General features: G+C 39.1%; 1 protein-coding gene and 1 long non-coding RNA gene across 2 annotated transcripts; one reads left to right on the plus strand and one right to left on the minus strand.

Annotated features, from left to right (window-relative positions):
• The first annotated feature begins 15,407 nt into the window (after positions 1 to 15,407).
• On the plus strand, positions 15,408 to 17,465 carry LOC110915678. Its single transcript, XR_002579158.2, has 4 exons — positions 15,408 to 16,380; positions 16,467 to 16,847; positions 16,942 to 17,040; positions 17,120 to 17,465. It is a non-coding gene; the product is annotated as an uncharacterized LOC110915678 (long non-coding RNA).
• A 508-nt stretch (positions 17,466 to 17,973) lies between these two features.
• Positions 17,974 to 57,617, minus strand: LOC118488325. Its single transcript, XM_035985713.1, has 9 exons — positions 56,658 to 57,617; positions 56,129 to 56,495; positions 55,695 to 56,059; positions 53,747 to 53,823; positions 20,548 to 20,764; positions 19,887 to 20,405; positions 19,214 to 19,843; positions 18,377 to 18,573; positions 17,974 to 18,310 (listed from the first exon to the last, which is right to left on the minus strand). The coding sequence occupies exons 1-9, from the start codon at positions 57,615 to 57,617 to the stop codon at positions 18,139 to 18,141; spliced, it is 3,504 nt and encodes a 1,167-aa protein (XP_035841606.1). The 3' UTR covers positions 17,974 to 18,138.
• Between the last annotated feature and the right edge of the window lie 14,472 nt (positions 57,618 to 72,089).

Genomic DNA, 72,089 nt, shown 5'->3' on the forward strand with positions numbered 1-72,089 from the left:
TTTTTTTGTGTTTTACGCGCCGGTTTTTTACGTTAACGTTTTTTTACGTTTTACGCGCCGGTTTTTTACGTTAACATTTTTTACGTTTTTACGTGTTACGCGCCGGTTTTTTACGTTTTACGTAAAACTTTTTACGTTTTACAAAAAAAATTTACGATTTACATTTTACCTAAAACTTTTTACGTTTTACGAAAAACTTTTTACGTTTTACGTAAAACTTTTTACGTTTTACGTTTTACGTTTTACGTAAAACGTTTTACGTTTTACGTTTTTTCTAAAAGTTTTTTACACAAAACGAACGCACCCAACAAATCGCTACTTGGTAGGTGTCTCAGATAGATTGCTATCATCATCGACGCCTCAAAAAAAACCCAACAAACAAAAATCAAAAGAACGAGTGGATTTCTTGAAAAAAACGATGTTTTGGCTCAGATTTTCCGATAACCAGAGGCTGCAAAGTGGGGTTGCAGGTTCAAAAACCTACCCTCCACCGTCCTTGCCGCGCCATCGTCATCAAAATCTACGTTTTTTTTCATCATCGCCGCCCAATCAACCATATCAAAACAGATCAAACCCACATATCAAAAATTAAAGTTTATCAAAAAAGCACCAGATTCAAGAACACAAATCAAACCCTCAAAAAATAGATTGAACCTTATCATCGACTACAAAAAAGGCACACTTTCCCAACCTATCAACATAATCAACGTATCAAAACTTTCAAAAGCACCAGCAAAACAGAATCAACCTCTCCACAGTTGATTCCCAAACCTATCAACAGAATCACCAATCAAAACAGATCAAACCCACAAAAATCAAGAAACCCCCCAATAAACTCAAAACAATTGTTTTCCAGATTCAAAAACTTTCAAAAGCACCATCAAAAAACTTACCATCAAGAACCACCGCCGCCGACCACCACCCAGGCGTCGAACCGCCACCACCACCACAACATCAAATCGGAGCTTGGAACTGCCAAACACCATCTCGTTGTTCAGTCCCCCATCTTCGTTTCAGTCCCCCAAATAAATGAGGAGGGAGGGGTGGGAAATGACATTTGGGGTAAATGACCATAATACCCTTTGGGTGGTGGTGCTTTTGAAACGAAGATGGGGGACTGAACAACGAGATGGTGTTTGGCAGTTCCAAGCTCCGATTTGATGTTGTGGTGGTGGTGGCGGTTCGACGCCTGGGTGGTGGTCGGCGGTGGTTGGTCGGCGGCGGTGGTTCTTGATGGTAAGTTTTTTGATGGTGCTTTTGAAAGTTTTGAATCTGCAAAAACAATTGTTTTGAGTTTATTGGGGGTTTCTTGATTTTTGTGGGTTTGATCTGTTTTGATCGGTGATTCTGTTGATAGGTTTGGGAATCAACTGTGGAGAGGTTGATTCTGTTTTGCTGGTGCTTTTGAAAGTTTTGATATGTTGATTATGTTGATAGGTTGGGAAAGTGTGCCTTTTTTGTAGTCGATGATAAGGTTCAATCTATTTTTTGAGGTTTGATTTGTGTTCTTGAATCTGGTGCTTTTTTGATGAACTTTAATTTTTGATATGTGGGTTTGATCTGTTTTGATATGGTCGATTGGGCGGCGATGATGAAAAAAACGTATTTTGATGACGATGGTGCGGCAAGGACGGTGGAGGGTAGGTTTTTGAACCTGCAACCCCACTTTGCAGCCTCTGGTTATCGGAAAATCTGAGCCAAAACATCATTTTTTTCAAGAAATCCACTCGTTCTTTTGATTTTTGTTTGTTGGGTTTTTTTTTTTTTTTTTGAGGCGTCGATGATGATAGCAATCTATCTGAGACACCTACCAAGTAGCGATTTGTTGGGTGCGTTCGTTTTGTGTAAAAAACTTTTAGAAAAAACGTAAAACGTAAAAAGTTTTAGGTAAAATGTAAATCGTAAATTTTTTTTGTAAAACGTAAAAAGTTTTACGTAAAACGTAAAAAACCGGCGCGTAACACGTAAAAATGTAAAAAATGTTAACGTAAAAAACCGGCGCGTAAAACGTAAAAAAACGTTAACGTAAAAAACCGGCGCGTAAAACACAAAAAAACGTTAACGTAAAAAACAGGCGCGTAAAACGTAAATAACGTTAACGTAAAAACGGCGCGTTGAAAAAACGACGCGTGAAAAAGCCGGGCGTAAAAAGGCGCGTCAAAAAACGAGGCGTGAAAAAGTCAGGGTTAAAAACGTAAAAAGGCGTGTAAAAAAACGGCGTGTTAAAATACGGCGCGTTAAAAAACGGCGTTAAAGAAAACGGCGAGTAAAAAACGGCATTAAAAATACGGCGTGTAAAAAACAGCGTGTAAAAAAACGGCGCGTTAAAAAAACGGCGTTAAAAAAACGGTGCGTAAAAAACGGCGCGTTAAAAAACGGCGCGTAGAAAACGACGCTTGAAAATGGCGCGTAAAAAACGGAGCGTAAAAACAGGTCGTAAAACGTTCCGTAAAAAAAACGCTCATAAAGAACCGCGAGAACCATTTTCTACCAATCAGATTTTGCCACTCAAAAGGTTATTTTGGTCATTTAACACCAAATGTCATTTCCCCACTCTCTCTCCTCATTTATAATTGTCAGATGATTTTTGTCCACCTTTTTAAAACTTTATCTCCTCTCTCCTCTTATTTAAGACCTTTCCCATCTCAATTCATTTCAAAATTTACAAACTCACATTTGTCTCTCTTCATATCTTCATCTCCGATGAAGATATCTTCAGCTTTTATCTAATGAAGATCATCATCTTCAGGCTTTATCCTAATGAAGATCAATGCTTGTTATGCTTCATCTCTTTATCCTCCTCTATTGCTTCGCTGCCACGTCTTCCGATCTCGTCGCCTCCACCGCCACCGCCACCGATACACAAGCACACCCACCCGGTGGTTCAGTTCTTCAGTGGTGGTGGAACCCGAAGAGAGAGACAAAGGTACCGATTTTTTCTTTGTGTCTCTGTTTTGGGGGTTTTGTTTGATGTTTTTTGGTTATGTATTTTTTATGTTGTTTTGGTTCTGATCTTGACGTTTTTTGGCGGCGGTGGCCGGTGAAGGGGGTTTGTTGTGGTGGGTTAGGGGGGCGGTGTGTCGGCAGCGGCGGCGGAGGTGAATGATGGGTGGAGGGTGGGGTGAGGTGAGGAGGGGTGTCTCTGTTTTGGGGGGGTTGTTTGATGTTTTTGGTTCAGTTCTGGACTTTTGTTTGATGTTTGAATGATGTTCTTGTGGGTTTAAATATGGGTTTGAATCTTTGTGGGTTTGTCTTGTGGGTTTGAATATGGGTTTGAATCTTTGTGGGTTTGTCTTGTGGGTTTGAATCTTTTTGGGTTTGATTCTGTTGAATCTGGGGTTAAAACATCGGAGATAAAACTCTGTTTTTGATGCGGGGTTGATTCTGTTGAAACTGGGTTTGATTCTGTTGAATCTGTTGAATTTTTTTTTTAATATGTTTGAATCATGTTCTTGTTCCTTTTGAATGTTTATCTCGGTTGAATATGGTGCCATATTTTGAATCGGCTGTGATGATGCAAAAAAAAACGACGATGGCGCGGCAAGGATGGCGGAGGGTAGGGTTTTGAACCTGCAACCCCACTTTGCAGCCTCTGATTATCGGAAAATCTGAGCCAAAACTTCGTTTTTTTTCAAGAATCCTCTCGTTCTTTTGATTTTTTTGAGGCGTCGATGATGATAACAAAGTATCTGAGACACATCCTGAGTGTGCGATTTTTTGGGTGCGTTAGTTTTTGCGTAAAAACGTTTTTGTAAAAAAAAAAAAAGTTAAACCGTAAACTTTTTAACGTAAAAACGTAAAACGTAAAAAGTTTTTACGTAAAGCGTAAAAAGTTTTCCGTGAAACGTTAAAAGTTTTTAGGTAAATCGTAAAACGTAATTTTTTTAGTAAAACGTAAAAACGTAAAAAAAGTTAACGTAAAAAAACCGGCGCGTAAAACGTAAAAAAACGGTAACGTAAAAAACCGGGGCGTTAAACGCAAAAAACCGGCGCGTAAAACATAAAAAAATGGTAACGTAAAAAACCGGGGCGTTAAACGCAAAAAACCGGCGCGTAAAACGTAAATAACGTTAACGTAAAAAACCGGCGCGTCCAGGAAGGAACGTTGTGCTTCATGGGAAGAATTTGGGTTCCTCTATTTGGTGGTCTCAGAGAAGTGATTTTCGATGAAGCTCACAAGTCAAGGTACTCGATCCATCCAGGATCGGACAAGATGTACCAAGATTTAAAGGATTTTTGTTGGTGGCCGAGATTAAAGGGTGACGTTGCAATGTATGTTGGCAAATGTTTGACTTGTGCCAAAGTAAAGGCCGAATATCAGAAGCCTTCAGGTCTTCTACAACAACCCGAAATACCCAAGTGGAAAGGGGAGCAGATTTCAATGGATTTTATAACGAAGTTACCAAAAACACCCAGAGGTCATGATACGATTTGGGTAATCGTAGACCGTCTGACGAAATCTGCACACTTTTTGCTAATCAAGGAGAAGGATAACACAGGTAAGCTGGCCGAGCTATACCTCAGAGCGATTGTTGCACGTCATGGAGTGCCTCTCTCAATTATTTCTGATAGAGATGGAAGATTCGTGTCAAGGATTTGGCAACCCTTTCAAGAAGCCTTCAGTTCTCAGTTAAACCTGAGTACTGCTTTTCACCCACAGACAGACGGCCAGAGCGAACGAACAATTCAGACGCTAGAAGATATGTTGCGAGCTTGCGTGATGGATTTAGGTGGCAGTTGAGACACCCACCTACCTTTGGTTGAATTTTCATACAACAACAGTTACCATGCAAGCATTCAAGCTGCACCTTTGAAGCTCTCTATGGACGCAAGTGTTGATCACCGCTATGCTGGGTAAATGCGGGTGATAGACAGCTTGTTGGCCCCGAATTGGTTCAAGAGACGACGGATAAGATTATACAGATCTGAGAGCGCATCAAGGCGGCTCGTGATCGACAAAAGAGTCACGCGGGCCAAAGGAGGAAACCTTTGGAGTTTCAAGTGGGAGATATGGTTTTGTTAAAGGTTTCACCCTGGAAGGGTGTAGCACGCTTTGGGAAGCGTGGGAAGTTGAACCCCAGGTACATTGGACCGTTCAAAATCCTGGAAAGGATTGGTCTTGTAGCTTACAAGTTGGATCTACCCGCAGAACTGAATGGCGTTCATGATACATTTCATGTATCTAATCTGAAAAAGAGTCCAACTCAAGAAACAGTTGTCATTTCTGCCGATGAAGTCCACATTGACGACACACTCCACTTTACTGAAGAACCTGTTGAGGTTACTGATTGGAAGGTTAATAAGACACGCAGGAGTAGTGTTAAACTCGTCAAGGTTTGTTGGAACGTGCGTCACGGCCCAGAATTCACTTGAGAGCGTGAGGATCGCATGAAAGCGAAATACCCACATTTATTCCCCAAGACCCCTGCATCTAGTAGCAGAACTAAAATTTCGGGACGAAATTTTCTTAACAGGGGGAGAATGTGACAACCTTAAAAAATCCAGGTATCCGTACAATTAATTAATATTGATTAGTGCTTAATGACTGTGCTGAATTACAACTGATGACTTAAACTGCTTTTTTATTACTGTATCATACTTACATGTGCATCACATTTCATACTGTCACATCATTTTACATACAAACTTTAGTGACATAAACGATGCACAAAGCACAGCTAGCACAGTTAGCGGATAACTCAGAAAAATGATGACGATGTTAGTACATAGACAAACGGTATTTTGAGACCCCGTATGGGCCAGAGACAAGGTACTACACTAGTATGGTGTGTAGGGAAGTAAGGATCACAAAACTGCTTCACTAGGTGATAGTTTAAGTGTCGGGAAGAGCCTAAACCCCACTCAAAGTGCTGAATTCAGCATATTTAAGCAAAATTCAGCAATTTAACAAACTAGTAACATGCAATTATATGGCAAAATGGTCCTGAATGCTTTCCTAAGTGTCGGGAATTAAAAGTGTCACAAAAGGGTACTTAAAGATCACTAAACGGAATAGTTTGACACTTTAACGAACCGGTATCTAACCGAACAACCGGACATTACCTGAAACACCAAAATTATACTAGAAGCATTGTTCTATTAATTCTGAGCTAGTTATGATCCCCGAACACCTTAACACACTATATAACACATCATACACTTAAACACTAACTAATACATTTGAAATCTAACTTAATCATCCAAGTTACCATTCAAACCCAACTAATACCCCCCCCCCCCTTTCACATTTATGGTCACCAAGGGAGTGGCCCCACCCCAAATCTTCTCTTGATCCCCTTAATCTTCCCTAGATATGATCAAGATCTTGTAATGTACTTAGGGAACACTTAAACCAATGGGTAATACTCAAAATTGAGATTATAAGAGAACATGGAGGATCATAAGCATCCACACTTCTCAACACCACAACTCTCCTCCTCTCTCCCTCCCTCTCAGCCGTGAACCCCCAGCACCACCATCATCACTTCCATTTCATTTCCAACCATTCCAAGATCATTCTAAGGTGTAAGGAGCCATACAAAGGAGCTTGGTGCTTGTGGATCTTGAAGGACCTCTCCCGATTGCTTTTATCCTCCACTTTTGTCATCACCATCTCTTGTGTTCACCCCTAGCCTTTATGCTAGTTGTAAGACTCTCATGATCCTTATTTACTTCATATGTAGTTGGTTAAAAGATGTAGTATGTTGTTAATCACAAGAACACCAAAGAACATAAACATGAATCATGAACATAAGCTTGATATATGATGAAACTATGTTGTTTAGTGCATGTATGATGTTTGATTGTTATTTACTTGAGATTATGATGTTGATCATCATAAGGAGCTTGCTAGATTGTGATTAAACACATGATCTAGCAAGTAAGAGGATGATTATGTGATAACACAAGATGATCATCCTCATATATAAGCATGAACTTGAAGAATAAAGTGATTTTTTGAAAAATAATAATCAAAGTGAGCTAATAATCTTATGGATCTAAGACTCATGGGTGGTTTTCCAAAAGAACCAAGTTCAAAATATGATTTTTAGAAGATCTTGGTTCTTACTTAAACAAACACTATTTTTAGTGGTAAAACAAGTATAAGAACACATTGTCTGCAAGAAAAATTCAAAAGAATGATTTTTGAAAAAATCATCTAACAAGTTGTAAACACTCAAATTTTTCAAGAATGAGATTTTTAAGGAAATAAACACACTTTAAAGGGTAACTAAGTCTACTAAACACACTACCAAGTTACTACACGTTTTTATGAAAACTCAAGTTCATGATCATTATGTAGATAGCTTTGTTCTAGCACTTGGTAAGTGTAGATTGATTGTTGAATTATTTGTGATGATTTTTTAAAAGAAAATGATATGCTTTAATAGCATGGGCACCTCCATTTTTAGGGGAAACTGTGGCAAAATTTTCTAAAAATGCAAACACTTAGAAAAATATTTTCTAAACAAGTATTTACAAGTGAGTTTTAACCATGGTTTTCAATATAAACTTTGTCATAGATTTTGTTACAAAAATACAAGTATTGGAGGTTGATTTTTATAAATAAAAATGAATAAATATGTATTTAGAATATATTTACACATTGTGTGTGATTATTTGTATGCTTGGTGTATTAGTTATAGGATATAAAGTAATATAACTTAACAAAATACCAAGAATTTACAATCCAAAATAACACCAAAAATCACAAGGAATAAATATATAAGTTGCACACTTAATATTGTGAAACCGAACACAAGAACGTAACTTACAAGATATTCCGGAAAATACCGTTACAAACATTTTTGGTAAATATTATTCCGGAAAATACCGTTACAAACATTTTTGGTAAAACTTATTTTTGGGACACATTGAGGACAATGTGTAATTTAAGTGTGTGTGTAGGGGGGGGGGGTGCTAAAACTTTGAATCTTGCAAGTCCTAATTAACAAGCCTTACACAAAACTCTATTGGAACCGCTAATCACCCCAAATTTTTTTCAAAAATTTTCATTTTCTTTTTACTTGTCTAGGTTTAAGTTGGGAATTTCAAGTTCTAACAAGGTTATATTTTTACAAATTTACAACCAATAGCGTCGTGATAAAAAGAACCAACATAAGAAAATTATGAAACGACATGACAAGCTTAGTTAAAATTTGATTATATATACTTGATCACATAAAAACCCATTCCCACAAAAGTGAGTTTTGAGCCTTTATTGAGCATACAAATACATATCTTTACACTAAATGCTCATTTTTCGTTTTTTGTGTGAATAGCCGCTTGGTTCTTACGACTCTAGAAGTTGCCACGACAATGCATTCCCGGTCCTTACCAACTTAAACTCGAGTAAGTAAATGATGGAGGCATTAGGACTAACCCTTTTTCTTTCTACACCATTATTTTTATTTTTTTTACCACCTACCCAAAATCCCCCTAGTTAACCCCTTTGAGCCTAAACCTTTTCATTTCTTAACTCAAAACAAACACCCTTTTTACCCACCTAAACCCTTTTTCATTTTAACCATTTCCTTTAGTAACAAAGCTTGGTTTTTCTTATGACTTTATGAACTAAAAAAATGATGATGAAACCAAATAAACAAACAAGTTTATCGAAAATAACTTTGTTTGAAAGAAATGGTTCATCACAATAAAATAAATTGTCAAAAATAAAAAGTCTTTCAAAAACCGACGCTTTTTACGCTTTTCACCCTTTTACTAAACACTAACCCAACCACCCACCTTTAGCCCAAGCCTAACCCTTCACCCAAAAAGTCCTCTTGATATTTACAAAGGTATATAGTTAAAAAGGAGGAGGATTGATTGCTTGGCAAGCTTATGGTAGGAGTAAGTTCCATGCCGCTCTCGAGAGATTCACTAAAAATACACCTTCGGCCGAGTGTTGAGTGATCCCCCGTGAGGTATGTGAACTTGTATATAAATGGAATTTTAAAGAGGCATGTTATGCCCTAATAAGTAATTTATCTTATGAAACGTTTTTAATAAATCATGACGAATAGGATTGTAAATAAATAAAAATAAAACTTAATAAAGAATCTTGGAAATCCCGACACTCTATGACAAGCCCAAAAATCTTCTCTTATACCCATTCCATTTGGGAGTGAAAAAGCCACATTATAAAGAGTTTTGCTTGAGGACAAGCAAAGATTCAAGTGTGGGGGTATTTGATGTGTACAAAATGCAACATATAAATTACATCAATTGTGGCATAAAACTAACCCTTTTTTAGTACTAATGTTGGAAAAAGTGTGCTTTTGTCTTCCTTTTGTAATTTCAGGATTAAATGAGCTCAAATAAACAAAAGAAGCAAAAAGGCAGCTAAATCTAACATAAATACAAGAAAAGGAACAAACGTGGCATGCCCGGCCTCCCGATAACATCTTCCCAAGCAAAACAAGAGAACAGAAGGCTGAACACGCCCCGTGCTCAATGAGCACGGGGGCGTGCCCAAGTGTCAGCAGAAAAGACAAAGTGGTAGAAGCTTCCATCTCCCACCACGGGGCCGTGCTCAGCGGACACGGGGCCGTGGTCAACTATAAGATTCGCGGAATCCAGACAAATCTTGATAGTACAGATATGCTTCTGCACACGGGGTCGTGCTCACCGGACACGGGGGCGTGGTCAACTAATGCAGACAAACTGCATTTAATGAAGAAAGAGAGGAGGGTGGACACGGGGCCGTGCACAATGGACACGGGTCCGTGCCCGAGCTTCTGCTCAGCCTATAAATAGGAGTGCTTAGAGCTCTTGCAACTCATCCCTTGGCACACCACCTCTCTCACACTTCACCCACCACCCACCACCATCACAACACCATCATCCACCACCATCATCCATTGTCCATCATAGAGTGTGTGAGTCGTCTCGGGATCCAAGATTGATCGTAAGAGTTCTTGACAATCAAAGGCCATGTTTGCCTAAGTCTCTTACATCACTTGGTGAAGACAAGTGTTTAGTGTAATACTTTTTATTTTTAATCTTTTGCACTTTTTAATTGGTTATATATTAATGACTTTAATAACTAGTTTCTTATGTTGAAGGTGATTCTTCCTTATCGTTTGTTCGTGGTGTCTTGGCATTATTTTACTGTCTATATAAAATAAAAGATTTTCACCATTCATATCTCCACGGTCTATATGGAGGTATGTTGGCTACCTGGTCGGGGGTTAAGGGAACAGTTTGGTAAGAGTCTTGCCATTGTTCAGTGTATAGATCCTGCAAAGGACCTGGGTCAAAATTAGTAGGACCTCCTTCAATACCCAACGGTATTGGATGGCGGGGGTCCAAACTCTTTGACCCCCTCATAAGTTAAACTACTATTAAAACTTTAACCCGGCTACTTAGGACTGTATCCCTGCTGACTCAGACTACTTAGCCGAGGGTAACGTCGCCTTCAAAAGAGGGGCCTACCACATTATGCATTAATAACTTAATTAATTATCTTTCAATAATCCGACCCTTTAGAATTGTATCCTTGCTGACTCAAACTACTGGGTTGAGGGTAACGTCGCCTTCAAAAGAGGGGCCTACTACAATAACTAAGGGATAATCTCTTAAACAAGTGCAAAAGTGCGAAAATAATCAAAGGTTACACTACACACGAGTCGGATCCAATTGATTCATCTTGTCTATCTGTTTTTACTTTTATTTTACTTTTCAGCATTTTAGTTAGTTTTATTTTTCTAGTTTAAAAATCTTTTTCTAACTTTTTGATTTGATTTGACGTTGAGGATAAACCGGTACTAAAAGCTCTTGTGTCCTTGGACGACCTCGGTATCTTACCAACACTATACTACGTCCACGATGGGTGCACTTGCCCACATGTGTGTTTAGTGTTAGTAAATATCGTGTTTATAAATTTAAAACTTGGCTAAAAAGTGTAAAAATGGCCTAAAATATACCCTAAAATATAACACACTTCACGCACATCACAGACATACTTTAAAGGTTTACTCATACACATACACATGAACTCGCTCAACTTTTGTTGATGTTTTTCAAATTACATGTATTTCAGGGAATTAAGTGGATCTGGCAGGTGTGTGCATATTGCCAAGCTGCGCCATGAATAAAGGATGTCATCCGTGGTCGTAGAGTTTAGGAGATGTATCCTATTCCTGGACGGGATACGTGTTTCTAAACTTGGTTTTAGTTAACGTCTTTTGCTGAGTCTTTGTGAACTCATTTAAACAAGTCATGGTTGTAACTTAAATTTGGTGTCAACGTTTCAAACAATTATGTTGTGTTATTTTCAAACTTAAATTTATGGATGAACATCTACCGTTTTTATCATATAGTGTTGTTATGATTGAATGTTATGGTATTGAGAAAGTCACACCAATAATCACACTTCCGCAAAAGTCAGGGTGTGACATGGTGCGTCCCGTGTCTAATGCGTCTAGTCGATGGGAGTGGAAGTCCGTGCCTAGCTCGAACGTGGAGCTTGTTGAGTGGAGTCGGTTACGTTGTATGCTGCATTCGGTTAACTTATCGGATTGCATAGACAGGTGGTCGTGGCTAGGTGTCGGGTCAAATGGATTCTCGGTTGGTGCGGTTAAGAAGTTGTTTGATTTGAACTCTGATTTTAGTTCTCGGTTCGTGTGGGATTGGTGTAAATAGTTATCGAAGAAGTGTAATCTCTTTGCGTGGCGTGCCGAACAAGACAGGTTTCCGACTAGGGAGGCGCTGCAAAGGAGAGGTATTTATATTGAAGACGATAGACGCTCGCTTTGTAGTATGGGGGTCGAGTCGGTTGATCACCTATTCACTTCGTGCGGGGTCTCCTCGGTTATCTGGCAGAAGATCCAGGCTTGGTGTAAGACGTCTAATCTGTATATCTTTTCGTTCCGGGATATTCTAGAGGTGCACAAGTGGCTCGGCTTAGAGGTTTGAAGGAAGGAAGTGTTACAAGGTACCGCCATTCTTACCTGCTGGATGATTTGGAAAGCAAGGAACAATCTGGTTTTTTCGGGGAAGCCTTTTAGAATCAACGATGTTTTCAGTGATATAAGATCTTTCGGTTTTGTTTTGTATAAAAATAGATCGGAGGATAGAGGTATATCTTGGATGAATTGGTGTAAATATGTAATAATGTAGTTGTGGTTGTAGTTTTGGGGTTGGCCGCTCGGTTTCGAGTGGTTTTTGAGGTTTAATGAAATTTATAGTTAAAAAAACAGTAGTAATTGTCTAATTGAACTCTTTAACTCTAGAAGCATTTATTAAACTCTCAAGACCAACATTTTCATCCACAACTTATCAAAACTGTCCCAGCTCAAAATTTCAATCAATTAACAATAATATCATTGCACATATTACAAAGCAAATACCCAAAATCCAAAATTTTTTTAAGAACAAGTAAAGGAGTGCTTGATGCGTATTAAGAAACTATTACATAAAACACTTATTGTTTTCAAATAATATAGATATATTTGTTATTTCTTTACTTGATTAATAATATACTTTTGATATTTACACAAGTTTCCCATTCAAATGAATTTTAAGTTATGATTATTTTTGTTATGGATATGAGAAATATATATTGAAATTAACAGATATCCAAATCTTCGTATATATGTGTGGCAAAGTCTATGATGACTGAGCACGGCACCTAGAAAAAAATTAAAATGTTACGAAGAAGAAATCGGTTTTAAAAAGTCACCAAGAGATCTAGGCCCGGTTAGCATGAACAATTTATCTACGAATTGTCTAGTGGATGACACAAAACTGGTAAGGAAGATCATGGCAATGAGCAACAGTTCAGAGAGGTCAGGACTTGTGTTGAAGTGAAGAAGATGAAAATCGACAAGAAGAACATCGCTCGAGTTTTGTCAGGGCGGATAACTGAGGTTAAGTTCTTCCCAACCAAAGATACGAGGGTGGTGGCTGTTGGAAACAATTGTGGAAATGTTGGATTTTGGAATATAGATTCGGATGATGAGATCTATGTCTATTACCCTCATTCAGGCATTGTTTCTGGAATCTCTATTCATCCGTATTCCTTGTCAAAGGTACATACATACCTTATTATTATTATTCATGGTTTGTGCTTTTATTATACTTTGATTTGATTTGATTTGATTTGATTTGATTGATTATTGACGTGTGTGTAAATAGTTTGATAATGAAATGTAGTTATTTTGATTAAATAGACAAGATTGAGAAAATAGCTCCTAACAAGCGCAAAGGAATGATTCAAACAAATATCACCTCTAGTATAAAAAAGGGAAAGAAATAATAAAAAAAATGTATGCCTAGTATAGGAAACTGATCCGTAGTTAGTTAATGTAAACTACAATATTTATAGAGCAGGTTAATATACAAGACTTTTATCGTATAAAATGTACGCGATCATTTCAGTTGTACGATCTGGTGCGACTTCAATCTTGAACATGCGCATTTGCTGAAAAAACCAACATGCGAAATTGTTTTATATACCAACATGCGATTTTATCATATTTACCAACATGTGAAATTGCTATAAAAAACCAACATGCGATTTCATCAAAATTACCAACATGCGATTTCCAACATGATTTTATAACATGCGATTTCACAATAACGTACGAGTACGATAAGCCCTATTGTACGTTACATTTTTTCATATTTATATATTATTGTTGTTAGTGGGTAATAACTAACCTTATTTTACATATTTCAAGCTTCACCTTTGGTTATATATAAAGACAAAAGATCACATACAAATAATCTTAACATACTAAACATACAAATTGAAGAAAAACTAAAAAAGACAAGGTGACATTTTTGTAATTACCACCAATTATCAAAGTTACTATACAAATGTGAACTCAACCAAAAATAGCGGTTTTTTATTAAAAAATGTTAAAAAAATAAAATAAAATTATTTGTGTGTTTTTTTTTTATTTTTTAGATTTTTTTTAGGTTTTTGAGGGTTTAGTTTTTAGCATTTTAGCTTGGGTGGGGGGGGGGGGTTTAGTTTTTTTTTTTTTTTTTTTTTTGGGGGGGGGGTAGGTTAGGTTTTTTTTAGATATATTTGTAGAGTAACTTTGATAGTTATTGATAATTACAAAAATGACACCTTGTCTTTTTGAATTTTCCTTCAATTTGTATCTTTAGTATGTTAAGATTATTTGTACAAGAACTTTACCCTATATATAAATACCAGGTTAGTATGGATTGGATAAAGGATATACAAAATATAGTGTAACGAAGATTTAAGCGACAAAGGGATGATTTTAAGAGAAAGTGTGAAAATAATCTTAAACTCACATAATTATAACACGTGACGTTATAAGATACATATTTATTGGGTATAGAGATACACGTACATACTTTATACTATGTTCTTCTTTTCAGTTAAATTTATTGATCTCCTAGACATAAGCCATAACAATATAAATTTGAACCACGCAGTACTAATTATAAAGTGTACGTTTTAATAGTCAAAATGAAAAGTATAATTTTTTTAGGCTCTTTTTAACTGATTATTAGTTAATACATATGCTTATTAATAAGAAGAAGAGAAAAATGCCCGGATAGTTCCTGTGATTTGTCCATTTTTCACCTTTAGTCCCCAACTTATTAAAATTACAGCTATAATCCTCAACTTTTTCAATTTCGTTCCCGGATAGCCCGGGCACAGATAAAAGTTTGTTTTTGTGCTAGGTGGGTGTAAAATGACTAAGATGCCATTCAGTATAAAAACAAAATATATTAAGAAATGATTGGTGGCGCAGCTTGTTGCCCGTCTACCTTCTGTTTTGATGTAACTTAACAAGTTTTCTGGCTATATCAATTTTTATTTACTAAAAAAAAAATAGATACTGAAAAAGAAAAAAATTAAATGAAAAAAAAAATTAAAGAATTGTTAATATACATATTTAATAAAGCAAAAGTGGGCCCATTTTTTACCAACCAACCCACCCTACCCCTATCTCATCTTCCCTTTTCTATTTTTCCTCCTTGTCTGCACCGTTAGTTGCCAAACCCACACCACCATAACAAATCTTTCAAACCATAAAAAGCTTTTCAAACTGCCATATGCTTCTACCTTCTAAACGAAAACAACAGGTGGTCGGAGGTTGGTGATCAGTGGTGTATGGTGATGAGCGAAGGTTGGTGGTGGGTTGCCGGAGGTGCTCGATGTTGGGGAAATTTCAGAAACCGGACGATCAGAGAGGCGTGTAATCACTCTCAGATTAAATTATTTCGGTGGTTCACCCGAATAATTCAATCGGATACAATAGCCAAAAAACTGTCGTTTTTTATCATTTCGAAAATGATAAAAATACCAGAAAATAAAATTTTCTGATACAGTTCCAGCCAGGGGCTGCCGCCCCTTGGACCCTGCTCCCAGGGACGCTGCCCCCGGACCCCCGCCAAGGGGCGCTGCCCCCTTGGAACCCCCGTAGAGTACGGGCTCCGCCCGTACACTTCGAATAATAATAACTCAAACAAGCGTGCACTCCCGCACCTCCTAACTTGCTTGATGTGTATTATTATTCGCTTTGATCACCAAGTCAATCCCCGATTACACTAAAATATCTAACACTCGAAGGTGGGTGTTCGGAAAACGTGGTTGTGGTTATGGTGCGTTGGCGAATGTGCTCGGAAGTGGGTACTCATGACGTCAAATTGAAGGTTCAGAGAAAGATTTAGAAACATTCCTGAGAGTACAAAAGGGCTAAAGAGTTATGGAAATCCATAGCCACAATTAGTGTAATACAGGAATGTTGGGTTCACAATTATTAGAACAAAATTCATGCAAGTAGTAGAACGGGGTGGTGGTGGTGTCGGTGATGAAGATGTTAATGGTGGTAACGGTTTGTTGCTGCGTTTCGTGTCAGTACTTGGTTCCTCTGTTGTGGTCAGGGTAGTGGTTCACGTGGCGCGCCTGCATTTGCTCATGCTGGAAACGTCGTACTGCCGATGTCAGTCATGCTCCTTAATTTGTTACAGGCCTACATGGCGCTTGATGAATGGTGACACGTTTGTCCTTTTTGTCGGAGGGAGCATCTTTGGTGCCACGTTGCCATATTCCAGAAGCTTCTGGATTCGCTTGCTGATGTGTGCGCCTTGTAGGATGGAAAAGTGGTGTGGTCCTTGCCATGTAGGCAAGGGTTTGGGACCATACCTCTTCAGGGTACTTTTGTCATTTCACATCAGAGAAAACTAACCCCCATCCACGTCAGGGACTATCCAGGAACGAAATTACAAAAGTTGGGGACTATAGTTGTAATTTTAGAAAGTTAGGGACTAAAGGTGAAAAATAGGCAAACCATAGGGACTATAAATTTCACTGTTATGAAACCAAAACGGTTAGAGGCTTTGAGCGACATTTATAAAACTTGGAGATGCACCCATGGATATTGTTGCAGGGTACATATATCCATTATCCATTTAGCATGACAATACATATGTAACTGATTTGTGATTTATATATATGTATGTATGTATGTGTGCAGATAATTACGATGGATTTATTCGCTTACTAGATGTTGAAAAGGAGAGTTTTGATCTATTATTATACACAAGCGCATATCAAGTTTTTTCGATAGATATGCAGACCGCATGACAATATGAACTCGGGGAGAGTTATGGAAGTGTTGGCAGTTTAGATATACGGTCTTCTTCGAATCCTAATTCAATGTCATGGGCCTTACATGCAGAACAGATTTACACCATCGATTTCAACTCGCAAAATACAAATTTAATGGCTACCAGTTCAAAGATGCATCTGGGATTTGAGAAAACTTGCCCATCTTGATCCTCAGCCCCGTTAGACACAAGGACGCTATCAATTCAGCCTATTTTTCTCCTTCTGTGAACCTGCTAGCAACCACAAGGTAAGGTGTGTTCCTCATTCATTCATTCGATCGTTAATTATTTATGAATATTGACAAGTTTTCATATATGTATGTATGTATGTATGTATAATAGTAAGGACAATAACATTGGGCTCATAAGTGGAGCAAATTATGAAGTTGAGTCCATGATATACCACTCCAACAAGACACCCAGATTCATCTCTTCATTTAGGTAAGTAACTATGTGCGAACGAACGAACGAACGTTCTATTTTAACTTGTTGTGTGTGCATAACTATTATTATTATGTAGAGGCATATGGGGATGGGATGATGGTGGGGAATATGAAGAAGAAAGGGGTGGATGTTATATGTGTAGAGGAGAAGAAACTTGCGTATACTATGGCTGATCGGGAAATCAACGCAATCCCATGCTCATCCAATGTTGCCTGGGGTGCTTACGGCTGGAGGTATGGGACATATGATTCAGTAACATGGCTTTGAGTATAAACTTCTTTGGATGCAGTTTTATGGGAACTTGATTGTTGGACCCAAATCTTTATCAATCAATAAATTATTTATTAGTGATATATTGCTATTATTATAAATTCTTTAGTTTTTCTTTTCTTTCAGTTTGGAAATAAAGACATCATTTTTTTCCTTTCTTCCTTTTACTTTTTTTTCTTTTCCCTCGTTAAATGACGTGAGTGTTGGAGTGATTCGTTTCTTAATTCTTGAGTTTTATTTATTGTAAATATAGCTTGGTTAGTTATAGATTGAGCATTTCACCAAAAAAAATTGCAGTTCTTTAAGTTATACATATAAGTTATTTAAAAAAAAAATTATTATTTTTGTAGGTAAATGATAATAGAAACTATGAAAATATAACTTCTTTTCATATAAATACCTTGTGCTTCCCGTACAAAAAGCGATGCGCTAGTGGGCTTTGTGCCTCGTGCTTCGGCTACGAAACCCTTTTGCCTCTATACGTCTTGCGCTTTTTAAAACCGAATAGATATACATAAATGACATAACAAGTAAAAAACAAGCTGAGTCCAAGCTCGCTTGTGCTATACGAACTGAACTCAAGCTTAGATGGGGCCCAACTTGTTTATTACTCCTGGCTGTCTAGAGATCAATATTTCCAATACCTTATATTTAGACGCATTTAAGATTATAGGTTAACTTTTCAGACAGATATTAGAATATCAAAACATCATATCTTAGCCCAAAAATATACACCAGCTCTGACCTGACTACTACTAAATTGGTAATTAACAAAATAAACACCCCCTATTATAATCAAAAAAATTACACCATACTTGTCTCCAATTACATCCCAAAAAAGACTTTGTCATCGAACGTGTTTGTATGTGACGTTAACTCGTCCAATAAATGTGCATTCTGATGAAGAAATTCCCAGTACCTATTTAGCATATGATCTGCGGGTATCACGCACCTCCATTGCCCCGTAACAAATATTGCATAGGCATCTGCAGCGTACCTGAACAATCACGACATTAAACAACGTGCCAAGTAAAAAACAAAACAAAACATCACGGTCACTTACTTCCCAACGCCATGGAGTTGAGAGATGTGTGTCCAGTCATCCCATAAATATCCTTCAGAAAATCTTTGGATCCTTTCCGTCTTTACTTTCTGCAGTCCAAGTGGCGTTATAAGCTTTTCAATCGCCTCTGCTGGAACCTCTGTAGCAGTCTTTGCATCCGGGCATAGGCTAAAGAACTCCGATATCACCCCTCTCACCTACATAATAATAATAATACATATATGAGTTTGTTACATTTGTGGTTTGTTGAAAATAACCATTACAGTCCATTAGTTTTAAAATTGCCAAAACACTACGAGTACTTTCACCTTTGCAACAATTACAGTCCACATTCGTTAATTCCATCCAAGTTACCGTTAAGTTATGGTGAAAAGACACCAATACCCCTAATTTAAAAAACAATATATAAACAAATGAGCTAATTACGTTTTTCGTCCTTATGATTTGTTGAAAACAAATGATTGTGGCAACATGAGAGAGAGAGAGATTTGTTTATATCAAACGAGGGGTATTGCCAAAAGAGTAATAAACTCATTTGTTTATATATTGTTTTTTAACTGAGGGGTATTTTAATCTTTTCACCAAAAACTTAACGGTAAACTGGATGAGGTTAACGGAGGTGGATTGTAATTGTTATAAAAGTGAAAGTACAGGTACTACTGTTTTGGCAACTTTTAAACTAATGGACTGTAATGGTTATTTTCAACAAAGCACAAGTACGAAAAACATAATGAACTCAACCACAACATTTTAAAATCCAGACTTAGGTGATGTCAAATCTTTAAACAAGGATGACATACAATTAAACCATACATAAAAGAAGAGAAGAGAAGAGACCTGCACACCCTGTGTCATATTTAGGAGGATGCATATAACGACAATCCTCCAAGGATCATGGATATGATCCTCCTGGATAAGATTATGATGGGATCGCGGAGGCTTCCACGTGTTATCTGGAGTCTTCTTTTTGTAGGCGTCGTCTCGCTTTTGTCTTGCAGTAAGGCTGTCTTTCTTCTTTTTCTTGCAAACAACAACTACCACCTCTTCTTCTTTGTTAGCCTTCTTCCTTGGAAAGTAGGGTGACACGAACTTCACAGTGGAGTGTGAATTGTTTTTCTGGCAAGCAATGGGTTTTTCAGTGTGTGACACTTTGACGCCAACAACAGGTTGTGATATCTCCTCCTGATCACCAGAGTCTGTCAAAGCACAGACCCTTTGTCTTGCACTAGTATGCTGCTGCTTATCTTTCTTCTTTTTCTTACAAACAACAACCTCTTCTTCTTCTTTAGCCTTTACCTTCTCAGTAGCGTGTGAACCACTGGTACTAGCAACCGAGTTTCCTTTTTCTGATATCCCCTGATGACTCACTGGGTTTGAAAAGCAGACCTCTTGTTGTCCGCTACGCTTACGTTTCTTCTTTTTCTTGCAAACAACAACTGCTTCTTCGCCAGTAGAGTTTTCTTTTCCAGATATCCCCTGATGAGCTGGGTTCGAAAAGTAGTGTTTTTTCTGATATCTCCTCCTGATCAATGGAACCTGTCACTGGCCGTGCACTAAGCAGCTTCTTTTTCTTACTACTAGCAGCAGCAACGGCTTGATCAACAGTGTTTGCGTTTTCCTGATCAGCGGAGTTTGGAAAGCAGGCCTTTTGTTGTGCACTAAGCTTATGTTTCTTGCAAACAACAACCGCTTCTTCTTCTTGTTCGTTTTGGTTGGAAAAGTAGTGTGATAGTTTCACACTGGCAACACAAGCTTTGTTTACTTTAAGTGCATCATGATCATGAGGGCCTTGTTTTTCTGTGAAAGTCTTAGAATGATAGGAGGAGTTTGAAAGGCAACCTTTGTAGACAAATTGGGAAAAGGGATTATCAGTTGCATCTAAAACCTCCTTAATCTTCTTCTTCTTCTTCGTCTTCTTTGTATTGGAATTGGAATTGGAATTGGAATTGGAGGGTGGTAAAGGCAGCTTTACCCTTTTGGTGGTGTTATTTGTTGTTGTAACATCATTTTTCTTCTTAGTTTCACAACCCTAACAGGTAGAAAAGAAAAAGAAAAATCTGCGGCAGTGTCTTGTTGTTGTTTGTAGCAGTTATTATATGTATGAAGATTTCAAGATATGTGATTAAGCAAAACTGAAAGAACATAATCAATTGTGTAGGATGGATAGATACCTGAAGAACGAGTGAAGGTGCGCTGGTATGAGTATGAGCGGTGGCAGGAAGAGCGATGACGATCGTTGTTAATCTCTCCTTCTTCTTCTTCATCTCCCAAACCAACAAACAAACAATTGCTTCCTTCTTCTGCTTCTCCGATTGCAAATCCCCGTCTTTTCCTCTCCCTGTTCCAAAAATACCTCCCTCCTTTTTTTCCTTTAACTCCAGGATTTTCCTCACAAATTTAATATATTCTTAAAATATTAGAGTAAACTGTCATTTTGGTCCCTATGGTTTGGGCAGTTTTGTTATTTTAGTCCAAATCTCAAACTTTTTAAATCTGGGTCCCTGTGGTTTCACTTTTATTGCCATTTTAGTTCAAAAATCAAATCAGGTCAGATTTCTAAAAAAAAACCTTGTTTTTTGTCCTTTTCCTCAGGGGTATTTTTATCATTAAATAAAAAAATATCTACCTTCTTTTCTCTTGTATATGTATGCACTGCACTTCCACCATCACCACCACTACAGCCTCACCACCGCTACCACCCCCATCTTCACAAATTCCCCAAATCAATCCTGAATTCGTTTGTCCCTAAAACCCAGTAGCTACACCTTTTACTCTTTTTCTTGACAATTCACAGCTATCACTAATAATCACATTTCTTGACAATTCACAGCTATCACTAATAATCACAATCTGCAACTCAATTATTTTCTTTACTTTTTCGAATAAACTTCAGTAACAATTCTCAATCCTAACATAAATATCGCAAACAACAATACCTCAGTTACAACCAGCAATCGTCTCTTCTACTTCTCCTATTCGATACTTACACCAACAAAGCCGCTAATCACAGATTTACCCATTTACTTTTTCTTCGATACCTTCACTATCACTACAAACTCAGATCTCGATCTTTTCTTACACAAACAACAATTCAGATCCATAACATTTAACTCAGATTAACTACATCGAAGAAGTAGCCACCACTGTCACCATCGTCTCCATCTCTGTCTCCGGCCAACGACGCCACCGCCTCTCTCTCTCTCTGTTTCATCTCTCTCTCATCTGCAAATGACCGCCATCACCGCCACCGCCTACCTTCTTTCACAAACCCTAGAACGAGTTTAGAGAGAGAAAGAGAGGGTAAACGCTAGGGTTTTAGGTTTTAGAGAGAGAAAGAGGGGGGAAGAACGGGGGTGGTTGTGCTCTGAAGAGGTGGTGCTGGTTGTGGTGTGGGGTGGATGTTGATGGTGGCGGTGGTGGTGGTGAGAAGGGGGATGAGGTGGCGGTGGTGGTGGTGCTTGTGGCGGCAGAGAGGAGAGAGCGAGAACAGATGGTGTGTGCAGTTAGAGAGAGAAAGTGGGCTATACAGAGAAAGTTTGTGAAATGCCCCTGCACATTTAGTTGGACAAAAAAACCTTAGTTGGACAAAAATGCCCCTACACAAGAAGATAAAATAGACAGGTTGTAACATTAAAAGAAGGGGGTTTTTGAATTTTGGACTAAAATGACAATAAAAGTGAAACCACAGGGACCCAGATTTAAAAAGTTTGAGATTTGGACTAAAATGGCAAAAGTGCCCAAACCACAGGGACCAAAATGGCAGTTTACTCTTAGTATTATTCTTAAAATATAATATAGAGTAAACTGCAATTTTACCCATTGGGGTTAGAGCTCATTGGCACTCTAACCCCCTACCAGGAAAATTTTGTTGTCTGACCCCCCCAACTAATGAAAAACTCTGCAACATTACCCCCTGATGTAAAATAACTTAACAGTTCTGTTAAATGGTATGCTAAATGACTATATTATCCTTTCGTATTACCCTCTATGCTTTGTTGTAAGCAAACATATTACCCCCTGATGTTAAATGACTATATTATTCTTTCTTATTACCCCCTATGCTTTGTTGTAAGAAACAGTATTACCCCCCCGTGTTAAATATTTCTTTGCTTCCTTACCCCCTGCAGAAAACAAAACCATTCCCGCCTAAAATGTTTGACCAGGCAAAGTCAAAGGCTGCAGAAAATGAGTCCACTGTAATTCTTCTGTGATTCTTCAAACAAATGAACCTCTAATCCTAATCCTAATTCCACTAATAATGATACAACTACATCTTCATGAGAAGAAATACTTATTGGATTCAACAATAAAATAAGTAAATAGTTTGTGCAATTTTCTTCATAATTCTAAAAAAATCAAAACTTGATGGGAATCCCAGGAGACAAACCACTCTTTAATGAATTGTATGTAAATTATGACCAAGAAATTACCAACTGACTATAAGTAACTAACTACACAGACATCAATCTGTCTTTTTTCTATTTAATTGATGATCATGTAAATCAGAATATATAATTCATCTGCATCAATCTTTCTTGTTGGAAATAACGGGACTGTTAGATCGATTGGTTTTTTGCATTGAATTTATTGTCATATTCAGTTTTTCTTCTTTTTTTTTGTACTCAGTCACGGGTTCTATTATTCTAAATACCTTTCTTTTTGTTTGATAGGAAACTTTTGAGTTAAAAAAGGTAGGTTGATGGTTCCATGTTCTAGTTTTTAAAATAAAAAGGAAGGTGATGCATCAAAAGTGTCAGACCGGGTTTCTAATTTCCGATCAGTTGTTTAATCAAAACGCGTTTTACCCACTCTACAACCATGTTAATTGCTAAAGTATTTGGTTTATATATATATATATATATATATATATATATATATCTTCTTAAAAAAAGAAGCAACAAGTAAATAAAATGGATTGATGGGAATAAAGTATACCGAACGTTTGAACCGATCCCCGTGGTGATCTCCGAAAGTCTCCGGCGGAACTCCGATCTTTGGCATCATTCCGGGACTCCGATGCGGCATCGTTTGATCGTTTAGTGAGAGATGAGGGAGTGGTAAACCGTCTGAGGCTCGTATGGTTTCACGTTCAAAATGATTCGGCTTGAGAGGAACTAAAAAGTTGACTCATAAAAGATTGAGATTGTCGACTTTTAAGGTAAGGATTGAAGCGGGTAATGGTATTAAGCTGGAATTTCGTCCAGATTCATGAATGACGAGAGATATGGAAACTTTAGTCTCTAACAATCCCAAAGAATCAGGCTCAATTAAACAAGAAAGGAAACACCACTAATGAGCTTGCTGTCATCGCTTTGAGCGGCAAAAGTAAAGGGTTTAAATTGCTTAAATGGAACGATAAGTTAATACAAGTTTATGATGGGTTCAGAACAATAACTGAGAATTTGTGTAGTGGCATGGCTTTTGTTTGTTAATGCTTAACCGGGTGGGAGACTCGAGTTGATTCTGCGCTCCGCCTAGTTTTCATGTTGTTGTTTTATTTCTTTACTAAGTACTTTATACAATTTGCACATTGGACCCTTAACTTTAAAGACTTAATTAACTAGGTAGATTAACTTGGTTAAGTTATTTACCTTTAAAAACTTAACAAACTAACTAGATTATACTATGAAACTAATAATTGCAATATTAATTAAATTATTTTTAATTGAACAAATAAAATAACTAAATAACTAAATCGATAAATGAATTCTGGTAAATCCTTCAACGGTTATTTATTTCGCAAAATTTTTCGAGGTTTCAAAAATAAGGATCCGGGTTTCAAAACGGGTCGGATTTTTGGGAGCCCATTTTGACGGATGTTACAGAGAATAAGTTCACAGCAATTGGTTACTCGATCGGACTGTAGTTCGATCGGGTGACTTCCTGATGATATTGAACATGTTGAAAATTGTTTAAGTATTGAAGTTTAAATGTCACATGTTCGAGCGGCTAGTCCGATCGGATGGTAGTCCGTTCGGACAATAACTTGTTTAACGTTCAGACTTCAAATGTTGGTAAATAGTTTAAGTGTGGTACCCAAGGTGTAGATCGATCGGGTGTCAACCCGTTCGGGTAACAGTTCGAGCGGACGGTAGTCCGATCGGACAACATTCCGTCCTGGTCGTTCTGTTCGTTTTACACTTGGTTATTTTGATAGTTTGTCGTTTTGTCAAGATGTTTTGATAACGTGTTAAGCAACAGAAACCTCGTCAATACTTGGTACTCCTGATCGGACAGGAATCACCCAAATCCGGTCAGTTAACTGTTCGAGACGGTGTTCCGTGTTTAACCCGAAATCGGTAAACCTCGCGGATAGACTCTAGATCTTGGACCAACATAACCACAAGAATGAGTAGGAAGTCGGTGCAAGCTCCGATTCTATCGGTTTTGAGTGCATTGAGTGTAAAAGAGTTGAAAGAAAGTTGGAAAACCATCTTTCTACCCTCTTCACCGTGAATATGTTTAGATCTATGAAAGATCTTTGTTTATTATGTGGAAATCGGTTAGGACCAAGTTATTCCTGAAGGATTGAAGCCAAAACATGAAGTTCCTAAGAATACCATGATGACATCACCCTAGAACACCTCAAATCTAGTGATTTCACAGTTAAAAGTTAAAATTCAAAATATAGAAAGGTGTAGAATCAAGTGTAGATTAAAGATGTACAAGATTTAGGTTGAGATCTTACTGGAATTGAGAGGAAATCGGAGAAAAGCAAGGTTGAAGCGCTGGTCGGACAGAGAGTTCCAAAAGTAGAAAGTGTGATGGTGACATGGGGTATTTATAGGGTTACCCAAAGTGGAAAGGAGTGGATCGATCGGGTGGCAGCCTGATCAATTGGTTGGCCAATCGAGCGGCAGCTCGATCGATCAGCTGGTCGATCCGTTGGTCACCTGGTCGATCAGTCAGCTGGTTTGAGTGTTCGGTGCGACGATTTTTGCTGTTTCGATTGTGATTGCGAGCGATGCGATGCGATAGAGTTTCCTATTTAAATTACTTTTAACCCCAACTACTATATCTAACATACAATCATTCTATTTTACTTGCGTTCAGTGTCTGCGATTCGATTGTGATACGAGTTTCGATTGCGTTTTGATTGATTACCACAACATATACATAAATAAACATACACAAGTAACACATAAGACACACAAGCACGTAAAACGATATCCAGAATGCGTAATTCGAGTTGCGATTGCGATAAGCGATAAAGCGATCAACTATGCGATAAATATCGAATAAACCTCGATTATTAATAGATACTCCACATAATACAACTAACGTTAAGCATAAATTAGACTACTTACGAGTCAAAGAAGTCAAAACAGGAATTGAGCAAGGAGTGACAGATGGAAATTAGCAATCTTTTCTTCCTTTGACTTCAATCTGGACTTTGACTTTGACTTTAGAAACATGGGGTGTTACAGCCTCCCCTAGTTGAGGGAATTTCGTCCCGAAATTAGGCCGAAGCCGTAACAAACAACTGCGGGTATTTCGCCTTCATGTCGCTTTCAAGTTCCCGAGTGAACTCTGCGCCTCGTTTGCCTTCCCATCGGACTTTCACAATAGGAATGCGCGAGCGTCTGAGCTGCTTGGTTTGGCGGTCCATGATTTCAACAGGCTTCGCCACGAAGTGTAGTGTTTTGTTTATTTGGAGGTCATCAAGAGGTACAATTAAATCATGCTCAGCCAGGTACTTTCGGAGGTTCGAAACGTGGAAAGTCGGGTAGACGTTACTCAGTTCCTCCGCTAGTTCGAGTCTGTAGGCGACTTTTCCGATTCTTTCCAGAATCTTAAAAGGTCCAACATATCGAGGCGCTAGTTTCCCTTTCTTGCCGAATCTGACCACACCCTTCCAAGGTGATACCTTTAGGAGTACGTAGTCGCCAACGTCAAATTCAAAGGGCTTGCGTCGTCTATTGGCGTAACTTTTCTGACGACTCCGAGCTTTCAGCAGATTGTCTCGAATTTGGAGAACTTTGTCAGTCGTTTCTTGCAATAGCTCAGGACCGGTTAATTGCGAGTGCCCGATCTCGTGCCATACAATGGGCGATCGACACCGTCTTCCGTATAAAGCCTCAAATGGTGCCATTTGAATGCTGGAATGATAACTGTTATTATACGAGAATTCGACTAACGGCAGGTAAGCGTCCCAATTACCACCGAAATCTATGACAGACGAACGAAGCATGTCTTCAAGGGTACGAATCGTTCTCTCAGTCTGACCGTCGGTTTGAGGATGGAATGCGGTACTCAGATTAAGCGTAGTACCGAGAGCTGCTTGAAACGTTTCCCACAGTCGCGAGGTAAACCGAGCATCACGGTCAGAGATGATGTCGCGAGGCATCCCATGATTACAAATGATCTCATCGGTGTAGATTCGGGCTAATCGTTCTACCTTGTAGTCTTCCCGTATTGGTAGGAAATGAGCAGATTTGGTCAAACGATCAACGACAACCCAGATGTTGTCGTGACCTGACGGCGTACGCGGAAGTTTGGTTATGAAGTCCATAGCTATACTCTCCCACTTCCATACAGGGATCGGGGGTTGTTCGAGTAATCCAGAGGGTCTTTGGTGTTCGACCTTAACCTTCGAGCGGGCCAGGCACTTTCCAACGTAGAGGGCGATATTCCTTTTGTTGATGCAGTTGTCTGTCGACTTCATTTTCGTTCGAGTCTTAGATTAGAACTGATTGTATAGTGCATGCAAAACGAGGAAATGGAATTTATAGGTGATTCCGCTTGAAATGATACATGATCATTTCAAGCGAAATCTGCTGAATAATTTCAAGCGAAATCTAGTGGAAAGCTTATGTAGTGATTTCGCTTGAGAGGTTCCGCTTGAATGTAATTCCGCTTAAAGCTGTTTCAAGCGGAATCACATGCCTATATATATCCATCCGAGCGAAATCAGTTGTATCATTCTTGTTTCCGACGGCGAAGCTCCGTCGAAGTGTCTCCAAGGCTGTAATCGTTCTGTGATCAATACAAGAGACAATTAATAGTATTTCTAGTGTTATACAAGCTAAACAAAGACAGAATCAATGAATTCCGGCTCTGATTCTATCTGAGACCTCTTCTGATCGACTCGTTAGATCGTTTCACGATCCTACATGTGGTATCAGAGCTCAGGAGGAAGAGTTCTTACCGTTTAGTTCGTTTTCGCTGGAAAATTCTGATTTCTACACCTTCTTTTCACAATTTTTCAAGTTTTCACGGTTAAAATGGACTGATTTTCACATATTACGTGTAAAATTCAGTTTTAACAAACCCTTGAAAGTTTGAGATCAAAATTCGGCCTAAAACAGACAAAAAGTAACTGAAAACCTTATTTCGCTTGAACGAACACATCTTATTCCGCTTGAAATTTCAAGCGAAATCTGTTATTTCGCTCCAGATCAACTGATTCCGCTTGAAAAGCTAAGGCTATTTCAAGCGAAATATCTTATTTCGCTTGAAAACTTGTCTGATTCCGCTTGAATAGGTAATCTCGCTTGAAATCACAACTGATTCCGCTTGAAGTTGTGATTTCGCTTGAAATATTCTGTTTGAAATCTTATTGAAATCTTATTTCGCTTGAAACATTTCAAGCGAAATCAATGATTTTGTGATAAGTTGTGATTCCGCTCCAAAGGGTATTCCACATGAAAACCCTTATTTCGCTTGAAAGAAGTATTTTGTGTAAAAATTTGTCGGGACTGTTTGAAATATGGCAGAAATGTTTGACGAAAAGGAAAATGATTTTATTGAAAGGTTAAATAGTGGTTATGGTTGGAATAGAATGAGCATATATGAACAAGATGATAAGAAGATTTGGATGCTCAGACTTAAAAATTTTGCATGTCAAAAGGATGAAACAAGGAAAGAGATGGAAAGAAGATTTGATCACTTAATAGACAAATCAAAAATGTTTTCAGGAAAAATTGACAGATGCTGAAAAAGTATCAAAGTTTGCAGAAGCTTTACTGATGTGAGTAAAATGCAACATATAAATTACATCAAATGAGGCATAAAACTAACCCTTTTTAAGTACTAATGTTGGAAAAAGTGTGTTTTTGTCTTCCTTTTGTATTTTCAGGATTAAATGAGCTCAAATTAACAAAAGAAGCAAAAAGGCAGCTAAATCTAACATAAATACAAGAAAAGGAACAAAAGTGGATTGCCCGACCCCTCGACAGCATCCTCCCAAGCAAAATAGAGAAGGCAGAAGACTGAACACGCCCCGTGCTCAGCGAGCACGGGGCCGTGCCCAAGAAGTAGCAGAAAAGACAAACCTATAGAAGGATTTTAAGAAAGTTAGGAATCAACGGCCTAATCATTTTTTATTTTCTTTTTAATTTTTTTTAGGATTTTCTTAGTTTTTCAGCTTCTGCAGAGCTCAGCACGGGCCGTGCCTGCTGAACACGCCCCCGTGCTCAATCATTGAAACTGGCAATCTTGTTTTAAGTCAGACAGTAAGCTGAACACGGGGCCGTGCTCACTCAACACGCCCCCGTGCCCAAGATTTAGTTACTGAAAACAGAACCGTTAGATCCCGGCGGTTGGTAATTTCTGACACAAACATGAGTGATAGTAATTCTTTTTACTTTCGGCACTCTTATGGTACGTGGTGTCAATTATGTGGAGGTAACCATAAAGAATTAAAATGTTATTTTCTAAATTATAGGCCCCACTATATAGACCGACCGTCTCCCTATAACCTTAAGAGGGGCGAAAGTAAAAATAATCACTATTTCTCCCTCGAATGCGCCCAGCCAGGTATTCTGGGAGAAATGCTCCTTGACGAGTTATTTCAACTAGAAAATCTAATTTTAAATTGGTTAAAGGAGCTTAGGAAGGACTTCAATAATCCATCCCAAGACGACGACCAGGAAGAAATGTAGGGGTCGCATTCCAACAACCTCGTTGCTCCCAAAAATACCTTCAGTTCTAGCGAAGACTTGGACGATAGTCGTCCCTGTGCCGATTGTGCCGTGAAGGACTCCCCATCGACTTCGTTCGGTGCATACATAGACCTGAGCGATTCGGCATATACCTTCTTTAACGAGAGCCCGGGAAAGGGTTGGACTTGTCCACCTAGAATAAAAATAGGAATTACCCTCACCGACAACCTCTTGCGTTCTCACCTTAGTCTAGGACAATTAAGGTATCTTAGGCACTTTGGGGTTGTTCCAACCAGTAAGGAACCACCCAATATCAATAAGTTCCTTAGAAATTAAAGAAACTCCATAGGACAGCTTCCAGACACGAGGCCGTGTCTAGGTCAGCACGCCCCCGTGCCCACCTAAAAGATTCTCTGCTGATTTGGTCAGAATACGGACAAAATGTGTCAGGATTTTAATTGCACACGGGGCCGTGTTCAGCCAACATGGGGCCGTGTCTAGTGCGCTGTCGTTTTCTTTAAATGCAGCCTGATTCCTGCTCATTTTTTACCACTTCAAAGACAGAGATTCCTAGGATCTTCACTCATACTATCCTAGGTAAGTTCTAAAAGAAGGTTCCAAAGAACCCTCTTGTCTTTTCTACTTCCATTCATTACCTTCTCTTTCAAATTTTCATAACGTCTCCTTCACTAAAGCTTGGAAACTTCATGGTTTCAGCCTTTAGTGTGAAGTTCGTAAGGTTATTTTTCAAGGGATCTTACTTAAAAAAAGTTATATAACTTTGTTTTAAATTATCTATGCTTAGAACTCGAATAAAAACCATAAAAATAATTTAAAACTCCAAGATTCCTTGATCTCAAAACCTGCAGACAACTGAACACGGGGCCGTGCTCAGCGAGCACGGGGCCGTGTCCGAGGGTCTGATTCATGAAAATTGAACTCTTTTCGGTATATTTCCCAGAAATGGCAAGCAGAACAAGCGGAACATCTTCCTCAAGAAATAACCGACAAGGGAGGAGATCATCAACGGCGGAAGACTCTCTTGTAAACTATGTTTACGCCCTAAGAGAGGCTATTGATGAAATGACGGGGGTGGAAGAAGCATTGGTCGACCGTATCAACCATCTGACGGTGGGACTGGAGGGATGTCTCCGAGAAGTAAACCTCTTGCACCAGAGGTTAAACCTACTCACCTCTCCTCCTTTGGTACCCATAATAACCCAAAGGGCATGGAACATGGTCCCCGAAGTCATCATACCCGCCGAATGGTACACCATACACCCGGAGCCTCCGCAAGGGGTAGTACAAGGAATCCCGGTGGTTGTTCCTCCTCCTCCGCAAGATGTTTAGGAAAATGAAGCCACCTTCTTCCTTCCAAGGGATATAGAAGAATGGCTTTAAACAACTTCTAGGAAAAAGACCATCGGCCGAGGGTCCTACTACATCGGGAAACTATTCCCGAAATTTTCTTATCAAAAAAGTAGAACTCTTTATGATAACTTTGTGTACCTCCTGACCTAATGAATTAAGTTTTTATTTTTATTTTTAGGAAAGTTATGTAAGATCTCTCTATGGTTTTAATGGAGTGATGATTTTAAGGTTTGATGGTGTCGTAATAAGTAAAACACACTCATGGTGGTCAAGGATGACAAGGGAAACGAGAACCATAAACCCATGCACGAAAACAAGGCACCCGACAACGATTTCTCAGTTACAGTATGTTCAGCACGGGTCGTGCCCAACCAACACGGCCCCGTGCTGAACCCCCTGCAGAAAAATGCCCAGTTCAGGTAACTGGACACGGGCCGTGTTCGCTGAACACGCCCCCGTGTCCAGGCTTCTGTTTCTTTTCTTTGATTTTCGTTACTGGCACCAGAACACGGGGCCGTGTCAGGTCCCCACGGGGCCGTGTCCAGATTGCCAGTAACATAAATTTTTTGCTTTTAACACCATTTTACACATTCAATCAACCTAAAAATTTATTTTTGGGACACATTGAGGACAGTGTGTAATTTAAGCGTGGGGGGATGCTAAAACCTTGAATTTTGCAAGTCCTAATAACAAGCCTTACACAAAACTCTATTGGAACCGCTAATCTCCCCAAATTTTTTTCAAAAATTTTCATTTTTTTTATCTTGTCTAAGTTTAAGTTGGGAATTCTAAGACTAACAAGGTTATATTTTTTAAGTTTACAATCGATAGCATCGTGAAAAAAAGAACCAACATAAGAAAATTATGAAACGGCATGACAAGCTTAGTTAAAATTCGATTATATATACTCGATCACATAAAAAAAAAACCATTCCCACAAAAATGAGTTTTGAGCCTTTATTGAGCATACAAATATACATCTTTACGCTAAATGCTCATTTTTCGTTTCTTGTGTGAATAGCCGCTTGGTTCTTACGACTATAGAACTTGCCACGACAATTCATTCCCGGTCCTTACCAACATAAATGGTAAGTAAATGATGGAGGCATTAGGACTAACCCTTTTTCTTTCAACACCATTATTTTTATTTTTCTTTTCACCTACCCAAAAACTCCCCCTAGTTAGCCCCTTTGAGCCTAAACCTTTTCATGTCTTAACCCAAAAACCCTTTTTACCCACCAAAAACCCTTTTTATTTTTACCCTTTATTTTAGTAACAAGCCCGGTTTCCGTGTGACAAAATATATATATATATATATATATATATATATATATATATATATATAGGGTAGGGATCCTAAGAGAAGTCCACCCTATTTGAGAAACTTGAGAAGCATCCTAGACCACACATTTCCCTAAGTTTTTCGTAATATACACATATGTATAGTTTAAAATTGGTTATATACATATATGTATATTGTCAAATCTTGAATTATACACATATGTATATAGTCAATTTTAAACTATACGTATGTGTATATTACAAAAAGCTTTGGGAAAATGTATGGTCCAGAATGCTTCTCAAGTTTCTCAATTAGCCTAGTGCTTCTCACACGATCCTAACCCTATATATATATATATATATATATATATATATATATATATTACAATGAAGTTAGAAATAAACAAACAAAGCTCCTCAAACAAAAGCTTGTTTGGATAAATACTTCATTTAAAATAAAAAGTCACAAAAACAAAATGTTTTACGAAAACCGACGCTTTTTACGATTTTCGCCCTTTTCTACTAACCACTAACCCAACTACCCACCTTTAGCCCAAGCCTAACCCTTCACCCAAAAAGTCCTCTTGATATTTACAAAGGTATAAAGTTAAAAAGGAGAAGGATTGATTGCTTGGCAAGCTTATGGTAGGAATAAGTCCCATGCCGCTCTCGAGTGATTCACTAAAAATACACCTTCGGCCGAGTGTGAGTGATTTCTCCCGTGAGGTATGTGAATTTGTATATAAATGGAATTTTAGAAAGGTATGTTATGTCTTCATAAATAATTTACCTTATGAAAAGTTTTTAATAAATCATGACGAATAGGATTGTAAATAAATAAAAATAAAACCCAATGAAGTTCTTGGATTCCCGACACTCTATGACAAACCCAAAACCTTCTCTTCTATCCATTCCATTTGGGAGTGTAAGCCACATTAAAGAGTTTTGCTTGAGGACAAGCAAAAATTCAAGTGTGGGGGTATTTGATGTGTGTAAAATTCAACATATAAATTACATCAAATGAGGCATAAAACTAACCCTTTTTAAGTACTAATGTTGGAAAAAGTGTGTTTTTGTCTTCCTTTTGTATTTTCAGGATTAAATGAGCTTAAATTAACAAAAGAAGCAAAAAGGCAGCTAAATCTAACATAAATACAAGAAAAGGAACAAAAGTGGATTGCCCGACCCCTCGAAAGCATCCTCCCAAGCAAAATAGAGAAGGCAGAAGACTGAACACGCCCCGTGCTCAGCGAGCACGGGCCGTGCCCAAGAAGCAGCAGAAAAGACAAATCTATAGAAGCTTCTATTGCTCACCACGGGGGCGTGCCCAGTGAACACGGGGGCGTGCCCAAAGTACTGCAGGCGCATTAATTGTAATTGCGAATTACAATTAATGAGTAGAGATAGTGTCAGACGGGCACGGGGCCGTGCCCAGGCCTCTGTTCAGCCTATAAATAGGAGTGCTTGGCTTCATTGCAACTCATCCCTTGGCACACCACCTCTCTCACACTTCATCCACCACCCACCACCATCACAACACCATCATCCACCACCATCATCCATTGTCCATCATAGAGTGTGTGAGTCGTCTCGGGATCCAAGATTGATCGTAAGAGTTCTTCACAATCAAGGCCATGTTTGCCTAAGTCTCTTACATCACTTGGTGAAGACAAGTGTTTAGTATAATACTTTTTATTTTTAATCTTTTGCACTTTTTATTTGGTTTTGTATTAGTGACTTTAATAACTAGTTGCTTATGTTGAAGGTGACTTTTCCTTATCGTTTGTCCGTGGTGTCTTGGCATTATTTTACTGTCTATATAAAATAAAAGATTTTCACCATTCATATCTCTACGGTCTATATGGAGGTATGTTGGCTACCTGGTCGGGGGTTAAGGGAACGGTTTGGTAAGGGTCTTGCCCTTGTTCAGCGTTTAGAGGTCCTGCAAGGGACCTGGGTCAAATTTAGTAGGACCTCTTCAATACCCAACGGTATTGGATGGCGGGGGTCCAAACTCTTTGATCCCCTCATAAGTTAACTACTATTAATACTATAACCCGGCTCTTTAGGACTGTATCCCTGCTGACTCAGACTACTTAGTCGAGGGTAACTTCACCTCCAAAAGAGGGGCCTACCATAATTTGCATTAATAACTTAATTCATTATCTTTCAATAATCCGACCTTTTAGGATTGTATCCTTGCTGACTCAAACTACTGGGTTGAGGGTAACGTCGCCTTCAAAAGAGGGGCCTACTACAATAACTAAGATAATCTCTTAAACAAGTGCAAAAGTGCGAAAATAATCAAAGGTTATACTAATACACGAGTCGGATCCAAGTGATTCATCTTGTCTATCTGTTTTTTCTTTTTTATTTTATTTTTCAGCATTTAGTTAGTTTTATTTTCTTAGTTAAAAAATCTTTTTTCTAACATTTTGATTTGATTAGACGTTGAGGATAAACCGGTACTAAAAGCTCTTGTGTCCTTGGACGACCTCGGTATCTTACCAACACTATACTACGTCCATGATGGGTGCACTTGCCCATATGTGTGTTTAGTGTTAGTAAATATCGTGTTTTATAAATTTAAAACTTGGCTAAAAAAGTGTAAAAAGGGCTTAAAATATATATCTAAAACATATATACACTAACTCGCATCATTTACCTGCTGAATGGAATGATGTATTGAAAAAATTAAAACAAGAGCCTAAATTTTCAAAATTACATCCATCTGATTTCATCAATAAACTTCAAACACATAGTTATGAAAATTCTGAAAAGAAGAAAACATTGATGAATAAAATAAAAGGAAATCGAGATGAATTGAATTTGGGAAATCTAGATAAAATTAATTTGGATGTAATTACTGAAATAGATAAAAGAATCTGTATATGCTTTGCTGCACAAAGGAATATGAGATATGATTTTAAGAGGGGATGTTACATTGATAAAAATTTAAATCCTCTTGATTTTGTTAAAATCTTTAGTGCAGGGACATACAAGACAGAGACAAAGGAAATTTCAAAGAACGAAGAATCTGTGAAGACTGGATCTTCAAGTTCTGAATCAGTGTGCTCTAAATATGATAAACTTGAGGCTGACAATGGCAAACTCTTGAAGGATGCGGAAAGTTTGACATTAGAAGTAAAAAAGTTGAAAGATGAGAAGCAAGCTGATGTTAAACAGATTCTTATGTTGCAGGAAAATTGGGAGAAGCTGAAATCTGAAAATGTTAAACTGTTAAGTGATTTGATCAGTTTAACATCAGAAAACAAGATTTTGAAAGAGAAAGAAAAAGATTTTGAAAGCAAAAAGAAATCGTCAGAAAATGAAGAATTCTGGATAAAGCTTGAAAACAAAAAGTTGAAAGCAAATGAAACAAAATTTCAAGAACAGATAAAAGTTTTAGAAAATGAAAAATCTGTTCTTGAAAACATTAAGATTGAAAATGAAAAGACAATCAAGTCTCATTTTGAAATAATATCTCAGCTTGAAAATGAAGCTAAGAATTCAAGAACTAAGATTGATGAGCTTGAAAAGAAATTGAAAGGTTTTGTGACTTCATCAGAGTCTTTGATTCACCCTTGTCCAAAACCGATCAATTCTATTCCAATAAGTGACAATGTTACAAATTTTGACAAAGTCAAAATTGAAGATTGCGATGAGAAATCTGATGATGAAAATGAAAAAAATTGAAAAACAAAAATTGTTTTGAAATTAAAAGAAAAGTTTCAGAAAACTAATTTGCATTCTTCAGAAAAAGGTGAATGTTCAAAGCAGAAACCTTTGGAAAAGAATGTAAAACAAAAGCAAAAGGAGAAAAATTTGAAAAAAGTTCAAAAAGAAAATAAAAGCTCATCAGATCAATCATCCAATCGCAATAAAAAATCACAAAAAATGAAAAATCAAAACTCAAAAATAGTTAGTAATGAGTGGTGCAGGTTTGACCACAGTGCTTCAAAGCCAAATCCAGCCTTCAAGAAGAGAGATGATTACCACAGAGCCAAACAATGCTATGATCTGAGCATTTGGTGTGAAAGTGGTGATTGGTACGATAACAGAGTGTGTTACACATGCGGTGTTCAAGGACACATTGCTGTTAACTGCCAAAATCAGTGGTTTGAGACGAGAAGATGCTTTGAATGCCAAATCAAAGGACATATTGGTAGAGATTGCCCCATGAGATCAAAGGGTAGATCGAGGGTTGAATCTCAGAAAATGGCAAAGAAACCAGTCAAAGTCAAAGAAAAGCCCAAGGAACAGAAAGTGTAACACCTCAAAAATTTGTGTCCAATAAATAAACGACACGTGTCACATACGACAAAAGTATTATAAACCCGGATCAAATTAAAAGATGTGTGGTCGGATTTTTTTGACATGTCGACATGTTAATTTATACCTCTGAACGACTTCTTCATTATAAATCCCAAGACCCTAGCATGATTAACAAACAACCATACCTTAATCCGGTGCTTACTAATGATAAAGGATGTCCAAGTTTACTAATTTGGATCCTATGAAAATAATGTTCAATAAACCATTGTTCATGAATTCCATCTTTGTGAAAACCAATGATACATTGTGATAGAGTAGATAACTGTCCAAGCATGGGTTAAAGGCATTGTGCTGAAAATGCCAACCAGGAATCATGCATTGCAAGTTGTCCGTTCAAATCATGAAAGGTTATTTTTTTTGCTTCTGACAAGGGCTTACGGACCGCAAGGGTCCTGCCTTACATACCGTAAGGTGCGAAAGGTTAAAACGTTTTCTCTGTCAAAGGCTTACGGACCGCAAGAGCCCTGCCTTACGGTCCGTAAGGGGTGCCCAGCGACAGTAAGTTGGTTGTTGGCTGTTATAACGGTTAAACAGACCTTGTAAGATATTTTCAGGGACATGGGCAACTCCTAACACTTCCTAGGCACTAGGATACACTTGCAAATGATCTGGATCACCCCATAGACTTAGTTGTCACCATCTTGGAGGATGTTGAACACTATAAAAGGCTAATGAGTTGCAACATTGTGTTCACTCATCTTTCTGCAATCTTGGAGCTTCTCTGGAGCACAAGTGCCTTCTCTAAGCATCTCTAGTCATTCATTGGACTTCAGTAAGTATACTTAACCTTCCTTAGTTTAGTTTTTGCTTAGTTTTAGCTTAAAAGTCAATCCGTCGTAATTGACGATTGACTTAACGATAAATCACAAATGGTCCAGTGGTTTGTCGAATCAAAGGTAGTTATATGTTGGTAATTATGTGGGCATTAAACCCTTAAAAGGGCACCCGCTGATTCCCACTCTAACTAGTCCGAATGTCGAGTCAAACTTGCTTAGAAAAAGTCAACAGAATGCTAAATTGCGATTTTATGCATAATCAGTAATGTAGATGGCGTGTAACCTGTTTTAACACTCATACAACATGATAATAAGTATATTAACTGTTGGATCGTCGTTGACCCTGAATGAGTCGATCAGAAGAGTCGTTTATCTAATTCAAAGGCGGAATCAGTGAATCTGTCACACCCCGATCTCCACGTGTCACCGGTGGGCCCGGTGTGGGGTACAGTGACGTAGTTGGCATCGTCATAGACAAACAACACAATATAATAATGCACAGTGGAAGCAGAAATAGATTCATTTCAACTTTAATTAAAATGTAATAATAAATATCACAAGTAGTTGAAACGGATCCACAGGCGGATCAAATAAAATAAGATATATTGTTCAACAGTTTATTGTCGTCCGAGCTTGCGAGACTATTGTGGACGCTCTTTAGGAAACAGCCAGCCTAGTACGTATAGTACCTGCACTTAACCTTTTGGGAAAATACGTCAGTTTACACTGGTAAATACAAATCGACTGACTCATTTTGAAAATGATTGAAAATTGATTTAAATGCACATGGCATAAATATTTTTTATTAACTTGGGATAATTATGCAATATAAACTTGTGAACGAATTACATGCTACTCGTACGTTTGGTAGCCCGGGATCTTCTGTCCGGGTTAAATATTAATAGACACACCACATTAAAGAGTTATACACGACGGGTGTACGCCTACACCCCGTGCTCTGGTCGTGGCCATCTCGTAAGATAATGCCAAGGATATCCGGGACACGGTCAATAACCCCCCAAAGGCTTAAAGTAAAACAAGACTGTTTAAACGAGCCGAACAAACTATTCCAACTGAACACCCAAGGGTGCAGGATTTGAGCGCTCGATCAAGCGGTATTCTATATACCGTACCCCAAGCCCGTATAGGGAAAATAAGTCAAAATGTATTTACCTGAGTAAGTATGAATCACAATTGGCAAGTGTAGATAGCTTTTACTGGGCCTCCTATTCTGGAACAAAGGTTTATAATAACCTATTAGATTCCTAACGGGTCTTTTATTTAAGCCTAAGCTTGACCGGTTAGTTTTAAGGACGATACGGTACAAGCGCACGATTAAGCGAAAGACCGGATAGAATGTGATTTAGACCCGACAAGTTTGAATGCTTGTATAATATGGGTATACTAATTACATTCTGGATTTTGAGACAAAAATGATAACGTTTGACCCGTTTCGGTCAATTTATGCAAACTAGTTACATAAACCGAACCGAACGCTAAAAGGGCGTTACGGGTAGCCAAAAAAGTCATATGCAAGTTCCATGAGATAATATGCTTTAAATATGATATAATATCAGCAAGTTATGTTCTATATTGCCCCGAATGAATTTAAACTCAATTTATGCCTTAGAATGGCATTTTGGTCATTTAAAATGTTATAAAAGAGTTAAATTGGAAATCTGAGTTACGGGTCTGATTTATACAGTAAATATACTTAATTTGACATATTATAACAGTAGGGTATGACCCGTATACAAAACTTATCATTTAAAATCAAACTATGCACCGTAGGGGTATTTTAGTAATTTCACAAGGGCTAAAAATGCCAAAACTGGAAATCTGAGTTCAAGAACTTATACTTACTGTTATTATATGAAAATATGCCAAATACATCAGTAGGTATGAGTCTTATATGTTTAATATGAGTATAACGCTTACTATGCGCTAAAAACGCTAAAAATGCGATTTAGAGCCGTTTCCGGGTTTTCAAAAGAAAGCTGAGATTTTTATATTTCCAGAATGCTCAAAATAATCTATTTAACAAATAAAATCAGTAGAAAAAGTTTTGGGGTCAAAAGGATGTATAAAACTCATTTTATGGCTTAAACGGTCAAAACCGGCATTAACCGAATCGACTTAGCGACCTATGATCCGATCAGCCAAAAATTAAATAAAAATCTTCAAAAATCCCAAAATATTATATAACATCAGTGGGTAAAAAGTTTTATACCAAAAAGTCGCCTTAAATAGGTTATACGCTAAATGCGCCGTTTATTTAACATAAAGATATAGTTTTACGATATCGGCCATAACTCAAAATCTGGACCACCAACTGATCTCAAATTTTCGGTGCAAGTTTATAAATTAGTAATAAAGATTTCTACTCTTTCACTTTTCCAAAAATCACGTTTTTTATCAAAAAGGGCAAAATAGTCAACTTTAAGCATAAATCGGAAACATGCATATGAATCGGTTAAGCATAGACTCAAGTAGTAAAAATTCCAGAGAGTTACACTTAAATAAAATTGGTCAAAAATAAACTCCAATACAGATCTCAAACATGCATGCATGGATCCGAATCGAGAGTCAACGAAAAAGTCGTTTTATAAGACTTTCGGTTCCGATCCGAGTTTATACTAAAGATTGTCGAGTTGATCATGATAAAACATATTCCTATATTCATTATAAAGTTATTTTTGATGATCAAACTGATTGCATGTCATCCGCATTACCATTTATGCTAGATTTTACAAAAGCAAGTTCTGTTGACTTTTTAAGAACATCTTTGACTCGACAAATAGCATGCTTAGAGTGGGAATCAGAGAATACCCTTTTGAGGGTTTGTTTCCCACATAAATACCAACTTATAAGTGGTTTCAATTTGAGAAATGACAGAGCCAAATTCGTTTAATCGAAAAGTCAAACTATATGAACAACGGTTTGACTTTTAACTAATAATCAAAGCTAGAACGAATTAGAGGATGATATGAATGCTTACAAAGGTCCTAATGAAGCCTAGATAACACTTGGAGGTTGCCTTGTCGATTAGATTGCTCCTGGAAAGCCTTGTGAGTTCTTGCAAGCTTGTGGGTGTTCTTGTTACTATCACATGTGCCTCAAGAATGGTGATTTGATCAGAATTATAAAGGAATTCAGGTGCTTGGAGAAGTCTACAGGTGTCCTTACATGCAAGGGCTTTGATTGGTGCAATTTGGAGGTGCTCATAGCTGTTTCCCACTCAAAATTCGGACTAAAATGCAAAATTCGCGAATTTCTGATACTGGCATGGGCACGCGGCCCGCTTAAGGTAGCCCAGGCGGGCCGCCTGGGGTTCTGCAGGTCCAAACTTTGACAAACTTGGCAGCTTTGGTCCCTGTCTTTGCACGCGAGGTTTTGGCTATTAATTTTGACTCGTAAACCCTCAAATCTGATTTTTAGGAACCTTGGGACTTTTACCAACATGGTAAAGTCCTCGGTTAACTTTGCGCTCACCCGAAAAGCCATGAAATTCGACGTTGACGCTTTTAACCCCTCAAGTACGGTTTTGGCCATAACTTTCTCATACGATAACGAAACTTCACGAAATTTTTACCACATATTCTAGTGAGTATATTTTAGCATTACAAAGCTTCGGGTCTGCCAAAAGTTCACTCAGAGGTATAAATTCAACATGTTGACACTTTTAGCCCCTATAGTTTGTAATTCCTCACTTTCGGGCAATTTCCGCTTCGTATGATCCATGATCCATCCGTTTAAGGTTATGAACATTATGTAGGGTTATCATAGAGTCTATTTAGCCATTGTTGACACTTTGGACCCTTACGTTCCATAGTTTTCACCGTTTGTCAACTTTAGTCCCTCTAAAGTTTATTTTCACATACCGGAAGTCTATGACACGTGTCAATGCATTATTGGACGTAATTTTTCGAGGTGTTACAGAATCAGACGAGGAAATCTCGACCTCGAGATTTACTGAAACAAGTGAGGGTATTTTTCCTTCATCGTGGATTCCACTTCCCACGTGTATTCGGGACCTCTACGGGCATCCCATTTGACCTTTACAATAGGTATATATTTCCTTCGAAGCTTCTTCACCTGTCGATCCTCGATCGACAACAGTTTTTCCACAAACTTCAAACTCTCATCTATGTGTATATTTGTATGCGGTATAACCAGTGATTCGTCAGCGAAACACTTCTTCAAATTACAGATGTGGAACAAATTGTGAATAGCGCTAAGTTCTTCAGGCAAGTTTAACTTATAAGCGACTGACCCGACACGTTCGATGATCTCGAAAGGTCCTATGTATCTCAGGCTTAGCTTGCCTTTCTTACCAAATCGCATCACCCCCTTCCAGGGCGATACTTTAAGCAACACTTTATCACCTACATCGAAGTGAAAATCTTTGCGCTTAGGATCCGCATAACTCTTCTGCCTATCCCTGGCAGCTTTCAAACGATCGCGAATCTGCACGATCTTGTCCGTTGTCTCAAAAACGATGTCTGGTCCTGATAGCTGGACATCTCCAACTTCTGCCCAACAGATGGGCGATCTACACTTTCTACCGTATAAAGCCTCAAAAGGCGCAGCTTTTATGCTGGAATGGTAGCTATTGTTGTAGGAGAATTCAATCAGTGGTAGGTTCTTATCCCAACTACTACCCAAGTCGATCGCACATGCGCGTAGCATGTCTTCCAAGGTTTGAATAGTACGCTCGCTCTGACCATCCGTCTGAGGATGATAAGCCGTACTAAAATTCAAACGAGTGCCCAATGATTGTTGGAAACTTTTCCAAAAATGCGACGTATATCTAGTATCTCTATCGGAGATAATAGATATAGGTATACCATGTAGGCTACTATCTTATCAACGTATAGTTGAGCTAGCATATCGGAGCTATACGTTTCCTTGATGGGTAGAAAATGAGCTGACTTAGTCAGTCTATCTACTATGACCCATATAGTATCATTTCCTTTTCTCGTCTTTGGTAACTTGGTGATGAAATCCATCGTCACCATTTCCCATTTCCACTTGGGAATTTCAGGTTGTTGAAGCAAACCTGACGGCTTCTGGTGCTCAACTTTGACTTGCGCACAAGTCAAACATTTAGCTACGTGCTCAGCTACTGACTTTTTCAAACCAATCCACCAGTAGTTTGCTTTCAGATCTTGGTACATCTTATCAGCTCCAGGATGAACGGAATATTTAGAGCTGTGGGCTTCCTGGAGGATAACATCCCGAAGTCCTCCATAAACTGGAACCCATATTCGTCCGTTCAGTCTTAGCATTCCATCTTTGTCGTAGGATAACTGCTCCTCAGTTACTCCTAACTTCTCTTCAGGATAGTTAGCTTCCAACACAGCTTCCTTCTGTGCAGCTAACACCCTTTCGTTCAAACTATTCCTTATCTCAATGCGCTTGGCATTGGTTCTGATCGGTTTTACTCTTTCTTTTCTGCTTAAGGCGTCGGCAACCACATTTTCCTTGCCTGGATGGTATCTTATCTCACAGTCGTAATCATTTAAAGTTTCCATCCATCGCCTTTGTCGCATGTTCAATTCTTTCTGATTGAACAAGTGTTGAAGACTCTTGTGATCCGAATAAATTATACACTTGGTTCCATACAAGTAATGTCTCCATAGCTTCAATGCAAATACAACGGCACCCAATTCCAAGTCGTGGGTGGTGTAGTTCTTCTCGTGCACCTTTAACTGTCGAGAAGCGTAGGCAATGACCTTGCCTCTCTGCATGAGTACACAACCCATACCAGTGTGTGACGCATCACAGTACACCACAAAATCTTCTATACCATCAGGCAATGTCAGCACTGGTGCATTGCTCAACTTCTTCTTCAGGATGTCGAAGGATTCCTGCTGCTTAGGACCCCAATCGAACTTAATCTTCTTACGAGTCAACGAAGTTAGGGGCGCAGCAATCCTTGAAAAATTCTCGATGAATCGCCTATAGTATCCTGCCAATCCGAGGAAACTGCGAATCTCTGTAGGAGTCTTCGGCTCCTGCCAATTCATGACTGCTTCTACCTTAGCGGGATCCACTTGGATACCACGCTCGCTTACCACATGTCCAAGGAACTGGACTTCTCGAAGCCAAAATTCACACTTCGAAAATTTGGCATAAAGTTTCTCACGGTGTAGAAGTTTGAGAATACAACGAAGGTGTTTCTCATGGTCAGCTTGGTTCTTCGAGTAGATAAGGATGTCGTCAATAAAGACGATGGCGAATTTATCTAGATAAGGCTTGCAGACACGATTCATAAGATCCATGAATGCGGCTGGTGCGTTAGTGAGCCCAAAAGGCATCACTAGGAACTCGTAATGTCCATAACGAGTTCTAAACGCTGTCTTGTGCACATCTTCATCCTTGACCTTCAACTGATGATAGCCTGACCTCAGGTCGATCTTTGAGAAGTAGCTTGCTCCTTGCAACTGATCGAACAGATCGTCGATCCTGGGTAATGGGTACCTATTCTTAATAGTGACTTTATTAAGCTCACGGTAATCGATGCACAGACGCATTGACCCATCCTTTTTTAACGAACAAAATTGGCGCTCCCCAAGGAGACGAGCTAGGTCTAATAAAACCCTTAGCTAACAGATCATCCAATTGCGTCCTCAACTCCTTCATCTCCGTTGGTGCCAACCTATATGGTGCTCTCGCCACAGGCGCTGTACCTGGAATGATGTCTATCCGAAACTCCACTTGCCTATCCGGTGGTAACCCGGGTAGTTCTTCAGGGAATACTTCTGGGTATTCTGAGATAACAGGGATATCTTCTATCTTCGGCTTTGGCTCATCAATAGTAACTTGTGCCATATAAATGACACAACCTTTCTGCAGACATCTGGATGCCTTGAGCATGGACACTTGCTCCGGCAATCCGTGCTGGGTATCTCCTTGGATAGTAAGTGACTCACCAGACGGAGTCTTCACTACCACTTGTTTTCTGTTGCACACAATCTGGGCTTGGTTACGCGATAACCAATCCATGCCTATCACTATATCGAATCCAGCTAGCTTAAAGGGAAGCAAGGATAACGGGAAAGAATGATTCCTAATGGATATAACACATCCATCTAGGACGGTCGAGGCGGTTTCTATGGTTCCATCGGCTAACTCCACCTCATACTTCACACTTAAGGTTTTAACAGGTAGGTTTAACAATTTACAGAACTTATCATCAACAAATGACTTATCAGCTCCTGAATCAAATAGAACTCTAGCAAAAACATCATTTACAAGAAAAGTACCTGTAATGACGTTGTCATCTAGAATTGCTTCCTTGGCGTCCATTCTGAAGACTCTCGCATTGGTCTTCTTTCCTTCATCAGCTTTCTTGGCATTCTTTGGGCAATTTGGCCGGATGTGCCCTTTCTCATTGCAACCAAAACAAGTTGCATCCTTAAGTTTCTTACAATCTAAGGCTTTATGGTCTGTGGACTTGCAGATTCCACATCGTTTTTCGTGAGACTGGGATTTTGCTTCAAAACGACATTTCCCAAAATGGTGTCTCTTGCATGTCTTGCATCTGGGTTTCTCACCCGACTGATGATCTCCCTTCTTGAATCCCGACCCTTTCCTGTGGTCGTTGTTCCCTCGGTGTCTTTTCTCCGATCTTCGTGAGGTGTCATCCTCACGTTTCCTCTTGTTTTCCTCCGAGCTTTTAATAGCTCTCAATCTGACTACATCTTGAGTGAGGGAGAGGGATAGATCAGCTACTGATCTGAATGTCGTAGGCCTTGATGCCTTAACGCTAGCCTTGATCTCTGGTGCCAAACCCCCAATAAAACGGGCGATCATTCGCGGCTCTGGGGTCACCAAATATGGCACTAATCGAGATAAAGTGTTAAAGGTGGTGAGATATGCCTGACAGTCGAGGTTCTTCATCACTAGAGATACGAAATCTGATTCGATCCTCTCGACTTCGTGTTGTGGGCAGAAATTTTCTTTGATCAGAGCTACAAACTGATCCCATGTCATACCGTACAGTGTAGCCTTACCGGCAGCTTGTAGGAGAGATTTCCACCATGCTAGTGCGTCTCATTTGAACGACTGGGACACGTACTTCACAACGTCCCTATCAGCACACCCGCTGATATCAACGACCGTATCCATCTCATCTAACCACGTCATGCAGTCAACTGCTCCTTTTTCCCCAGTAAAATCTCTGGGTTTGCATGAAACGAAATATTTGTACGTACAGGACTTGCTGTGCGTATCATGCTTCTGCTTGATTTCTTGTTTCGGTACACTGCTGTGGTTGGAGGAGTGATTATCCTCATCGTCCTTCTTCGGCTCATTTTTCTTAGAAGGCGGCTTACTATGAGCCTCCGAATGAGTCTTGGGCTTGGCGTGCGATACGGTCTGGGTCCTACTCCGAGTCCCGCTCGATTCCCTGAATTGCCTATCCATGGCCTTGGCAACAGCATTTTCTACCAGTGCTTGTAGTTCCGCACCAGTTACATGAATCTTAGTGTTATCAGGGTGTTCCTCAGAACGACTGTTTGTTTCTTCCGATTTTGCCATGTAGCTTTAAGAGCTACAATAAAGTAAAGACAAGGTCTATTTAGAAACCTAACAGTATTATCGTTCTTGATGAATTATTAACCATGGTATTAATAACCATAATAGTTAATTTATTTAATTTCATTCAGCACTTTTAACAGCATTTATCATAGAACGAAATGTATATATTGGCACAATAGGCCTAGTCACTTCGGACAACTTCTAAATTTTAAATTTAGAATTTTTTATAGGATTTGAATTGTATAATTAAACAAATAATCCTTTGCTTGGCAGGGAGTTATAAACCACAACTGCCGTTTTGTTTTATATGACATAGTCATAACCCGTAGGTATCAAGTCATTACCAGACTTGTATACAGATATAATCTGTAGATAATTTATTAAAAGGGTGGCTTGTGTGATTTTACAGATCACGCTTAGCCAAGAATGTTAACATGTTTACAGATGTTAACAGGGAATCGAATCTTTTTAACCAGGTTTTACCATATTGGCCAGGCCTTTTAATAAGACATTCAAGCTAGGTTTTACCTTTTTTAAGATTCTTATTAAAATGGTAAATCAAAATAACATTTGATATTTTTCATTTATTTGTATATTATGTTCATGCACATAGATAAGATGAAAAACTTAAATTAACCATTTTAAATAAAGTAAACTAGTACAACTTTGCCCTAAACGGGACTTTTACTCAAATAACATGCCCACGCAGAGGCTAAACCAAATAACAGACAAAACAAACAAAACAAACCCACGCAGGGGTTAAACAGAAACAACATACCCACGCAGGGGTAGAACAAGAGAAATATACCCACGCAGGGGTAGAGTACAGGAATAAATGTCCACGCAGGGACATGAGTAGATGAGCTAACAAACAAAGGATTTCATAATCCTTCTTACCCTTACCCTTGATCAAGTCAACCATCTTCTTAAACATTCCGCGGTTGTGTCGGCGATCTTCCCGCATTTCATGTCGCAATTCACGTCGCACGTTGTTTATCCCTTGCAGGATTTCTTGGACTTGCGGTGGCGACATCATCGGCGCCGGCGGCGGTGGCTGATACTGCGGTGGCTGTGGAGGCTGCGGCTGCTGGTACCCTTGCGGTAAGTACCCAAAAGCTGATTGTCCCGTAGCCCAGGGACCTCCAAAAGCACTCTCCTGATTGAGAGGGTTGTAGCCTGAAGCTATCCAGTAGGGATCCCCTGTATAGTCATATCCTGGGGGAAAAGTCGGCTCAAAGGGATTAAACTGTGCTGCGCTAGCATACGCAGGGATTGGGTCTCCAAAGTTCTGTGGTGGCGGTGGCGCAATAGGCGCAGAAGTAACCTCTGAGACGGGATGCTGAGATTCTCCCATCTCTGACTCCTCATGAAGCGGCGAGTAGCGGCTGCTACCTGAATGTCGAGGGGTGCCAATGCGTATCCCTCCTCGTGTAGACATGCGGGCGTTCCTCCTTGGCCTCTGAGGCGGAGGAGGCAAAACCAGAGGTGGTGGCGGCGGCGGAGTGACCACGTCGCGCCAGAATCCCTCAGAAGGATCCTGCTGCTGCTGAGGTTGCTGCTGAAGCTGCTGCTGGGAGTGATGCTGCGAGTGCACGGGAGAGCTGTGGTAGGACTGGTGCATGGGGGAGTTATGGTAGCTAGGGGTATAAACCCAGTCGTGCTGCTTAAATCTCTCCTCGAAACTATCGGGACCATTGTAAGGTGATCCCCTGAACGGTGACCCATCGGATATCTCAATGGGGTGGTTCGGTGTGCCGGACGGTGGCATGGAAGGATCGGTGTCCTCATCGACCTCCATCTCATTGCCACCCGAGAAGTGGTCTTCAGGTCCGAGTGGGTTATGACCCACTGGTTCTTCCAAGTAGGCATCAGGGTTGTACAGGCCCTGATAGACGGGTGCTGGGTAGTCGTAAGGTGACTGGTGAAGAGGAATGAAGGATCCATGGGAGTTGTGGGGCCCATTTTCAGAATGTGGCCCAAAAGAGTGTGGTAGGGATGGTGAGGTACTCAGTGATACTGAGTGCCTGGCTGGTTCAGCGAACGATCTCCAAAGATCGCGGGCAGCAGTGTTATGGGATGCTGATGGGGTTCGCCTATGCGAAGGCCCTGCCTCATGGTCATGAGAGGTGGCGAATGCTCCTCGTCCCCTTCCTCGTACACGTGGCGGCATCTTGAACCTGTCAAAAATCAAACAAGTGGCACAACAAGATATATATAAGACAAAGTTAGAAAATGAAAGAAAATTTGAACATTTCCTAAGTTCTTTGTCTAGACTCGAAAATCGAGGAATGTGCAATTGTGTAACTGAGATTAAACACAAAAGACTAGTGTTTAATTCACTCAGCGTTGGCTCTGATACCAACCTGTCACACCCCGATCTCCACGTGTCACCGGTGGGCCCGGTGTGGGGTACAGTGACGTAGTTGGCATCGTCATAGACAAACAACACAATATAATAATGCACAGCGGAAGCAGAAATAGATTCATTTCAACTTTAATTAAAATGTAATAATAAATATCACAAGTAGTTGAAACGGATCCACAGGCGGATCAAATAAAATAAGATATATTGTTCAACAGTTTATTGTCGTCCGAGCTTGCGAGACTATTGTGGACGCTCTTTAGGAAACAGCCAGCCTAGTACGTATAGTACCTGCACTTAACCTTTTGGGAAAATACGTCAGTTTACACTAGTAAATACAAATCGACTGACTCATTTTGAAAATGATTGAAAATTGATTTAAATGCACATGGCATAAATATTTTTTATTAACTTGGGATAATTATGAAATACAAACTTGTGAACGAATTACATGCTACTCGTACGTTTGGTAGCCCGGGATCTTCTGTCCGGGTTAAAGATTAATAGACACACCACATTAAAGAGTTATACACGACGGGTGTACGCCTACACCCCGTGCTCTGGTCGTGGCCATCTCGTAAGATAATGCCAAGGATATCCGGGACACGGTCAATAACCCCCCAAAGGCTTAAAGTAAAACAAGACTGTTTAAACGAGCCGAACAAACTATTCCAACTGAACACCCAAGGGTGCAGGATTTGAGCGCTCGATCAAGTGGTATTCTATATACCGTACCCCAAGCCCGTATAGGGAAAATAAGTCAAAATGTATTTACCTGAGTAAGTATGAATCACAATTGGCAAGTGTAGATAGCTTTTACTGGGCCTCCTATTCTGGAACAAAGGTTTATAATAACCTATTAGATTCCTAACGGGTCTTTTATTTAAGCCTAAGCTTGACCGGTTAGTTTTAAGGACGATACGGTACAAGCGCACGATTAAGCGAAAGACCGGATAGAATGTGATTTAGACCCGACAAGTTTGAATGCTTGTATAATATGGGTATACTAATTACATTCTGGATTTTGAGACAAAAATGATAACGTTTGACCCGTTTCGGTCAATTTATGCAAACTAGTTACATAAACCGAACCGAACGCTAAAAGGGCGTTACGGGTAGCCAAAAAAGTCATATGCAAGTTCCATGAGATAATATGCTTTAAATATGATATAATATCAGCAAGTTATGTTCTATATTGCCCCGAATGAATTTAAACTCAATTTATGCCTTAGAATGGCATTTTGGTCATTTAAAATGTTATAAAAGAGTTAAATTGGAAATCTGAGTTACGGGTCTGATTTATACAGTAAATATACTTAATTTGACATATTATAACAGTAGGGTATGACCCGTATACAAAACTTATCATTTAAAATCAAACTATGCACCGTAGGGGTATTTTAGTAATTTCACAAGGGCTAAAAATGCCAAAACTGGAAATCTGAGTTCAAGAACTTATACTTACTGTTATTATATGAAAATATGCCAAATACATCAGTAGGTATGAGTCTTATATGTTTAATATGAGTATAACGCTTACTATGCGCTAAAAACGCTAAAAATGCGATTTAGAGCCGTTTCCGGGTTTTCAAAAGAAAGCTGAGATTTTTATATTTCCAGAATGCTCAAAATAATCTATTTAACAAATAAAATCAGTAGAAAAAGGTTTGGGGTCAAAAGGATGTATAAAACTCATTTTATGGCTTAAACGGTCAAAACCGGCATTAACCGAATCGACTTAGCGACCTATGATCCGATCAGCCAAAAATTAAATAAAAATCTTCAAAAATCCCAAAATATTATATAACATCAGTGGGTAAAAAGTTTTATACCAAAAAGTCGCCTTAAATAGGTTATACGCTAAATGCGCCGTTTATTTAACATAAAGATATAGTTTTACGATATCGGCCATAACTCAAAATCTGGACCACCAACTGATCTCAAATTTTCGGTGCAAGTTTATAAATTAGTAATAAAGATTTCTACTCTTTCACTTTTCCAAAAATCACGTTTTTTATCAAAAAGGGCAAAATAGTCAACTTTAAGCATAAATCGGAAACATGCATATGAATCGGTTAAGCATAGACTCAAGTAGTAAAAATTCCAGAGAGTTACACTTAAATAAAATTGGTCAAAAATAAACTCCAATACAGATCTCAAAGATGCATGCATGGATCCGAATCGAGAGTCAACGAAAAAGTCGTTTTATAAGACTTTCGGTTCCGATCCGAGTTTATACTAAAGATTGTCGAGTTGATCATGATAAAACATATTCCTATATTCATTATAAAGTTATTTTTGATGATCAAACTGATTGCATGTCATCCGCATTACCATTTATGCTAGATTTTACAAAAGCAAGTTCTGTTGACTTTTTAAGAACATCTTTGACTCGACAAATAGCATGCTTAGAGTGGGAATCAGAGAATACCCTTTTGAGGGTTTGTTTCCCACATAAATACCAACTTATAAGTGGTTTCAATTTGAGAAATGACAGAGCCAAATTCGTTTAATCGAAAAGTCAAACTATATGAACAACGGTTTGACTTTTAACTAATAATCAAAGCTAGAACGATTTAGAGGATGATATGAATGCTTACAAAGGTCCTAATGAAGCCTAGATAACACTTGGAGGTTGCCTTGTCGATTAGATTGCTCCTGGAAAGCCTTGTGAGTTCTTGCAAGCTTGTGGGTGTTCTTGTTACTATCACATGTGCCTCAAGAATGGTGATTTGATCAGAATTATAAAGGAATTCAGGTGCTTGGAGAAGTCTACAGGTGTCCTTACATGCAAGGGCTTTGATTGGTGCAATTTGGAGGTGCTCATAGCTGTTTCCCACTCAAAATTCGGACTAAAATGCAAAATTCGCGAATTTCTGATACTGGCATGGGCACGCGGCCCGCTTAAGGTAGCCCAGGCGGGCCGCCTGGGGTTCTGCAGGTCCAAACTTTGACAAACTTGGCAGCTTTGGTCCCTGTCTTTGCACGCGAGGTTTTGGCTATTAATTTTGACTCGTAAACCCTCAAATCTGATTTTTAGGAACCTTGGGACTTTTACCAACATGGTAAAGTCCTCGGTTAACTTTGCGCTCACCCGAAAAGCCATGAAATTCGACGTTGACGCTTTTAACCCCTCAAGTACGGTTTTGGCCATAACTTTCTCATACGATAACGAAACTTCACGAAATTTTTACCACATATTCTAGTGAGTATATTTTAGCATTACAAAGCTTCGGGTCTGCCAAAAGTTCACTCAGAGGTATAAATTCAACATGTTGACACTTTTAGCCCATATAGTTTGTAATTCCTCACTTTCGGGCAATTTCCGCTTCGTATGATCCATGATCCATCCGTTTAAGGTTATGAACATTATGTAGGGTTATCATAGAGTCTATTTAGCCATTGTTGACACTTTGGACCCTTACGTTCCATAGTTTTCACCGTTTGTCAACTTTAGTCCCTCTAAAGTTTATTTTCACATACCGGAAGTCTATGACACGTGTCAATGCATTATTGGACGTAATTTTTTGAGGTGTTACAGAATCAGACGCTCAAACTAAATATAATGCTTCTTATATTGATTCTTGACAATGTTTACAACCTGGAAGCAATTTGGCAGCACTTCGTTACAAAATCAGATCCGTGCCAAATGAACTAATCAAGTGCACTATTTGTAGTGTGGAGGGTTCGCTTATGTGGACGACCATATAAGCGGACCTGCTTGATTGATAGTGGTTCGCTTATATGGTCAATGTCCATATAAGCTAACCTACATGCTATTCCACCATATTTCAGTTCTCGAACCTCGTGCACTGGATATTCTATCCTATCCTATTCTATTACATGATACAAGACGAAGTCAATAGACGTAATGCACTAACAGACTCCCCCTCGGATATTGACAAAGTCTTCAGTGACCATTCTCTGTTATGCCACCTCTTCAGTCTTGATCATCTTGCCATCTTGTTCAGATTGTAACAATGTAAATATCCTTCAATCTTTCTCTTTGATCATCTTCTCTTTGACTTTTTCACCAAGATCTTTTCACTGGCTTTATCATCAACTTTTTCATCGTCAGCTGGCTCTCCCTCTCGTCAAGCTTCCGTGCTTTTAGGGATCGATACCTAGCTTTCCAACTACAAGCTCTTCCAGGAACGATACCTTGCTCTTTGCACGCTTCTGTTTGCATTGAGCTTGTCTTCAGACTCCCCCTTAGACTCGGGTCTTGGGATCGTAGTCTGGATCTTTCCTGCAATCCTCAAACATTTATAAGTACAAACATTTTGAAACCAGTAATCAAATTCTCTAACTCACTCCCCCTATCAATAAACTACATAGATTTGAAAATATTAGCAAACCGGATCGTAAACTAGCTCTATTACAAAGATTTTAACAATCTAAGCATCCAAATCCCTCTCAGTTAATCATTCAAGTTTCAAATTAATGACCTTGAAGATATTCACAAACTGTTTTGAAGTTTTGATTTATAACTCAAGTTTCAAATTAATGAACTTGTTTTATTTTCAGAAACACAATCAGCTTACTTAGATTTTGAAACTCAGCAACTCAGACATCGGTTGTCGAAAATAAAGCAGAAATCAAAATCTTTTTGTATTTTCTGAAAATATAAAGCAGTAAAGAAATATGCGCAAACATATTTACAAATAATATTTTTGTTTTGAGTATGCGACAGAGGATCATATCAGTTTTTGACAAGTTACAAGTACCGTTGAGCTTAGTTATACATTAAGAATTAAACAATTCACTTAGATTGTCGATATACTGATCCACTTAAATTTTCATACAAAATTTCAACTGATTCAACATACAAATTAGATGTTTTAAGAACTTAACTCATTCATGTGTCCCACCTCTTGAATATACTCCCGTATCCAGAATCTCAATATTCAGTCTTACAGGTGAGTATACCACAGATGATATCTGTAAGGGGTTAGATGCGAAACCGTGAGAGCTCAGGTCAGAACTTCCGTTCAGCAGAGAGATGACGGCTCGACTTTTGGTGTGTCCCCTTTAGAGGATCTTTTAATTACACCAGCAGCGACTATCAATTTTATTGTTTCATCAGCTTGCTGAGGGCGATGCTGTGTTTCAAGCATTTGCTGAAAGTATTATTCGGGGACTAGGTCAGTACTTCCATACAGCAGAAGTCCCGGAATAATACCCCAGATATCACTGAGTATAAAGACCTAGTATCTCAGAATATGGGACCTTTCAAACGAGATTTCAGGGGTTACCTATATATATTCAAGTAGTGTTCCCCACGAAATAAGCAAGTGTTTGAATTTAGGTTTATATCCCGAAAAAGTTTACTAAATGTATAAAAACCTATCGGCATATCATCAGTGAGACTGTTTATTACATTTCTTTAGCATACTGTAACTGTCTACTGATGTACTATCATTTCCTCTTTTTTACGCAAAACTCAAAATTTTTGAATTTTATCATGTTTTTGGCTTTTTCAAATTTTCTAATGTTTTTGTATTTTCTAACAATTTTTCTCCCCCTAAAATGCAAAATCATTAAAAATTTGACAACCCGATACTGATAGCTTTGTCTCGCCATCCATTTTCTGCTTAAAGTGTTCTGATTTGCAGAAAATCTATTATCAAGTACCCCCATGATTTACAACCCATTGATTTTGACAGTTAGAAAACCGTGCTTCAATCTGTGACAGTAATCATGCTTGTTCAGCCGTGAGGGTTTCGGCGTAGTCCATCAACACTTATTTAAACAAACTAACAACAAACAACACACATTTTACATCAAACAACAAACAAACTCCCTGTTTGACCAAAACCAAGGTTCATCTTCTTCCTCTTCAAGTGCCAGGCTACTCTTGTTTGCATTCTGACAGTCTTTGTTATACTTGAGCACCTGCACATACAACAATTTGGTCATTTGAACAAAGCAACCCAAGCCTGTTTAGACTCAGGTAATTGAACATGAATTTTTCCATGTAAAACTGGATACTTCCTTTCATTTTTCTCAAAGACATCGTCAATTTTAACCTCAACTTTATCCTCTTTTACCAAATTAACATTTTTCTTAACAGACCATGTTTGACTTGCTGGTGTTCCTCGTTTGTAAAAATTTGTCTGTTTCTCAATCTTTTGTTTCTGAACAACACTTGGTTTCCAAAACTCTTGAGGTTTTGTCATATCAACTGATGTTTTCCAACTCTGTGTTGTTCTAAATCTGGGTGTGTGAGAGTTCCAGGTCTGTTTTGAATTGAACCTGTTTGGGTTTGATTTCCAATTTTGATTCAGAGCAAACTTGTTTGTGTTATATCTCCAATTTTGTTTCGAATCAAATCTGGTTGACCTCGGTTTCGCACTCTCAGATTTCTGTTTTTCAACATCAACAGGCTTCGGATTTGGACACTTTCGTGCAACATGTCCAATTTGATCACATTTAAAACAAACTTTCTTTGAAACATCCTTAGCCTGATGTTGTTTCCTTTTCATAGCTTCAAACTGTGCATTAGACTGTTGTCCAATTTTGAGTTTTTCTTCTTCTGTAAAACTTTTTCCTTGAACAAAACTCATTTTTGTCTGAAATTTTGGCATGTTAGTTCTGTTCCGATTTTGTTCCTTCTTGTACCCCAAACCAGCTTTCATGTTTTTCTTCTTAAAACCAGGTTTGTTATAAGAACCTCTGTAACCTTTACCAGCAAACTTCGACATTTCTGATTTCTCAATTTCAACCATCTTGAAAACTTTGTCAATTTTCTCTGAAATCACATTCTGAATCGGGAAAACAACGTCTAAGAATAATTTGTCTGATCCAATCATGGTATAAACCAATCCCTTTGAATCATCATTCAAACTTTTCTCGGATTTTGTGTTTTTCAGATATTCATCATGAAAATTTCCTTCATTTTCATCTTGTGATTCAGTTTTACTTGCATCAACTGACTCTTCTTTGAAAACACTTTCAACAACTTTATCAACCACCCCTGAATCACTGATATCATCAGATTTGGTATAAATCACATCAATGTTATCGGGTAACTGATCAACCATGTTGATTACTTTTTCCACTTTTTCGCCATCATAGAATGTATAATTATTCTCCAACGGTGGTGGAACTTGATGATATTCAGACCCTATTCCCTTTTTGTTCTTTTCAGACTCTTTCTCATTGGGTGTGATGTTGAAAATACGTTCCAGAATATATGAAGAAGAGTGATAGCTTTGCAATTTATTAACCAACTTTTCTTTGTCTGCCAATTCTTGTTTAAGGTTAGCAACATCATCAATATATTGATTTAAAACTCTTTGTTTATCTTCAAATCTAGCCTCAAGAAATTTAGTGTTTCTTTGACAAGCACACAATCTATCATCTAGACTTTTGACTTTACTTTTTAAAGTTTCATATGCTTCTTTTACAGTTTCATATGACAATTTCATTACATCATATTCTTTTTGCAACTCTTGAATTTTTATGTCTTTTAAAACACAGTCGTTGCACACAGCTGAACACTTTTCTTTTAATAACTTGTTTTCTGTTTCAAGATCATCACATTTTTGTTTCAATTTTTCATTTTCTTGTTTCAAAAACTTTTCAGATTCAATCATTTCATAACATTTTTCTTTGAAAATTTGTTCCTTTTTAGTAAACTCAATGTCTCTGTTATTAAACTTTTCATCTTTCTCAATACAAGCACTGCACGTTTCCATGCATTTCTTGCATTGTTGTTCAACTTCATTTTCAATTTTATCAGAAGTATCAGTTTGAATAATTACCTCAGTGACTAACTCTGCGGTTTCCTCTGCTTTCTGAGTTTGCTCTTCTTCAGCCACTTGCATTTTCTCTTCAACAACTTCCTCAACTTTCTCTTCAAGTTTCTTCACTTCATTCACCATCTTCTCACTCTCAGTCACAATTTCTTCAACTGTTTTCTTCTTCTTCTTCTCCAGACTAGCAAATATCACCTTTCGAATACCTTCTTCAACCTGCTCTTTGTACCTCGGAATCTCCCTAAGGCCTTTGCACCAAACACTCACAGTAGGTATTGCTGCAACTAATGCATCAAGATCAACCGTCTTTGGATCAACCGTCGGGTTTCCTTGAGGATCAACATAGCATTCTTTTTCTTTGCTCCACCTGCCTGCTCATGTTGCTTCTTTGTAGGAATCATAAACATCATCCAATCTCAGGCGTGCATGTCTTTCTTCACGAGTAAGTGTTATTTCAGCAGCCATCGCCTTAACTTCCACTTTAGCAACCTCATCTTCATGTTGACTCCAATCATAACCTTCATCATCATAGATTATGAAACCTGGTGATTTTGAGTCTTTCAACCATTCTTCCCAATCAAGAGTTTGAACCATAGATTCATATTCATCATCTATATTATCCACATTTTGATCACAAAATGACAAAGCAGCTCTCTTTTCTTTGGATGATACTCCATCAATTTGTTTTCTGATTGGCTGATCAGTGTTCTTGTGATATATTGCCTTTTTGTAATAATCCTCATGAAACAGATTTACACTTTCATCAGCTCTGTTGTTTGGACATTCTCTTTTGAAGTGACCTTTTTCCTTACATTTGAAGCAAGTTACTTTGTTCTTGTCAAAACCCATCTTCGTTTCAGGTCCTTCCAAACATCTTCTGCCAGTGATCTCCATGAATCGTTGTGCTCTTCGAATGACACTTGCCATGCACCAACGAATATCCGTGAGTTCCATTTCTTCTGGATCCACCTGATCGTAATCCTCTTTCGTCATGTTAGAATTTCCGATCTTTCCAGCAATTAACCCTTCATAAGATACCAGAATGGAGGCTAAAAAACTCATATGCTGTTGAGCAAATTCATTGTTCAGCAATGGAGAGTTCTTCCAATCAAAGTTGGAATTAGCATTTGATGATCCAGATGCAGATGATGCATGATATCCCGGATCATAACTTGAAAATGTATTCTTTGGAGTGTCATTGGTCTTTTCTGCAGTAAAACCCGTTTTGATTCTTGGAGACTCATTGATTCTTGAAGACTCATTGTTTTGTAACAACCCTCTTCGATAGTACAAACCAACATTGTGTTGATAGTTAGAACTTGACATCTTGTTTTGTTTTTGAATCAACAGATCATGCCCCTCTATCTTCTCTATCAATTGATCCAAAGTCAGTTTGTCAAAATTAGCATCATTTTTCAACACAATCACATATGTTTTCCAATCATCTTCATGAGGTAAAGCTTCAACCAGTTTATCTACCATCTCTTCTCTTTCTTTTTTAATTTCGAATCTCTCCAGCTCAATCTTTAAGTGACAGAAACGTTCAATCATTTGACGAACTGTTTCATTCTTTATGCAGCTAAACACGTCAAACTCCTTTTTCAACAACGAAATTTTGTTTTTCTTGATATCTTTCCCTCCTTCAGCTTTCACTTTTAATGCTTCCCAAATTGACTTAGATGTTTCACCATACTGAAGCAGTGAGAAAATATCCTCTCTGATAGATTGTTGAAGTAGAGTTTTCATTCTTAGTTCTGCTGAATGCTCTCTCTTATCATCAGCTGTGAAGTCTTTCAATGTGATCAATTCACGTCTTTCATTTCTTGGTTTTACATATCCCAACGTCAAACAAATCCAGCTGTTGTACGCATAAGCTTGCACCCTATTTTCAAATCTTTCAAACCACCAATGATAATCTTCGATATTCATGAGCTTTGGTGGTCTTTGGTGATTTCCGTACACGTTATCGTAACTCAGACTTTCCGATATCACTTTAGTAGCATTCTTTGGCGTAATTGGGTATCTTCTGAAGTGAATGCGTTATAAAACGTGTTGTAAAACTCTTCACCATAATCCGACATCTTTAATCAACTGAAAGCAATGACCTGGAAGCAAACAAGCAAACTTAATCAGTTTAAACAATATTAAGCAATCTGAAATACACTAACACTTGGTTGCCGTGAAATGATTTTGACACGAAAATGTTCACTTTCAAACGAAATATGACACACGAGCGAAATCAGATCGAACGTATGAACGAAACCCAAGTTGGACAAATGAGCAAGATTCTCTGTGACAAATAAGCGGACCACCAACTTGACCAAATGAGCGAACTGATTGAACAGTATAAGCGGATCTCTTGTTGAACTGAATAAGCGAACCACCAATTTTAACCAGATGAGCGAACCCTTATTGACCAAATAAACGGACCAGCCTGTTGGATCAAATAAGCGAACCTGACTATGTCCAGATAAGCGGACCAAGTTATGCTCGGATGAGCGAACCTGGTATGTTTCTGTTCAAGCGGATCTACGCGTTCAAATAAGCGAATCTAAAATGTATGTATAAGCGGATCTATTGAGCGAAACAACTTAGAAAGTGACACTGGAGCGAACCTATGTATCTTTTGAGCGAACCTAATCCCTGTCCGAAAAAGCGGACCTACAATCGAAGGTTATTTTGTCCATTTTTAGTTTGCATTTTGACGTGAAACTTTCAAGGGTTTGTTATCATCCACTAACACACATTTTGTGAAAAATTTGTCCGATTTTAACCGTGGAAACTTGTCCAAATTGAAAAAGAAGGTGTAGAAGACAGAAAATGGATTTAATTTGAGCTGAACTCTTCCTCCTAAGCTCTGATACCACTTGTTGGATCGTCGTTGACCCTGAATGAGTCGATCAGAAGAGTCGTTTATCTAATTCAAAGGCGGAATTAGTGAATCAGACGCTCAAACTAAATATAATGCTTCTTATATTGATTCTTGACAATGTTTACAACCTGGAAGCAATTTGGCAGCACTTCGTTACAAAATCAGATCCGTGCCAAATGAACTAATCAAGTGCACTATTTATAGTGTGGAGGGTTCGCTTATGTGGACGACCATATAAGCGGACCTGCTTGATTGATAGTGGTTCGCTTATATGGTCAATGTCCATATAAGCGGACCTACATGCTATTCCACCATATTTTAGTTCTCGAACCTCGTGCACTGGATATTCTATCCTATCCTATTCTATTACATGATACAAGACGAAGTCAATAGACGTAATGCACTAACATTAACTAGTCTAAGCTTGTTTGATCCGACCATTTACTATTTTGACCCGGTTCGGAACCGAAAGTCGCAAAGCTTTGACTTTTGCTTTGACTTCAGTTCTGACCCGTTATGGTATGTTGTAGATATGCCTTAGGACTCTCTTAGGACCAGGTTACATGATGGTATACCCCTCTGTGACCGGTTCGTTGTTTGTCCGAGTCTTTAGCACATTTCCGTTAAAAGCCTAAAAGTTGACCATAACGCCCTTTTCACTTGAAAACGAGAATTTTGGACATGTGAAAGGACAATAACCTTAGTTACTGATTTCTAAGCATGTCCCTAAAATTTCACGTCAATCTGAGGTCTAGAATAGGAGTTATGCTAAATAGCGCAATTACGGAAACTTTAGTAATTAAACGGCGCAATTAGCATAAAGCCTATCTAAACCCAAATTTCGACACCAAACCTTTTACACACTGATGTAAAATAATATTTTGAGATTTTTAAAGATTTTTAATTATTTTTAACCTGCTCATAACTTGCGGTTATGGCATCGATTCGGTAATTACCGAATATACCCTTTTTGGACATAACTTGAGTTCTACATGGTATTTTGACCCAATTTCAGTTGCTACTGATTTTAAATAATAAATAGAGTAGTTTGGACTTTATAAACTGTTCGGAAAACTCAGATTTCCTGTAGAACTCAGAAACCTCTTTTATAATCTTTAAAATGACCGAAATACCCCTACGGGGCGTATGTTGGATTTAAACTCGTTACGGGCATTATGGAAGGTATCCTACTGATACGACAACCTCTTTAAAGCATATTGACTGAGGAAACCTGCGTAGGACTCTTACGGTTACCCGTTACGACTTTTGCGCGCACGGTTCGGTTTATGTAACTAGTTTACATAAACTAGCCGAAACGGGTCAAACCTTATCGTTTTTACTTCAAAATCCAGAGTGTGGTTATTAACCCATATAAAACAAGTCTTCAAACTTGTTGGGTCCAACCCACATTCCATTCCCGGTTTTCGCCTTTCATGCGATTAAACCGTAATTATCCTTTGAAACTGACCGGTCTAAGCTAAGGCTAAATTAAAGACCCGTTAGGATTCTAATAGGTGGTTATAAACCTTCCTTCCAGAATAGGAGACCAGTAAAAGATACTTGCATTTGTTTATTGAGGTTATTACTTGCTCAGGTAAATACTTTTAACTTATTTTCCGTTATACGGGCTTGGGTTACGGTATATAAAGATACCGCTTGGTCGGGCAATTGACCCAACTCATTAGTAGTTGGTTATTATCAATGTAACCCGTTTAAAAATTGGTTTTGTTGGCTTTACGCCTTTGGGAGCTTAATGACCATGTCCCGGATATCCTTGGCATCATTTTACGAAATGGCCACGACCTCGACACGCGGGTGTAGGCGTACACCTGACAATGTGTCTATAATTATAAAGGTATAACTGTTGGTTTTCCCGCCACGGCTTTATGCTTTGTGGCGTGTCTATTAACCTTAAACTCGGCACGACCCGGGCGACCGAACGCATAGTGAACATGTAATTCTTTTACAAGATTTAATTGATAAATTATCCCAAGTTATAAAGAGTTTGTGCCTTGTGCATTCAAATCAATTTTATTAAACATTTTTACAAAAGTGTCGGTTGAATGTATTTACCAGTGTAAACTGACGTATTTTCCCCAAAAAGATTAAATGCAGGTTCTGTACGAAATAGGCTGGCCACTCCTTAAGCATCGTTTGAGTCTCGCAAGCTTGGGATGCCACTATCTGTTGAACAATATTTTATTTTTATTTTTGATCCCCTGTGGATTTATTTCGACTATTCGTGATACTTGGATATTACAATCGATGGTTGAAATATAATCTATCTTTATGCTTCCGCTGTGCATTTAAATATTGTGTGGTTTGACTATATTGTTGCCAACTACGTCACGGTAATCCCCCACCGGGCCCACCGGTGAAACACGTGGAAATAGGGGTGTGACAGGTTGGTATCAGAGCCAACGTTGAGTGAATTAAACACTATCCTTATGTGTTTAATCTCAATGACACAATTGCACATACTCGAGTCTAGACAAGAATATAGGACAAATTCGAATTGTTATTCCAGTTTGTCTTTTATTGTTTATTATGATTTAAAGGTTTGTTATGCAGGAAATATGCCACTAGCAATTAGAAGAGGAGGAAGAGGCAAAGGGCCGATCACTACTCATAATGATCACGAGGCCGGACCTTCAAACATGCGAGCTCCTTCCAGTACAAGGAGTGAAGAGCCTCATAGGCGTAGGAGGAACCTCTTTGAGCCAGCAAGACGGTCCACCTCACACAGTTCGACACCTTCATACCGTCAATCTTTTGGACCAAATTCGGAGAACGATCCCAGTAACCCTCAACCTTTGTTTATACCTCTCCAGCGTTCTGTTTCGCACCGTTCCTATGGCGATCCTACTCCTTTCTTCCAAGGCTAGTTCAACCCGACTGATTATGTCCAAGAACCAATAGGTTATAACCCTTTAGGACCCGAAGACCATTTTTCCGAGGATAATGCTGTAGATATGGATGAAGATGCGGATCCCATTGAACCCGCAAGAGGTACTCCCAACCATCCTATCAAGATCTCTGATGGGTCATCCTTCCACGGAACATCCTATCAAGGTCCCGACAGTTACCAGGCGAGGTTTAACCAGTGCGAGTGGTACTTTACACCCTCTCACCATTCATCACCTCACCAGCAGCAACAGCAGTAACAGGATCCTTCTGAGGATTCGCGTTTCGTGGCAGTTATGCCACCGCCTCCACCGCCACCAGTTCAGCAAGCACCTCCAGATCCGCCAAGGCGTAGGAGATCAGGCGCGCGGTTGTCCACCCGAGGAGGGGAATTTCACTTTAGCACCCCTCGCCACTCGAGTGCAAGTCATTTTCCGCCATTGCCTGAAGAACCACAAATGTGTGAACCTTCGAGCCACCCTGCAGAGGTGAATTCTGCACCAGTTGCACCACCTCCACCACCATTCGGCTATGATAACCCAATACCTACGTACGTTGGTTCCACCGCGTACAACCCGTTTGAGCAGCCGACTCACACGCACTACAACTATAATTATGCGGGTGCCGACCCATACGTGGTAGCGGCCAATTACAACGCCCTCCATCCCGACAGACCTTATGGAGACCCTTGGGGATTAGGATACGCAGCTCATGGGTATCCAGCTCCTGCTAGAACTCCAGCTCAGCACGTAACACAGCAGCCACGTTTTTCCCCACCAGAACAGGAAGAAATCCTCCACCGTTTGAATCGTGTGGAACGAGACTTTGAGAAAGAACGCAAGAACAATCGTGGATTCCTTAAAGGCCTAGCAAACCTATTAAAGGGAAAGAAGAAGCGAGATCATTAGTCTTTATATGTTCTACTGTAATTCCTATTTTAAATCAAGTCCCTGTGTGGACATTTATTTGTTTAGTCCCTGCGTGGACATTCATAGTGTGTAGTCCCTGCGTGGACAATTTCCTTTCAGTCCCTACGTGGACAACTTCCTTTCAGTCCCTGCGCGGACTTGTTTTCTGTAAACCTCTGCGTAGGTATTGTCTATTAAAAGTCCCGTATAGGGCAGTGTGTAATCATTATTATGATTAATGGAATGTTAAGCTTATAAATTTCATTTTTGTCATTATATACATTATTATATGAAATAAATTAAAAATCATTCCTTTTAAATAAGTCTGCCTAAATAAAGAATCTTAATGGTGAGACCTAGCCTGGTGTCATTATAAGACCCGGCCAAGATGGTGAGACCTGAGTAAAAGGTTCAGAGTCCTGTTAACCTCTGTAAACATGTTAACGTTCTTGGCAGATGTGATTCGTTAAAATCACACACGTCATTCTTATATAAGAATCCTTCAGAGGATTCCAAGACCTAAGTTAATGATTTATAAAGATGATCATTCATTAAACATCGATTAGTGATGTAGTGCCTACGGGCCATACTTATTGTCATATAAGACAACAGACAGTTGTAGTCTATGACTCCCTGTCAGAAAAGGTAAAAGAACTATGGTTCAAACCTTCATGCCTTGATTCCGAAATCCTGGCTAATAATATATAAAACGTCCTTGTGACTAGGCTTTTGTGCCACTAACAACATTATTTGTAATTAGGATAAGTTATATTCAAATCCTAAATAAATGTGAGTAACAAATTAACCAAATATGGTCTATGTTTACCATGGTTAATGAATTGCCATGAAAGACAATTCCATAATAAACTCCTAAATAGAATTCTGCCATATTCCTTGTAGCAGATCAAGACCTCAAAATGGCTGACCCAAATGAAGTTGATAGTCATTCGAAGGAAGATGACAACGATAACGCCCAAATTCATATAACGGGCGCTGAATTGAATGCTTTGGTAGACAACGCTGTGAAGACGGCCTTAGATCGGCAATATGAAGAGTACAGCGAATCTCGAAGTAGGACCATATCTACACCACACTCAAAGCCAAGAACCCATTCTAAATCTCACAGCAAACCACCCTCGACCCCGTCTAAGCCTAAGAAGGATGACGATCGGCACTCGTCAAATGAGAATAGTGTCCGTCCTAAGAAGAAAATGTTCACTAATGCACCCCGCGCCAAGGGTTGCACGTATAAGTACTTTGTCTCCTGTAAGCCCAGAGATTTTACTGGGGAAAAGGGCGCGGTGGACTGCATGACCTGGCTGGACGAAATGGACACTGTTGTGGACATCAGTGGTTGTGATGAGAGAGACGTGGTGAAGTTTGTATCCCAGTCGTTTAAGGGTGAAGCCCTAGCATGGTGGAGATCTTTGGTTCAAGCCTCTGGGAAGGCTGTTTTGTATAGCATGACGTGGGAGGAATTTATTGCTCTCATCAAAGAAAACTATTGCCCTCAGCACGAGGTTGAGAAGATAGAATCTGATTTCCTATCGTTGGTCATGAAGAACCTGGATTGCCAGGCTTATCTCACGACTTTCAACACTCTGTCAAGATTGGTTCCGTACCTTGTGACACCGGAACCCAAACGGATCGCGCGTTTCATTGGGGGTTTGGCCCCAGAAATAAAAGCTAGCGTGAAGGCTTCTAGGCCTGCTACCTTCAGATCCGTGGCAGATATATCTCTGTCCCTCACACTGGATGCAGTGAGGCAGAGATCATTAAGAAATGCTGATAGTGAGAAAAGAAAACGTGAAGATGATGATTCGCGAGGGTCTAACAAGAAGCACCGGGGGAATCGTGACCACAATAAGGGGTCAGAGAACAAGAAGAATGATCGACAGTCGGGCGATAGGCCCAAGTGCAACGTTTGTAAGAAGCACCACTTCGGAAAGTGCAGAATTGAACAGAAATCCCAGCCGAAAGCATGTGGGATTTGCAAGTCCTCTGAACATAGGACTCTTGAGTGTAAGAAACTCAAGGATGCAACTTGCTATAGTTGCAACAAGAAAGGGCACATCAAGACTAACTGCCCTAAGATAGTGAAGAAGGCTGAAGAAGGGAAAAAGACCAATGCGAGGGTCTTTCAGATGAATGTTCAAGAGGTTATCCAGAACGACAACGTCATAACCGGTACGTTTCTTATCAATGATGTATTCGCAAGAGTATTGTTTGATTCTGGAGCAGATAAATCCTTTGTGGATGATAAGTTCTGTGAGTTGTTAAAATTGCCTGTTAAAACCTTGAATGTGAAATATGAATTAGAACTAGCTGATGGGACTATGGGAACAGTCTCAACTGTTTTAGATGGATGTGTCATATCCATTAGGAATCACTCATTTCCTTTATCCCTGTTACCCTTTAAACTCGCTAATTTCGACGTAGCGTTGGGTATGGATTGGTTATCGCATAACCAGGCCCAAATTATGTGCAACAAGAAACAAGTGGTAATCAAGACCCTGTTCGGAGAACCACTTACCATCCAGGGAGATACTCGTCATGGATTGCCTGCACAAGTATCTATGCTAAAGGCATCCAGATGTTTGAGGAAAGGATGTGTCATTTATATGGCACAGGTGACTATCGGTGAAGAGAAACCCAAGATTGAAGACATCCCAGTCATCTCTGACTATCCCGAAGTTTTCCCAGAAGAACTGCCTGGTTTGCCACCAGACAGGCAAGTGGAATTCAGTATCGACATCATTCCAGGAGCCGCACCTATTGCGAGAGCACCTTATAGATTGGCACCCACGGAAATGAAAGAATTGAGGACGCAGCTAGATGATCTGCTAGCCAAAGGTTTTGTTAGACCAAGTTCATCTCCTTAGGGAGCACCAATCCTGTTCGTCAAGAAGAAAGATGGTTCGATGCGTCTATGCATCGATTACCGTGAGCTGAATAAAGTTACAATCGAGAATAGATATCCTTTGCCTAGGATCGACGATCTGTTCGATCAGTTGCAAGGTGATGCGTGCTAGTGTGTATATATTTTAGATGTATATTTAAGCCCTTTTTACACTTTTAGCCAAGTTTTAAATTTATAAAACACGATATTCACTAACACTAAACACACATATGGGCAAGTGCACCCATCGTGGACGTACTATAGTGTTGGTAAGATACCGAGGTCGTCCAAGGACACAAGAGCTTTTAGTACCGGTTTATCCTCAACATCTAATCAAATCAAAAAGTTAGAAAAGATTTTTAAACCAAGAAAATGAAAACTAACTAAATGCTGAAAATAAAATAAAAATAAAAACAGATAGACAAGATGAATCGCTTGGATCCGCCTCGTGTATTAGTATAACCTTTGATTATTTTCGCACTTTTGCACTTGTTTAAGAGATTATCTTAGTTATTGTAGTAGGCCCCTCTTTTGAAGGTGACGTTACCCTCAACCCAGTAGTTTGAATCAGCAAGGATACAATCCTAAAGGGTCGGATTATTGAAAGATAATGAATTAAGTTATTAATGCAAATTATGGTAGGCCCCTCTTTTGGAGGTGACGTTACCCTCGACTAAGTAGTCTGAGTCAGCAGGGATACAGTCCTAAATAGCCGGGTTATAGTATTAATAGTAGTTAACTTATGAGGGGGTCAAAGAGTTTGTATCCCCGCCATCCAATACCTATGGGCATTGAAGGAGATCCTACTAAATTTGACCCAGGTCCCTTGCAGGACCTCTAAACGCTGAACAAGGGCAAGACCCTTACCAAACCGTTCCCTTAACCCCCGACCAAGTAGCCAACATACCTCCATATAGACCGTGGAGATATGAATGGTGAAAATCTTTTATTTTATATAGACAGTAAAATAATGCCAAGACACCACGGACAAACGATAAGGAAAGATCACCTTCAACATAAGCAACTAGTTATTAAAGTCATTAATACAAAACCAAATAAAAAGTGCAAAAGATTGAAAATAAAAAGTGTTATACTAAACACTTGTCTTCACCAAGTGATGTAAGAGACTTAGGCAAACACGGCCTTGATTGTCAAGAACTCTTACGATCAATCTTGGATCCCGAGACGACTCACACACTCTATGATGGACAATGGATGATGGTGGTGGATGATGGTGTTGTGATGGTGGTGGGTGGTGGATGAAGTGTGAGAGAGGTGGTGTGCCAAGGGATGAGTTGCAATGAAACCAAGCACTCCTATTTATAGGCTGAACAGAAGGCTGGGCACGGCCCCGTGTCCGCTAGACACGGCCCCGTGCCTGTCTGACACTCTCTCTCTTCATTAATTGTAATTCGCAATTACAATTAATGCGCCTGCTGTACTTTCGCCACGCCCCCGTGTTCACTGGGCACGGCCCCGTGGTGGGCAATAGAAGCTTCTATAGGTTTGTCTTTTCTGCTGCTTCTTGGGCATGGCCCCGTGCTGGCTGAGCACGGGGCGTGTTCAGTCTTCTGCCTTCTCTATTTTGCTTGGGAGGATGCTGTTGAGGGGTCGGGCAATCCACTTATGTTCCTTTTCTTGTATTTATGTTAGATTTAGCTGTCTTTTTGCTTCTTTTGTGAATTTGAGCTCATTTAATCCTGAAAATACAAAAGGAAGACAAAAACACTCTTTTTCCAACATTAGTACTTAAAAAGGGTTAGTTTTATGCCTCATTTGATGTAATTTATATTTTGCATTTTACACACATCAAATACCCCCACACTTGAATTTTTGCTTGTCCTCAAGCAAAACTCTTTAATACGTGGCTTACACTCCCAAATGGTATGGGTAGAAGAGAAGGTTTTAGCTTGTCATAGAGTGTCGGGAATCCAAGATTTTTTTGGTTTTATTTTTATTTATTTACAATCCTATTCGTTATGATTTATTTAGAACATTTCATAGAATAAATTACTTATTTGGGCATAGCATGCCTTTTTTTTAAAAATTCCATTTATATACAAGTTCACATACCTCACGGGAGAAATCACTCACACTCGGCCGAAGGTGTATTTTTAGTGAATCACTCGAGAGCGACGTGGAACTTATCCCTACCATAGGCTTGCCAAGCAATCAATCCTCCTCCTTTTTAACTTGTTACCTTTGTAAATATCAAGAGGACTTTTTGGGTAAAGGCTTGGGCTAAAGGTGGGTAGTTGGGTTAGTGGTTAGTAGAAAAGGGCGAAAAGCGTAGAAAGCGTCGGTTTTCGTAAAACATTTTGTTTTAGTGACTTTTTATTCTTAATGAAGTATTTCTTCAAACAAGCTTTTTGTTTTAAGAGCTTTGTTTGTTTATTTCTAACTTCATCATTTTTTTTCCAGTCACACGAAAACCGAGCTTGTTACTAAAATAAAGGGTAAAAATAAAGATAAAAAGGGTTTTGGTGGGTAAAAGGGTTTTAGGGTAAAGAAATGAAAGGTTTAGGCTCAAAGGGGTTAACTAGGGGGAGTTTTTGGGTAGGTGAAAGGAAAAATAAAAATAATGGTTTTGAAAGAAAAAAGGTTAGTCCTAATGCCTCCATCATTTACTTACTTGGGTTTAAGTTGGTAAGGACCGGGAATGAATCGTCGTGGCAAGTTCTAGAGTCGTAAGAACCAAGCGGCTATTCACACAAGAAACGAAAAATGAGCATTTAGTCTAAAGATGTGTATTTATATGCTCAATAAAGGCTCAAAACTCACTTTTTGTGGGAATGGGTTTTTCTATGTGATCAAGTATATATAATCGAATTTTAACTAAGCTTGTCATGCCGTTTCATAATTTTCTTATGTTAGTTCTTTTTATCACGACGCTATCGGTTGTAAACTTGCAAAAATATAACCTTATTAATCTTAGAATTCCCAACTTAAACTTTAGACAAGTAAAAAAAATGAAAAAAATTTTTTGAAAAAAATTTGTGGTGATTAGCGGTTCCAATAGAGTTTTGTGTAAGGCTCGTTATTTGGACTTGCAACATTTCAAGGTTTTAGCATCCCCCCCCCCACACTTAAATTACACATTGTCCTCAATGTGTCCCAAAAATAAATTTTTAGGTTGATTGAATGTGTAACATGGTGTTAAAAGCAAAAATTTATGTTACTGGCAGTCTGGACACGGCCCCATGTCCGTTGGACACGACCCCGTGGTGAACTGCCAGTAATGAAAACTTACAGAAGATGGACACGGGGGCGTGGTGGCTAGGCACGGCCCCGTGTCTGGCAAAAATCTGCAGGAAAGTAACCAAACAGCAGGTCGGGGAGGTGAGCACGGGGGCGTGTCGGCTGGACAAGTCCCCGTGTGGACAGTCTGTAAGCCTGAAAAATAGGTTCCTTCCTCCGGTTTTTCCATCCTGGCTTTATGAGTGCTAAGGCTTAGCACTCTAAGCCTCGGTTTGTACCTGTTTCATCACTAAATTCCACACCAAGCAACACAAACATCCTACATTACCACAGTTAATTGTTCCAAGCATAAAGTAAAAGAAAAATAAAGCGAAAAGTAAAAGTAGTCAAGGAAAGTAAATTGTTCAACACTTGGCACGCATGCCACAAACTGTTCGATAGATAAAGGGACTTTAACCTGTGGGCTCGCCATCAACCCGCTCCTGCTCCGTCAACCCCCTAGTCCATGTCCTCGTCGCTGTCATCACCTTCATCCCCCTGACCCGCCATATACTCCCGGATGCTACCGATATCATCTTGTATATCGTTGATGTTTCGTTCGATAGCTCCGACCCGGTGGTAGGTATTGTTGGCAAGGTTGTAGGTGTTCCTGGTACACATGAGGTTTTCCTACAAAAGATCATGTAAGCTTTGAAAGTTAGGAAAACCGCCTCCTTGTGAGGAGGATTGACCCGGATCACCATGGGGTTGATACTGGTAATGAGGAGGTGGTGCGTGAAGAACTAGGGCCTCCTGCGGGTTCCATGCATAGCCTTGCGTCCTTTGAAAGCTCACTGACCCGTCTTCTGCCTCATAAAGTAAGTTCATGGCTCGGCAAATGTGATAGTCAACTCGTCCCGACCATGGGCTTCTCTCGAAGGACTTAGGGATTCACGTGAAGTGCTTGAAGAGGCGGTACACCCATCCTCCAAAGAAGATAGGTGTTGGAGCACGAGCAAGGCGGTTGAGATGCATGTTTCGTAACAGGAGATATGGAACATCGAGAGGCTTTCGGTTGTGGATACAGTGAAGGACAACCAAATCTTTCAACCCTACTACGCCACTATTGTCGTGACGTTGGTTAAGAGAGTAGGCGAGGAGCCTGTGAATGTAGCGATACAGTGGGTCCCTCAGCTTGGTACTCTTGGTGCTGCTAGGGTTGTAGATTCCTTCACCGATTTGGGCCCATGCGGCTTGACGTTCATTTTCATCCAAATCTCGTAATCCCCCGGTATTTTCCTCATTTCCCGATTCCTCTTCCCCGTACAGTCCCACTATAGCTCCAAACTGTACCATAGAGATCGAGTACCTCATCCCGCCACACCGAAATGCAACCCCTTCATTGTCGAACGGGTCACACCATGAAGTGAAGGTAAAAGTACTATAGAACTCCATGGTGCATTGATGCACCGACCGAAGCCGAGTGTTTAATGCAACTGCTAGTGGTCCCGTAACGATGTTGTTGAATCGGTCCAGCTGGTTTACCAAGGTTAACAGGTCCGTGCATGCTCGTCTGGGGTACTCCTCGGGCCTTGTTTGAAGTAACTCGTATCTTGCCCTAGCATCGAGCTCACTTGCATTGAACCTTGTGAACTTTGCCATCTGAAAGAATACACCAAAAGTTAGCACGAAACAGTGAGATTCTGAAAGAAACTGCAAACAGTGGGCTGGACACGGCCCCGTGTTTAGCGGGCACGACCCCGTGTCCAGACGTCTGTAACCCAAAAACCTCATTTTTCGTCCCGGTCCCGGAAATCTGAAAATTTTTAGCCTAGTAGGTGCGGTTTTCCCCGAAAATGAAACCCCAAGTGCCGTTTTTCCCAAAACAACCCGTTTACCCTTCCAATTTTATCTTTTTCGGTTCAAAAACAAGGGTTTGAGGTTTTAGTGAGAAATCGGGCAAATCTATCAACAATACAAGTGTATTTACTTCCCATTATACTAATCTAAACTAATACTAACAGATTATATCAAAAATTTTGAGTTTGATCCGGATGAACTTGAAGAACCCTAGATTTTTCCCAAATTTTTTATGTTTAACTACATGCAAGTAACTAATCTAACTACTAATGATGATAGAATCATACCTTGATGTTGTTAAACGTGGAGGTAACGTCGGAAATCTGCGGAAAATCGCCTTGAACCAGAGCGTTTTCGGCAAAACGGGGCGTGTGGAATGAGGTAACTGTTATGAAATGAGGGTTTTATCCCGACAGTTGCGTCGACACGGCCTCGTGCCGAGCAAATTTTTTTTTTTTTTGTGCTCGTGTGAGTGCCCATTTTTCCGAAGACATGGTTAGAAGACTTACCGGTTTCGATGTATACTCGCTTGTTTGTAACATATCGGGTATGATGTGGGTGCTTTTCATTCGTTAACCGTTTGAAGCGAGATCTCCTCTTCTTCATCCTCAATGGATCCTCGGTAGAGTTTTAGCCGTTGGCCACTGACTTTAAATGGAATACCATTTCGAGCTTTAATTTCGACTGCACCGTGAGGAAAAACATGGGTGACGGAAAAAGGTCCTGACCACCTAGATTTTAGTTTACCAGGAAATAATCGAAGTCGTGAATTAAACAACAGAACTTGGTCTCCTACTCGAAATTCATTAGGCTTAATATATTTATCGTGTAAATTTTTCATTCTTTCCTTATAAATTTCGGAGTTAGAGTATGCATAATTTCTTAATTCGTCTAATTCATTCATTTGACAGAATCGATTTTTACTTGCAGTTTCTAAGTCTAAGTTTACGCTTTTTATTGCCCAGCAGGCCCTGTGAGCTATTTCTACTGGCAAATGACAACTTTTTCTATAGACAAGCTTATATGGGGTTGTGCCTATAGTGGTTTTATAAGCAGTTCGAAAAGCCCATAAAGCATCATCTAATTTATCAGCCCATTCCTTTTTATTTAACCCTACGGTTTTTTCAAGTATTCGTTTTAAACCTCGGTTAGTCACTTCGGCTTGTCCATTTGTTTGAGGGTGATATGCTGTTGAGACCCGGTGATAGACCCCATACCTTGTTAAGATTTTTTCGAGTTGATGATTGCAAAAATGGGTACCCCTATCACTTATCAAAGCTTTTGGTGTTCCAAAACGAGAGAATAATTTTTTCAGAAATTTTACCACTACTCTTCCATCGTTTGTTGGAAGAGCTTCAGCCTCTGCCCATTTAGACAAGTAATCGACTGCCACAAGTATATATTTGTTTCCTTTTGACAGTGGGAAGGGTCCCATGAAATCGAGTCCCCACACATCAAAAATTTCACAAACGAGAATGCCATTTTGAGGCATTTCATTTTTGGAAGAAATATTACCTGATCTTTGGCAAGCATCACATGTCTTTACAAGATCTTGTGCATCTTTGTAAATGGTTGGCCAATAAAATCCTGAATCAAATACTTTTCGTGCGGTACTAGTGGCACCATGATGCCCTCCGTATGGACCTTCATGACAATGACGGAGAATTCTTCGTGCTTTATTACCATGGACACACCTTCGGATGAGTTGGTCGGCACACATTTTGAAAAGATAAGGGTCTTCCCAAAAGTAATGCTTTACATCAGCAAAGAATTTCTTTCTT

This window comes from Helianthus annuus, chromosome 16, assembly GCF_002127325.2.
Source record: "Helianthus annuus cultivar XRQ/B chromosome 16, HanXRQr2.0-SUNRISE, whole genome shotgun sequence".
In the NCBI taxonomy this organism is placed as follows: domain Eukaryota; kingdom Viridiplantae; phylum Streptophyta; class Magnoliopsida; order Asterales; family Asteraceae; genus Helianthus; species Helianthus annuus.

Bases quoted from the DNA above. Each gene is read 5' to 3' on its own strand.
- LOC118488325 (XM_035985713.1), bottom strand. From the start codon at position 57,617: ATGAATATCGAAGATTATCATTGGTGGTTTGAAAGATTTGAAAATAGG. The intron at 20,406-20,547 runs GTATCTATCCAT...TCTACCTGTTAG, and splicing joins CACCTTCACTCGTTCTTCAG to GGTTGTGAAACTAAGAAGAA. The intron at 18,574-19,213 runs GTCTCTTCTCTT...ATTATTATGTAG, and splicing joins ATATGACACAGGGTGTGCAG to GTGAGAGGGGTGATATCGGA.